The 72,089-nt window shown below is 41.2% G+C and overlaps 1 protein-coding gene across 1 annotated transcript; it reads left to right on the forward strand.

Annotated features, from left to right (window-relative positions):
- Positions 1-1,486: 1,486 nt before the first annotated feature.
- CRYL1 (crystallin lambda 1) lies at positions 1,487-58,212 on the forward strand (the record flags this gene model as incomplete). The annotated part of the gene is made up of 8 exons (XM_080612642.1): positions 1,487-1,518; positions 4,266-4,373; positions 16,273-16,399; positions 28,253-28,414; positions 32,436-32,630; positions 42,053-42,158; positions 55,972-56,078; positions 58,088-58,212. The coding sequence occupies 8 exons, from the start codon at positions 1,487-1,489 to the stop codon at positions 58,199-58,201; spliced, it is 951 nt and encodes a 316-aa protein (XP_080468768.1). The 3' UTR covers positions 58,202-58,212.
- Between the last annotated feature and the right edge of the window lie 13,877 nt (positions 58,213-72,089).

Below are 72,089 nucleotides of genomic sequence, written 5' to 3' on the forward strand. Positions count from 1 at the left end.
TCACTTTGCTCTGCCTACATTTCCCAGTTACTGGCAGATCTCAGGTTACATGGGTGGTGATAAGGTTGGGAAATAACAGAGATCCTTGTTTGTTTTTCCACCTGCTGTCCATTGAGTCTTTAGGAATTTAGATTTCTGACATCTCTGTCAAAATTAGCAAAGTGCTAGTGAGGAGGATGGATGTACAAAATTACTAGCTAGGTCTTTTATTATATGGTTTTCTTGGAAACTAGGAAAGGTGATAGACAAGTGAAGGTTTACTGAATTTCATCAGTAACCATGAAACATTTATCTGGGAACAAATGTGTTAATTTTCAACTTAATTATTTTCAGAAAACCAGAAACACAAGAAATCTTGCCATGTATTTCTCAGCTGTAGTAAGAGCACAGTAATACAATTTTTTATAATAAGTAAGCATTTAAAATATTAACTTTTGTCTTTTTTCAGGAGTATCCAGCATGATTACAGAGCAATATGCAGATGAGTAGGAACCACACAAAATTAGAAAAAGTGAGTAACACAGCATACCAGCAGGAACAGTAGATGTAGAGCAGCTTAAAGAATTATACTGTCATTGTAATGTCACACTTTTGCCTAATTTAGAGTTTTTGTGCAAAAACCAAGAACAGCAAAAAAAAAAAAAAAAAGTCAGAATTCAAGAAGAAGGTATTTTTAAGGATAAGATAGCTTTGCTTAATGTGAAAAGTGGAATTAGTTTGAAATTTGAAATTTATGTTGAAATTCATGTGCGCTTGTCAAAAACCAGAGAGCAGTAGTGTTTGATGTATTCTAGTGCTGTCTCTGGCCACAGCGTGACAGGATGTTTGCATCTCCAAAGGTGTCTGAATTCCAAGGCCCAACTTTTCCGAGGTGTTTCATTTTCATTGGGATAGTGGAACACCTTTGATTATGTGGCGATAGGGGTCTATCCATTTTAACGGCACGTAAACCCTTGGCCTTTACCCAAACTTGGCCTGTCCCACTCCGGAGTGGATATAATAGGCAGCCTGCATAATAGGTCCCTGCGCAGCTGCCCTCGGCAGCTCGTCTTGCAGGTGAGCATCCTCGCCTGCTACCTCTTGGAAGCTGAGCATGCAGGGCCGGCCCTTACACGGAACGAAAGCAGCGCTCCTTGGCACATTGACGTGTGAGAAGTGCTGCCTTGGAGCAGTGAGGGAGATAACCCTGGCCTGCGGCCGGTACGGGGTGAGCGGGGCTCGGCCCGGGTGGGAGCCGCAGGTGTGTGTGGGGCGGGGCCCGGCCGGGGCGGGCTCTTTCCCCGTCAGGGAAGTGAAGGCCTCCGGGCGGCCCGAGGAGCGGCCGCTGAGGGGCGCGGCGCGCAGCCAATCGGAGCACTCGTAGCAGGAGCCAATGGGGGCGGCTGTGACATGGCGGGAGCCGTGTTTGGGGGCGGGCGCGCGCGCAGTGAGGCAGTGCTAGTTCCCGTGGTGCTGTGTCGGCCGTGCACGTCCCGGATCCGCAGGCATGGAGCTCGGCCAAGTTGCCATCATCGGCAGGTAAAGCCTCTCCTTTCCGCTCCCCTGCCGCGGATAGGTGTAGTCCTCCGGGGAGGAGCTGCCAGCCCTTCTTGGCCCCTGGGGGATCTGTGAACGGATGCCCGGGGACGTGCGAAGGAGCTGGGGCGCCGTCCAGGCGAAGTCCGACCTGCTTGGGGTGGGCTCTCCACCTCAGCGTGGCGAGTAGGGCACTGCCGCGGCCCCTGCAGGCGTCGGGTGTGGCGGCGGGGTGCTAACTCGGGGCAGTCAGTGGGGTTCGGCGTGTGCAGCGCTGGTGCGGGGGAGCAGTGCGAGAAGGGTGGGCCAGGTGCGGGTTCCTGCTGGCGTTCGGAAACCATGGGAAGAATGCACCCGTCTGGCTCACTGGAAAGTGTCTTTACTTAAGTCTCTGACAGCTTTGTGCCACTTAAAAATCAAACAAAGCAAACTCCAACAAACAAACGTCCACAGCATCTCTGCTTGAAGTAAGTAATTCCTTAGATGTGAAAGACTGCTGCCCTTTTTCATTGCAATGTTTTGTGCAAGGGGAGTGCAGAAATCCAAGAATAGCTTTAAGATCCTCTTTGTCAGCTATGTCAAAACTCCTGAATTTCTCTTGGTCACTCCTGCACTATACTTTATTGACAGCAGTGTTTCTGACTTGTGTAGGAATGCTTTGTTTTGTCTTCTTGAGCTAAACCCAAAGTTCTTTATTTGATCAGTAATCTGGTGAGGAGAGAAAACATGGGCCAGACAGTAACAGCCCCCAACACACGACTGTAACTTGGTGCTAGAAACACGGTCTCCGTTTATTAGCAAGACCAGTTGAGGTCTCGGGACACGTGTCTCGGTGCCCTCATGTGATGGTGATAAAGCCGGCTATTACCAGCGGAGCCGGGGAGTGCTGTCCGTGTGCGAAGGGTCGAAAGAGCTTGGCTCTCGCTTGCTGCGCCTGCTGTGGCACAATCACACTGAAGGCAGAGCAACTGTTTCTGGTAGCACCTGCAGAAGTTGCGTGAGCAGATCTGATTGTTAGTACTTCATCACTGGACCCAAAATGACAATGTTTAAAGTGTCAAAAAGCACTGTCTTGCGGTCAGATATACTAATACCAGGTCATAGTGTTGCTGTACACTGGAGTAACAGTGCAGGCCTGACACATATCATTGATTTACTGTGTATGCTCTGTAGCTCAACAGAAAAATTACTAAATTAGAAAAAGAAATAGAATTTTAGAAATATTTTTTTTATCTAACTTTATCAATTTAAGGAAGCTTAATTTAAAAGTGCAATTTGAGAGATGATGCTAATTTATAAAGACAGTGGTAGCTCAGATATGCTTATTAAGGTTTAAGTGATCCAAATACTTTTATTTGAGAAATACTTGTTAGCTAGGAGGCTACAGTAGCTCGCAAACCTTGACAATACTTTAGCTTTTCCATAAGCATGGTTTTTTTTGTAGCTTGCCTGAGAACTGCTGAGGTGTGGGCTTAGTAAAGTGAGATTGTGGTTTTTCTTTTAAATGAGAAGTATCAAGTGAGAACTTACTGCCCACTTAACACTAAATGCACAGTTCCTTTTTTTTTTTGTTCCAGTTATTTCCACTGATTCCTGCTGTTTCCTGAAACTTCCTGTTTTGTTCTTTCTTTTTTTTAATATGTAAACCAAAGGCTGAATGTGTTCCTGTTTTCTCTTCCTTCTCTCATCTGCCCTACTGCTTTATCTCTGACTTTTGCTCCCCTTTTAATCCTTTATCAATGCCCTAGTGGCATTGCATTTTCCAGTTGCCAGAGGTTGCTTAAGTGTAATACTGCAAATACAATGATTTTGGAAATGACAGGAAATGCATATAATTATTAAACCCCCACTGTTGGTATGGAGTTCTGCTCTTGTCTCTGTTAGGGAATTTATTTTTTTTTTTGTGATATCAGGTTATTTAAGCTTATGACACTGCCTCAGTTTGAAGAGACTGCACCTGCTATAAATCTAAGTTAAAACCTGCATTGCTTTGAGAGACATGATAAAATTGTCAGTCGCTACAAGTTTCTTCTGTGTTTCTCAGCAATGGGACTTCCTCAAAAGGTGTGGGGACGTAAAAGCAGGTTGTTCCTGTGTGCTTCCAGCATTATAAGAGTGCTTCATCTAAAAATAAGTGTAGTGCTAGAGGAGGGTAGGTGGAAAAGTAGTATCAAACCCATGTTTGGTTGTTTGCCTTTTTTCTTCCCTCCCTTTTTGACATGCTTATGATAATTCACATGCTTCCTGAATCGCTGAGCACCCACAACTTCTGTAGCTGGGTCTCATTTTTTTCTGATCAGCTCTGAAGCAGGAACCTGAACTCCTGGACCACTAAGCTGCTGTCTGTCTTTAGACTATGAACTGAACAAATTAGTTTTGGGTTTTTTTTTAAATCTCTTTAGTGTAATTTTATGCACCAATTCCAAGTTAAGTTTGTAGCTGTCAAAAGTGTTGATACTCAAATCCAGTGTCCCAAAGTAATAGTTCCTACTATTTGAATTCTGCTGTCCTTTTTCTATTTTATTTGGATTTTTTATTCCACATTATCTTTCTCCTAGCTCTCAGAGAAGCTGCTACACAGCTAGCAAAGGATATTTCTCTGTTAGTTGTTTCTTATTAGCATGTAACCAATCTTTTAGTCAGATACTGAAGAGTCCAAGCTCTGTTCTCCTTCTCGCAACGTTTGTAAGACCTCATTCCTCAAAATAAATGCTGCTTTATTAATTGGTTGATATTTATTGTCTTTTCAGTGGACTCATCGGTCGCAGCTGGGCCATGGTGTTTGCTGCTGGAGGCTTCAAGGTGAAACTTTATGATGTTGCACAACAGCAGCTAACAAGTGCACTGGAAAATATTCGGTAGGTCACCTGGCTTGAAATGACTGGGATTATAATGAAACTGTGGGATTTCTGTGATTATGGATAAACATTCATCTCTTACTACTTAAGGGAGCATAGATTTTAATCTTTGAAGATGGCTTTAACTTTGAAATACTGGTCCTGTTAAGATCAGAACTGTGTTCCCGTATCTCTCAATGACACTTCTGAAGAGCACTTTAATTCTTAATGATTTAGGAGTTTAAGTTTAAATCCAAATTCTTGAAACAATATTTACTATGATTAGTTTATCTATAGGCTAAGCTTAAAATACATGAACAGAAAAGTTTGTACGTAGAAAGACAACAAAGACTCCTTCAAAGTGGAAGTAGGTTACTATGGATTGTTGAGAAGCCCTGCTACAGTTATGGGTATTCTATAACTAGAATTTTTTTAATTCTTAACTAGTATTTTTTGAGTCCTAGAAGAACAAGTTGCCAAAGATGATCAGTTATAGTAAAGGCTGGGAGTCTTCTTTAGAAGGAACAAATCTGAGGATGTCAACATGAGAATAGTCACATTGGTTCAGATCAACAGTCCTCCAGCCCTTTTCTCTGTTGCCTGTGGCACTATGGCTAAAGCCACAAGTTTTTGTTGCATGGCAGAGCTGTAAGTTCAAGTCTTGCCTGTCTGCTCCTGTTCCCCAACCTTCAGTGCCTTGAAGTTGTTTATGTATTCAGTAACTCTAAATTTCTTCCAAGAATTTCTCTTAACCTTCCCTTGAACCTGTGTGAATCCTTTTGCATCCTCCTTGCCAAAGGACTTTGTGTTCTGCAAGTTTACTGTTCACTGGGTGAAGAGCTATTTGCTTTTGTTTGTTTTGAACCTGGCTCCTTGACTGCTTTGTTTGGCCCGTCCTCCTTATGTTAGAAGGGACAGCGTCTCATTGGTCCTGTTCACCCTCTTGAGGATGGTCCTGGAAATAGAGCTGGTTTATGCGCATGAGACCATTTTTAAAATCTTCTGTTTCCCCACACCTCTCTTTCTAAGTAGGTGTTAGTCAAACCAACAATTTCTGTTGCTCCACCTAGATGACAGACACTTTTGTTTTTTTCAGAATTACTGTAATAGTGGCAATGAGGATGAGGTTCTGGGTCACTGTGGAGAGGGCAGTTCTGCAGTCTACCTTACTAAAGACAGCACTCACTTCCATTTTGTTCTTCTTTAATAGGAAAATTAGGACTTCAGCCTTCCAAGTGTTTCAGATTGGAAAAGTGAAGCATAAACTGTTGTGTGTAAGAGAGAAGAGTGCTATTTGAGTGTGTCTGTACTGGCCCATGCCTGCATTTGCTATCCTATAGGAGTTCAAGGCAAGTTTTGCCTTTTACATAAGGTGTTCTTAACTTACAATTAACTTGTGTATCTTGGCTGTGATACCATCCTAGTTAAAAAGCCTAGTTTCTGGATAATGTAGGTTTTGTGACGCAGATACTATGCAGTTTCATCAACCAGTATTTTAATCATTATATGTATCAAAATACAGTCAAATTTGAACTTCTTTGCACTGATTTCATAGCACACAACCTGCAGTAAATCACTTTGAGTTACTAATATGATACTTGTGTAAAAGCTGGAGCTTGAGTAGGTTATGAGGGCTTGCAGGACAGAGTGGCAGGGGGGAATGCCTGTTGGAGCAGTCTGACAAAGCCAGCTGGTGGCTACTTCTCTGGACTTGCTGGGATTTGCTTTCTTTTTCCCTTCAAATAGCTAGTACGTTAAGGAAGGCTTTTAGGCTTAGGGGTTTTGTGGGTTTTTTTTGGGTTTGTATTGAAAAGTATTTGTACCACCCCAGACTGCAATCCATGAACTTTCAGTCTATGGAGATCCTCTACATATTAAGGAGAAACTGAAGTGTGGAGATGACTATTTGTATCTTCCCTTTATGAAACAAAAGTGAGATTTGACTAGTAAACAACTTTCACTTCTAAAAGGAGGTGATACTTCTTTGACAGAAATGGTACTTAAGTATTAAATATTCTATGTCATTGACTTTTATCATATTGAGTTGTAACTCATTGCTCTTTATATAAATTCAGAACTCAGGATTCATTAACCTAAGGAGTTCAACTCTCTCAGAACAGCAGGTGTGTAGTCCTGCAAGAGGACTGGAGTGAGTCTGGGATGGACCTACAATCATCAGGAGAGCCTCCATGTATCTATATGGAAAATCTGAAATATATCTGTAAATCTATTCAAAACACTTGTCATGGGTAAAAATACTTGAGATTAAAGCATGGGATTTGGATCTACTGAAACCAGAGGAAATATGTGTCAGGTGGCCACAATATCAGTAAAACAGATACAGAAAGAAAGGGAGAGTGTTTACTAAAGCCTAACATGGTGTGATGGATTTACCACCGATCTACCTGTCGACAGACACATGCCAGTCAGTGCCCTGACACAGGAAACGACCGCACGTTGGACTGAACTGGGTGTACCAGTGGCATTATTAACCAGTGTCTGCTCTAATGGAACAACCTTATGTTCTGAAGAAGCACTGATGAACACCTTTATGCTACACTTGACCTACTATGTAGGTCATACTATGTATGCTGTAGTAACCTGCCTTGGAAAATGTAACTTGTATCCAGTATCCTCTCTTTTGAGTCAGTGTGATTCTGGTTTGAGTGGAAGATTGCTAAACTTTAAAATAATGAGAATTAGAAAAGCAAGTACTACCCTATTCCTGAAAATAATTCTAAAAGATAGGATGTAGAAAAACTTCAGTGCATGCCCCCAAGAAAACTTTTACAATTCTTACAATATGTAAAATTTTTTTCAAATAGGTACTGTGCTACTGTTGTAAACATAATTATGCTGCTGATAAAGATTCATAAATTCCAGTGGAAATGCTGTATTTCTCCCCCTATGCAACTGGTTCATGTTTTATATAGAACATTTTTTGCACATATAATGAAAAACTTGCAAGGGGAGAAAGTCTGGTTGAAAAGGACACTAAAACTTGGATATTTGCAAACGTGGTCTGTGATTTTTGTTCTAGTAGATGCTGGTTAGATACAGTATTTACTTAGATACAAAACTTTATCTCTTCCAAATACAGGAGCAAGTGACTGATTTTAATATCTAAAATCACAAACAATTATATGCATAAAGCTATAGATAATTTTATTAAAAAAACAACATAGCAGATCTTGGTGTATGGTGCTGAAAAAAACAACATAGCAGATCTTGGTGCATGGTACTGAATCTAAAGTAAAAGTGAGGCTGTTCAGTGAGAATTACTTGTATGTCAGCTTTATCTGACTATAAATTGGTCCTCTGCATGGTGCAAAGATATCGGACCTTTAAAGACCTGGAGCCAAGCAGTCTTGAGGTCAGAATGTCAGACTTTCTCTCTTCATTAATTATTAATTTAGCCATAAATATTATTGGACTTGATACATAGTGAAGCATTGCACTAAGCAATGTCAACTTTTCCATGTTGTAGAAGCACAGTTGCTATGAAAACTGAACAAGATGTGGAAGCTGGAAGAAGTGGCATTCCCCTGTCCTACCCCTGGCCATGTAAAGTACTTTAAGAATTCTGTACTGTTGTAAATGGGGATCTGGAACTTGTAATGAAGTGCCTGATATATGGCAGGTTACAACGCCAAGGAAATAAACCCTATGACTCTATAGCCAGAGTTTTGAAAGACTTTCCCCTGTAACACCGGTTCATTGTCTTTCTCTTTTCAGAAGGAGACTAGTCTCCAGAAAAGACGTTAGAATGTACGTTACTTCTTGCGGTCTGGTACCCTGTTATGCTTTATGTGTATGAAAAGGGGAACAGTTTACTGGGTTGGTTTTGTAGCATGAGAAGTGCAGTGATGCAGGCTTTGCCTTCTTTTCCTGTGGCATGTTCCATGGCTGTGTGGCTAAATACTTTCCCAAGCTGGCTTTCTCTTCCGGTCTCTGTTCTGTATTGTATCAATCATTTTATCAACTCATATTGTATCAAACTCATCTCAAGGGCAAAATGAAGCTTGACTTAAATCTTCCTTGATAGTTTTATATATCTCATTTGAGGGGAGAACTTCTAACTAGATGATTCTTTTCAAAGTGTATTTTGGTATTGAGTGCCTGACACTGATGCATCAAACTTGTGCTAAATCATGGGCTTGATTCTACCTTTTCAGTTTTTCTTTGCTCTCCTTCCCCACTCCCACTTGAAAAGTGTAAGTAACTAGCTAGGTGAAATTGATTCATTTGCAGAATTAACTAGAGAATGTATTGATAGGCTTTGGAAGGGGATGTATTATGTCTCTCAAAAGGTTCTGCCTGGCCATTCTGTAGTTGAAAACACCTCCAAAGCGAAATGCTGCCTTTTCACCTCATTCCTCTATGGGAGCCAGTCCCCTGGATAGCTAGAATATATGATTTAGATACGACTGATCTTTGTAATTGTAGAGGCTGTGTTTTGAGAACAGTTATGGTGTTGACATTTGCCTGGTATATGGAAGTAACAGATTGTCCAAAAAGCTGTATAAATGTCCATTTATGAAGGCTTTCAAGGCTTGGCTACACAAAACCAAGGCTAACTGAATCTGGTGTTAGCAGTATGTCTGCAGGTATAAGAAGCTGGACTTTGGAGTTCCCAGGGCCCCTTTCAGCCAGTGTATCTGGGACTCTGGGAGACCCAGGTTTCAGGCTGGGTTGGCATGGTTAGAAGCAAAGATGTGAACTGTAAGTCTCTTTTTTAGGTAGGCCTACTTTGGGTTTGGTGAGAATTTCCATCTTGAAGCTAAACTTAAATCAAACAAGCAAAATTAACACCCTGAGAGTGCCATGGCTGGAAAGCAGTTTATGTGATAACTTCAGGAGATCTCAGAATTTTTATTTGCTTTTGTGCACCACCATGCTCTTACACTGTAGTCCTTTGCTTTGTGCCTCTTCAAAACTGTGTCAAAGGCAGATGTGCAACTATCCCTCTTTAATATACTGCCAAACCTATGGATGAAGTATTTGACAGCTCTGGATCTCTCTTGTCTGGACAGAAACATACATACTTTTGTGGTCCAACTTGTACCGCAGTCTTATGAAGACATAATATGTAATAACTCTTCCCTGGTGGTCTGTTTTGTGTCTACCTTTAGTCTGGGGGAGGCAGGAAGAGGGAAAGTGACTGATAATGGCTTTCAGATAGCTAACTGCAACTCAGTATTAGCAGCTTACTATTTGGCCATTTCATGTGTGGACAGTGAGCTTGTCCCAGTGTCCGGGGCTCTCAGTTGGCTACTTGATCTGTTGTGTCTCATGCTAGATAGATGGGACCAGTGATATTTTGTTTGGTTGTTTTGCTTTGTTTTTTTTCCCGTGCCAACTACCCTCTCATCAGGCAGCACTAGATGGTAGTGCCATGACTATGCCATGGTGCTAGTCTTTGGGTAGTGGTGGTTGGCTAAACATGCTGTCTTTTCTTCCCTTCCCCCCCTTCTCCTTACTGGTTTTGGTAGTAAGTTTATGATTAAGTGGTCTTTAATCTTGCAGGTATTTGCTTGTTGCAACAGTGTGTGCTGAATACTATGACTGCCGAGTAGTAATAATATGGGTAAATGTGAGGCAGCGGGGTATGAACAAGATGGCTTAAGTGTTAGCATCACTTGCAAGGTCCTTCTGTAAAGACACTTAGGGTAGGAGTTGTAATCAAGAGCATTCTAGGCAGTTTATGTGATCAGGAGTGTTACTAAAGGTTGGGTGCCTTATCTTGAAGCAAATACTGGCTCTGTTCCCAGAGTAATGTTGACATAGGCAGCCAGGTACAACAGTACAACCGCAGGTAGACCAAGTGTGGGCTCTAAAAGGAAGTAGTATTTTCTTATGGAAATTCTTCAAAGACCTCACAGGTACTGAGTCAAACTCTTCAAGCCATGCACACGATACAACTGCAGAGCAAAGTCCTGTGGTGTGTGCTGTGCACGTGGCTGCAATGATCTGTCTATGGTCATCCTCAGTGATGATCACCCTGAAATCTAGGCTGCCTTGAATGAAAAGTCACCCAGCAGATGTCAGTGGTGCACTGCTGTATATACCAGCGGGCCTGGCTAGTACCTAAAGGTATGATAAGTATCAGGGGACGCTCACTTCCTTTGCCACACTTTTGTGGTAGTCTTAATACCCCAAGGGAATATAAAGAGGGCTTAGCATTTGGAAGACTTAAAATTCATTTGTTGACTGAACCAACTAAAATGTCAGTAAATATATTGGCAAAGGGGGACAAAGGAGAACATTTCCTGGGAGGGAAGGCCAAAATTGAAGTAATGCATGTATTCCTTATTCCATGCTTTAAATAACCATACTGAATTAAATAAATGGCTGATGTGAGGAATTTTGTTTGGGAGGGAAAAAACCAGTCCAGTGGTTTTGCAGGTTAATTAAGAAATGGTGTTCTTAGTACACAGTGTAGTGTGTAATTACTAATGACAGAGAAGCAGAGATGACAGAATTGTCATCATTGGCAGATGAGGAAAGGCATGAAACAAGAGATGGGTGCTGCAAACTTCTGTAAGAGCTTGTGGAGGAAAAAATAAAAGCTAGATCTCTTGGTCTATGGCTCTTGCATTTTTGAATCCTTCCATTAGCAATCACAGACTGGCATTTCAGAGGACCAGGGAGGGTGAGCTAAATGTAGTATTACAGAGGAATATTTTCACCCTCTTTTTCAAAGAAGGAAATAGTTCTATTCTTGTCTCTTCAAACTTAAATTTTTGTTTTGTTTTTTAAAGGAATATACAGCCTATGAGCAAGAATATGCTGAATTTGGGCAGGAACACAACTACATGTATGCTGAAGTAAAATTCTCATTCTTTGGAAGTTAATGGTAGATTTGGTAAGCCAGTTCAAGCTGAGAATTCAATCTGATGCTGAGATGTGACTAGCTTCTGTATAGTTAATTAGGAGTTGGATTGTTTTTAAATAAATTCCTGTAAATTTTCATATTTGGCTTAGAATACTGTGATCTCAGTGTCTCATTTACTGCCATTATAAAATGTTTTTGCATACTTGGATGCCTAAAAATTGTCAGACAGACACACTTGAAACACTTAGTTCTCCCTTCTCTAAAAGAGAGCTGAAGATGTTTGTCTCAGATATGTCTCTTGACAGAGTATGCATGATGAAGCTCACTTTTTTTGTTTAAGGAATTCTGGAGGAGGAAGCGTAATATTTTTATTTGATCTACGGACTCAATACTTGTTGACAAGGAAGAGCTCTAAATAAAAGGATGGTTTGACAAAGTGTGAGTGCATTCTCACACATTGCTCAGCAGGAGTTGGTAGAAAATGAGGCAGTGTGATCTACATTCTTCTCCCTTTTAATTTAAAAAGCTGCTGTTTTTCATGCGCCTTAGCATGCCTTCCAGGAGAATCTTCTCCAAGATTTTGCCAGATACAGAGGTGAACTGACTGGTCCGTAGTTCCCTGGGTCTTCCATTTCCCCCTTCGAAAATGGGGGTTATATTTCCCTTTTTCCAGTTACCAGGAACTTCACCTGACTGCCATGATTTTTCAAATATGATGGACAGTGGCTTAGCAACTTCATTCGCCAGCTCCTTCAGGACCAGTGGATGGATTTCATTGGGTTCCATGGACTTGTTCATGTCCAGGTTCTTAAGATGGTCTCGAACCAGATCCTCTCCTACAGTGGGACTAAGGTCTTCATTCTCACTGCGTCTGTCTTCCAAGACTTGGGTGGTGTGGTCAGAGCATTTGCAGTGAAGACTGAAGCAGAAAAGTCATTAAAAACCTCAGCCTTCTCCAAATCCAGGGTAGCCAGTTCACCTGATAGCTTCTGGAAAGGGCCCATGTTGTCCCTAGTCTGTCTTTTATTTGCTACATACCCATAGAATCCCTTCCTGTTCTTTCACATCCCGTGCCAAATTTAATTGTGACTGGGCCTTAGCTTTCCTAACCTGGTCCCTGGCTTTCTGGACAACATCCTTGTATTCTTCCCAGGCCACCTATCCTTGCTTCCACCTTTTATAAGCCTCTTTTTTTCCCTTTGAGTTTCCTCAGTAGCTCCTTATCCATCCATGGAGGTCTCTTGGCCCTCCTGCTGTACTCCCTACTAGTCGGGATGCAACACTCCTGAGCTTGTAGCAGGTGATCCTTTAATATCAACAGTCTTGGGCCCCCCTGCCCTCTAGGGCTATATCCCATGGAACCTTACTGAGCAGGTTCCTGAAGAGGCCAAAGTCTGCTCTCTTGAAGTCCAGGGCAGTGAGCTTGCTGTGCGCTCTTCTCACTGTCCTGAGGATCTCGAACTCGACCATCTCATGATTGCTACAGCCAAGACTGCCCTGGAGTATGACATTTCCAACCAGCCCCTCCCTGTTGGTAAGCACGAGGTCAAGCATGGCACCTCTTCTTGTCAGCTCCTCTATTACTTGCAAGAGGAAGTTGTCTTCCATACAATTGAAGAACCTCCTGGATTGCTTGTGCCAGGCTGTACTGTCCCTCCAACAGATATCAGGGTGGTTGAAGTCTTCCATGACGACAAGGCCTGCAAGCATGAGGCTGCTCCTATCTATCGAGTGCTTCATCCACAGATTCCTCTTGATCAGGCAGTCTGTAACAGATCCCCACAGTTGTGTCCTCCATTGCTGTTCTCCTTTTGACCCTGATCCACAAATTCTCTGCTAACTGATCACCGGTCCCCAGAGTTCCATACTCTCCAGCCTGTCACTGACAAATATCAAGTTCCCCTCCCCATCTGCTGGGCCTGTCTTTCCTAAAGAGCCTGTAACATGCCATACCAACACTCCAGTCACAGGAGCCATCCCACCATGTTTCTGTGATACCTATTATATCATATCCCCGTAGACATGCACACATCTCTAATTCCTCTTGTTTATTCCTCATACTATGGGTGTTTATATAGAGACATCGGAGCCAAGCTCCAAATGAAGCCGGCTCATTGGCTGGAACAGCTGAAATAGCTCTGCATCACTCTGAGCATTTATTATGGGTGCTGGCAACTGAGTGGAATGATGTCCCCCTCCCCCAATGCATCTAGTTTAAAGCTTTTTTGACCAGCCTGGCAAGCCTCCTACCAAAACGGCTCTTCCCCTTGTTAGTTCAGCTCCACCAGCCTCCAGTAGACCTGGCCTCCCAAACTGAGTCCCATGTTCTAAATACCCAAACCCCTGCCTATGGCACCACTGTTCTAACCATTTATTAACCTGGTCAATCCTCCTAGCCTTTTTAAGGTCCTCCCCTTTATCCTGGAGAATTGATGAAAAGACCGTCTGAGCTCCAGAGCCCCTAATCACCTCTCCCAGGGCTCTGTAGTCCTTCTTAATGTTTTCTGAGCTACTGCTATCTATATTGCTAGCACCCACGTGGACCACTAGAAGTGGGTAATAGTCTGTGGGACTTACTAGGCCAGGCAGCGTCTCAGCAACATCCCTGATCCGAGCCCCTGTTAGGCAGCATACCTCCTTTGAGACTGGGTCAGGCTGACAGATGGGTGCCTCTGTGCCTTTTAAAGTAGAGTCCCCTACTACTATGACTACTATGACCACTTTTTACTGGTGACACCACTAGTGATCCTCTTTACTGATGCATGAGCTGGTTGTTCACGTGGTGAGGTGTGTGTTTCCTCATTAGCCTCCTGCAGAACTGCAAATCGGTTCTGGGTGTGGACATCAGATTTAGGAGGAAGCCCCTTGAATTTGATTGCCTTCTTCCTTCTTTTCCTTTTTTTTTTTTTTTTTTTTTCCCACTAGTTCCCAGCTTCCTGCATTAACGGCCTCCTTCTTTCCTGTATAAGCTACGATGGGCGCTTGAGGCCCCTGCACCGTTTGGGCCTGGATCAAGCAGTCCTGCTTCCTCTCAGCTTCCCTGACATCGTCTGGCTTTCCGAAAGTGTCCCGCAGCTCAGCCCCTGCTGCAGGAGGACCTTCACCAGGGCGCACCGAGTGCAGCCCTGCCCATTGTGCACCCTCCCCTCACAAGAGCAGTGCGGGCACTCTCTACACTCCGAGCTCTGCGCTGCAGCCTCCCCTCTCATCGGCTCTGTCTGGTGCCGATGCTGCCACCGCCGGGGCAGCCAGAGCAGAGCTCTCAGACCGGACTCTCGCTCTGAGGCGAGCGCTCACCACCCCGCTCGCGCTGCCGGCGCCAAGTCCCCAGCCACGCCCCGGCTGTCGTGCCCCGTTTGCCCGCCCTGTTCGCCGTGGCCCTGGTGCTTCGCGCTCCCTGGGGCGGATTTTCACCCGCTCAGGGCGGGGCCGTCCCTCCTGGCACCGCCCCCTGCTCGCCTCAGCGGAGCTGCCGGCTCCTGGGCAAGGCCTGGTGAGGGCTTGGAGCTCCCTCGGTGACTCTCGCTGCTCTGAATTGAGGCTCCTGGACGCGGTGCTTCCCCCTGCTCAGGTGTTGAAGGCGTTCTCTCTTGAGCTGCTCACCTCAGCAGTTGATGAATATAGATGAAACCTCATACAATTTCATAAAGCGACTGAGAACTGGGCTCCAGTTGCTCCCTGCCTGGTATGTTCAGAATTGCTGGTGACTGCAGCCCTGTCATTGGCAAGGGGTGAGGAAATGCTGCCCCAGGGTGTAAGTGTTGGAACTGGACTGGGGAAGCGGTATGGGGCTGACATTACCCTGACCCTGTGGCTGGCTGCCTGTCCTGCTTCTGAAGGACTAAGGAAAGTGTCTAGTTGCTGTAGATGGTGACAAACATGGGTTCCAGCCTCCTAGGTACAAAAATTAATCCAGTATTACTGTCTGGATACGTGGAGGGGCCTGGGTGGATGTGACTGGTAGTGGAGATCATCTGGGCCTCTATATCATGTACTGTTCTGTAAAGCCCCTAATGAAGACTCTCATGTGTGCCACAGTCACTTAAGAAACATATATGTGATCGTTCATAAGCTGTTTCTGTATGCAGTGATATGATTTCTGTGGTACATAATACAGTTTCCAGACTGTACAGCTTCTCTGTTTCCTACAGCTTAGCCACCTGCCAACTGTGGCAGGTTCAATTTATTTATCACATAAAAAGGCATCCTGAAATAAGCCAACACTTCAGAACTACATTGTTAGGGAGAAGAAAGAATTATTTAATATTTTTCCTGCTGTTAATCATTAGCTCAATTTCCTCCTCCTCTCTTCAGGATGAACAATTTTTGCTGAATAATAAACAAAGGCTCAGAGGAATTCTGGCTTGAGGTAACTGACAGATTTAACCATGATAATGGCTACATCAAATAGTTTTAGGTTGATTGTGATCTAATAGCTTAATCCCACTTCAATTTCTGTGGAAATTGCTCCTCTAGGTGACTTTTAACAGTTTTGAATATAGCTTGCTTGCTCTGGATGTTGGAGGCTTTCAAACTGTAGAGACTTTGAGAAGGTGGCATGTCCACCCCAGCGATGGTGTGTACTTGAACATTTGTTTCGAGCTCTGGCCGCTCTATTTAGTAACAACCTGAAATTTTTGACACTTGCTCTGTAGTCAATACCCATGTAGTGGTATGGATTTCTTAGGAAGGACTTTTGGCTGTATGGAATGTATTTATTTCTGTACAGTCAAACAGTGTTCCTGTGGCGAGGCTTCATAACGAAAGAAACCTGTTTGTAAAACAGATGGGGTATATTAAAGGGACCTCTCTTGGAATTAAATATGAGCAGAAAAATTCTTGCTGATCTTGCACCAGTGAAAACAAGTTTGAGGTGGTGACAGGCATGGTCTAGGAGTAGATCTTAGAGCTGCCTGTGCTTGAAGAGAGCAAAGAAAAATGACTGAAATTAACATTTATATTTTTGAGATTAAATATATGCAGTGTCAAATAGCATAGTACTACTGTTTTTTTAAGAAGCTTTTTAAAAAATTAACGGTGGTTTAACAATGATCAAGTACTTAAATGCATGTATGTTTTTGCCAGCAAACAAATGAAAGACCTGGAGGAGTCGGGATTCCTGAAAGGATCTTTGAGTGTGGAGCAGCAATTGGCTCTCATTAGCGTCTGTACAGACCTGAAGGCAGCAGTAGAGGGTGCTACTTTCATTCAGGTAAGCAAAGGTTTGACAGCTCCTGGCAGTTTAGAAAGCTGATCAAGAACGAGCTGTGCTGTTGTGCAGTAGTGGGCAGTGGAGAGTTCAACATCCTGACCCCATAAGGATAGTTAGTGGAGAGTTCAACATCCTGACCCCATAAGGTTAGTGGAGAGTTCAACATCCTGACCCCATAAGGATAGTGGAGAGTTCAACATCCTGACCCCATAAGGATAGTTGTGCTTGTTAAAATTAAAGTTCTTTCTAACCCAGTATCTTGACATGAGAGTTCATGCCACTTTACAGGATTTCCTACTTAAGAGTCAGTGCAAGTTTCTTCTGGGTTATGTTGGAAGAAGCTGGCAGCTAAGCTGAGAGAGAATTGCTGACCTCCATGTGTAACAAAGACTGTACCTGTTAGAAAAGTGAATGTGAGGGGGAGGTAAGCAGGAAATTGCTGGGGATTGATTATCTCTTAGGGAGCAGCACACATCCTAGTGCTGGGGCTAGAATGTGTTTTTTCATCTCCAGGTTGGGAAGGCAGGAAGCATGGCTGAGCTCAGGGGTGATTTCTGCTCTGAATGTAAGGGAGCAGTATAGGCAAAGCAGTTATCTTGGCGTTTTAGAGAATTAAAACCAGGTTTGATGTATAGAGCTGGAATCTGTGCTGCTAAGTAAAATTAGGACGGAGCACAAGCTGAATTACTGGACCTGATAGTCCATGGCTGCTTAACCATTAGTATGATCACTGATATGGGCATAGTTCAGGGAACAGGTGAATCAGGGACCATGTCTTGGATAAAGTATGAATGAGTTTGCATTAGGCTTGGCATCTTCTACCCTGTGTGGTCCCCCACATACCATTGACTGTCTATATGTGTATATGGGCTGCACGCAAGAATTTACAATTTATACTGTTTCGAGCTGTAATTCCCACAGTCTGCTTAGTGGCAATGCATCCCTAATAACAAATTGAGCTAGAAGAGGACAGATTTCCAGAGTGTTACTTCCTCCCCAAATTGGTGAGGTGGAGTGAGAGGGAACGAGAGACAGTGGAAAACCTCACAGAGGAATCAAGGTGTGAATGCACTATAGACTTTTACAGTGATATACTATTTTGTGTTTGTTTTCTCCAGATCATGACACTATATACAGTTACCCTATATCTTACTGTTTCATTAGTAATGAGTTCAGAGCTTGTCAGTTCATGTAATTGTTTTCACATAGGTATCGCCTACCTCTACTGAGATTAATCTGCAAATTCCTTGTCTAGTCACTTAATCCTGTAAAATCCTTCTGCAAATGTTGCAGTTGTAGTGATGATGACCAGCTTAATTTTACGAGCTAACTCTCAGGTCACTTATGAATGGATATAACAAAGAGCATACGTCTGCAAAACCACACTGGTCAGCATTTTCCACTGACTAAGAACTGACTGTTCTTCCTACTTTGCGCTTACTATCTCTTTCCCAGTTACTGTCTGTGAAAGGACCTTTTATCTCACATGTGACCAGTTGACTTCCTTGAAAGCTTTTATTATTTTTTTGTTGCAAGACTTCTAGGTATTCACACCAACTGCATCAGCTATGTGACTCCTGTGTCTGTGCTTGCTGCTTCTTTGAGAGAATTCTATTAGGTCTGAGTCAGGACTTCCATCTGAAAAGTTGCTTTGATTCTTCCCCATTTAACGCATTGAGTGCTACCCTTTTCCCTTAACTTGCTTGATAGAGACATAAGGCTTACAGATTCATTGTTGAGATCTTTCCTGAAGTTGAGTTATGGTTGCCACTCTTCTGCACTTTGGTACCAAAATAGTGTACATTAAATTTTGCTTCAAGTATGTAGTTTCTTATCATTGTTAATGTGTTTGATATTTCAGCCATATCAAAGCATGTTTCAGTACCTTGGTCCTTATCCCACTCTCCTCTGTTCTATGAATTCTTCAGCTTCTTCCAATTTGAGATAGACCCTGGGAGCCTCAAGACTAAGGCTTCAGTTTTCTGCAAGGATTAGAAAGCAAAACTGAACAGTTGTAAAGAAATCACTGCTCAGTGGGTATTTTCCAGTTCCAGATCCTTCTGTACACTGATCTTCTCTTGTTCCTATGCATTCTTGTCCAAGAAGGGGGAAATTTTAATCTTTATTACTCCTCCTGTAAATTGTGTGAGGGAGTGGGGATGTCTGTGTGTGTGCCACTACCTTTGCTTTGTCTTATTTTGACAGATTAACAATCCTCCATCACAGCATTCATTTGGGTATCATATCGACTTTGTGAAGGCTGCCTTCTTGCTTCCAGAAGACTCTCCTAGTTCTGCCAGTTTTCTTTTGCTCTTTCAAGTGTTTCTTACTACCTGGTATGGCTATACAGTGTCTTTACTTTCTCTGTATGCTACCTGTAAGGATCTGATCCTTCTAACTGCCAACTTTGCATCTCCTTATCATGCTCGCGTTTTGTTTTTCTGTCTTCTTTTGAAGCTGAGCACAGCTGCGATTGAGTTACTGGTTCTTGTTGCTCTAACAGACATACTGAATTTTAGTATGCTATTGTTCCCATTAGCCTCTTCAGCAGTAAGATTTTTTAATAAGGCCTTGCATGATACTTCAGATTAAATCAGGGACTGCATCCTCTCCTGCCTTTCTCTCTCCATCAGCTGATCAGTGAAACAGACATCGAGCAAATGTTTCAGAATCAAAGTAATTTTGAGTTGGAAGAAGTCTGTGGAAATCATTTGGTCCAGCCCGCTGCCGGACTATTTGTGCAGTTGAGCCTTGAATATTTCTCAAGGATAAATGCTACTGGTCTCTTTTGGGTAACTTGTTACAATGTTTGATTACCCTCATTGTGTGACTTCTTACCCGGTATGTAATTGGAATTTCCCTTTTTGCAACCTGAGTCTCTTGCCTTTCGTCCTATCAGCATGGACCTCTGAGAAGAATCTTTGTGTTCCCTTCAGATATTGAAGGCAGTAGTATTGTGTTGATAGTCTCTGAATAGCAACAATCTACCTGGGGTAACTCAAGCTTTCTGGTACTATTTTATGTTCCCTTAGCCCTTTGATATCTTGGCATGTAGTTGTTTAGTATAGAAATAAAAATAAACTCAATAGCTGCAGTAGTTGTGCTCAGGGATAACAAATACTTGTGAAACAGGTTGTGGTCATCATATCAGCTCATCAATTTCAAACCATAACATCAAATTTTGGTTTGATTCAAAGTGTTATCAAATATACAATGTAAATGGGCAAGTTACTTGAACTAGTCTTTTCCACCCTGTTCTCAAGAGAAAATTAAAGATAGAATCTTAATTCTTAGGCTCATGGCATTATTTAAGCAACGAACATACTACTTTCTGGCCAAAGTGTGTTAAACTTCAGAACCATTGCCTAGTGCAGCTTTGAACCTGGAAGGACAAAATCGACTTATTGTAATTTATGAGGGCAAATGTTCTGATATTTAGTTACTTAAAAAATGAAACATCAGTTGCATTCCTGTTAGTTAAATATAGAGGACTCTGTTTTCTTGCTTAATGATACAGCCTACTGATTAACTTGTTAAAGACTCCTATGAGAACGGCACTTCATTACCCTGGATTACAGTTTGTTAAATCATAACTTCTCTTCAAATTTGGCATATGTAGAGTAAATCCACTTCAAGCTTTAAAAATTTCCTTCATATTTGCTCTCCTTGAATGAATTCTGTGAACAGTTGCCTTCTATGTCGTTTCCATGGGACATAATATAGCACAAATAGCAAAAAGTGAAACTTCTTAAATTACATTGGTGAAGATATAAAAGTGAAAAAGATGCAAGAAATAAGTAGAAGCATTGAGTAGGGGAAAATTTGTAACAGTAATGTCAAGGATGTTTTGAAAAAGGTGTGCCTTGGTGCATATTTTTTTATATATTCCTTCTGAGCATTTTTAGGAAGTAAATTGTCTTGATTAGTGCTTTGCATCAACTTCAGAAGGAAGTTGGTCTGGGTTTTTTTACTGTAAAACTGAGTATTTGCCCAGTTTCACTTCTCAGAGCTTTTCTATGCCACTTAGAAGTGCATAACCTATAGCATTTAGTTGAACATGCACTGCAAACTTCTTGCATCATTAAAAGCTTTAATTCTGAAACAACTTTTCTGTTAGCTGAAAACTCCATAAAGACACATGGAGTCAAATTAATAGATGCCTTTGTATTTTAATGTCCCTGGCATGGGAGTATTGTGGATGAGATAAATGTTTCTTAATACTGTGTTCTTAACTTTCCTCCATAAATATATGATGATTTTTGTCTTGTGTCTATATGTGACTACTGGGTGCTAAACTTAGTAGTACTCCTTTCACTATTAAAAATATATTTTAGTGGTTGTGTGTATAGTTCCTGAATAATATAAGCTGAATAGAAATCAGTCCAGTACTTGTATGACATCTTGGCACAATGCTAGTAAAATGAAAGCATATCTTTTTAAATGCTTTGCTTTGGAACAATTTACTAAAAGAATAATAACATCTACTATCTCTCAGAGAATAAGACGACTTATTTTTTTACTGTTGGTAAAATCTTACTCTTGACGCTTGAGGCGCCATGTACCTTGATGAGTGCAAGGCCTGGCTGGGCTGGTTGAAGCTGGCTACAGAGGGTGGCTGAGAGGTGATCTCTGAACCCATCAGTTATGATGTAGCATGGGACAAAGCAGGCTGGCAAGGGCGTGAAATTAAGTTTGTAACTTACACCTTGTGATCTTGAGGCATTTACAATTTTGCCTTAGAACAGTATCTTCCCATGGTGGTGCTTCAGAAGGGGAGCCCAGCATTGACTTGGGAGCCTTAATAATAGGTGTTTTCTGTCATAAAAATTTGTCTGTGTCTGGTACCATTTTCTACCCCTAGCTTTCGTCTTACTTCCGTATGGCTTTCAAAAACCTTTTTACTACTGGGGATGAGGGAATATCTGCAGACAGCAGTGGGTGAAGATGTCTTCAGCTGCCCTGAGCTCACAGGTTCTGGTTTGGAAGCTTGCATTAATGACATACCTCTGTAAATACGAAGCTGCTGGACGGCAGAGTGTGCAAGCATTGCAGTAACATGGCTTCTTCTGGACTGGTCACTGGTCAGCTCCAGGAACTGGACAAACATGGGTCTATTTGCTTTCAACTGGATAAATATAACCTTAGGCCTGGTTTTACCCTCCTTATCTTAAAAACTGACCTGAGGCACCAGAAGTTATGTTTTGGCTTCTGAAGGAGCTAGTTTTAAGCATGTGACCTGACTTGCCATTTTTGCAGAGGTTTTGAGAAAACTCTTTTCCTGATTTTTAGGGTTTGAAACAGTCTGATCACAAAGATTTACTGTAAAAAAACTTTACCAAGTCAGGGTTTAAGTTGAACTGAAAAATGATGTTTGGGTAAACAGCTTTCCACGATCTCTGCTGTGGTGCTGCTGCTGAATGGTCTTTTGTCTTTCCAAGCTTTCTAACATTCACTCCGCATCTATCCTGTGCATAAAGCAACTGGTGGTGTTACCATTATAGACTTGAATATGGTGTTGGTCGCTGTTACAGGAGGTCATCACTGCCATAACTATCATCCTGCCCACCAGTTAATCTTGCTTCAGGTTCTCTTTCAGTGTTCCTTTCTAGGCTGTATTTTATTTCCATTGCCTTTCCTAGATCACTTACCCTATTTTTCAGGATCGATGGAATTACAGTAGAAGAAAACAGAAGATCTGATTCTTTGAGAAAGGACGTTGGGAGGTAGTTGTCAGTCAACCTGTCTGGGATCTTGTTGCCCTTCCTTAAGGGAACAAAAAGGATCTTCATCCCTTCTGTAGCAGCATGACCAGCTTGTCTGTCTTTAGAAAGTTTTGTAAGGCACATGAACATCATGGAAAAAGATGGATCTCTTCATAGCATGATACTGATACTAGATGAAGCAAAAGTTGCCTTTATTTTTTGTGTGTGTTTTAAAAAAAAGAAACAAAACCCTACACAATCCCCCCAGAGACCCTCAAATCTGCAAGTCTGATTTGTAGAAAATGTACTTCTGGAAGTTAGTACTTCATTAAATCCTGTTTTGTATTTTGTACTAAAGGTTGAACACACACTTGCAATTCAGTCATTTATTCTGAGCAGTATAAAATGGCAGTAACTTGATATTTTTATTGCTTCAGTTCCTTAACAGGGTATGTTTCTGAACTGTAGGGAAGTACAAAATATTTCTATGTAAATGATGTATTTCATCTCACCAAAGTGTTATTTACTTGTACAGTATCATGTGGTAGACAATCTTTCATGTCACTCAAGAGGTAGGATTTAAGAAGTATCAAATTTCACACTGGTATTTGCTCATAAATTCAAGACAACCAAGAAGTTAATACCTTATATTTGAAGCTCTACTCTTTTTTAATTAGGTTAGTCTGGAAGTACTTTTGGAAGTAACTTACTTACCTACTGTCGTTTAGTTGATGATTTTGAATTCTATTAAAGCTCTTCTGAATATGAACTTAGCACTGTTCTAAAAGCCAGGCACTTGCAGATTTGCTGCAAGACACTTCTATAACTGTATTTTGAATGGAAATACAAACAAGTTCAAATCCCATGAATCAGAGTTAAACTGGTATAGGTGGTGTTGTCCCTGTTCCATCACTTCGCACCCCATGTCTGTCTGTTGTTGCGTTACCCCCCATGCCTCTAGTCCTCTGCTCCTCACCAAAGCAGCGCGTAAGAAAACCTCACCTTTATGGGAATGTTCATCTTTACTTTTGCTGTCCTACACGCTATAGTTATTCGAAATCAGGCTGGAAGGGACTTCAGAGGTTACTTGGTCCAACCCTTGCCCCAAGGAAAGATCAGTCATACCTAGACAACTGTCTGTCAGAAATAGGTTAAGCTGTTCCTAAAATCCTTATGTGATGTGATTCCTACTCTCCCTGTGTTAAGCATTTTACTTCCGTGCGTACCTACTCTTTAGAAAGCCTATACCTTTCTACCTTTTTGTGTCAAAGAGTGATAATGGTGCCCTGTCATTATTATCCAATTTCCACTCTGCTTTTCAGCTAAAGGAGCTGCTGTCCTTATCCTGCTTTCTTACCCTTGGCCTACAGGATAGTTCTTGTTCAGGTTCAAAATAAAGTCTTCAAAACAAGCTACACAGCCTTGGCAGTGGGCTAACTACAGTTGGTTTACATCCGAGGAATCTTTTTTTTGCCAAACATATTTTTGTTAAAGACCTGGTATTTGGACAGATGCATGAAACCATCTTGAAGTTGTGTACTCACCTACGTGGAATGATTATCTGTAGGGGGAAGAGGGGCAAACAACCTGATGCATTTCTGTTCCCTTGTGTATATCCCATATGGTTTGTGTTTCTGCATCACCTCTAAGTGTTTCAGCGTTAAATCTCACTTAACGTCATGTCCCCGCTGTGGTGCTCCCCCTGCTTTTCCTGTGACCATAGCTGCTGGGGGCTCCAGTACTAGTCATGCTGTAACATAATAATGTCCGTTAGCAGAGTCTGTGCTGTTTGGTTGTTTCTATGTTTAGGGTTTGTTTTTTTTTTCTTTTAATCTTCCTCGTTTTAACTGATCAAAATGCTGATGCCGCACTGAAAGGTGTGCAATAGCCTGGGGACTTCTTCAATAACAGCTGTGTGTACATGTCTGTGCTGCATCCCAAAACCCTGCAGCAATGTGCAAGAGTGTGTGTATCTCATGCCCAGCTGCTGTCTCTGCCTTTACACTCAGATGACATTAACATCATTTTCTAAAAGGAGTTTGAAGTAAGTGTTTTCCCACCACTATTTTTGCTGTTTGAAATGATGCATTTTTATTTGGCACTTTGTCTTCGTGTATATCCTGGTATACTGGTATATATACATACCATCCATCTTTAAAGTGTCTCAGAATAAGCATCTAAAACTACTTCACCATTTTGAGGGGGACTGTGATGGAAAAGTCTGAAATACATGCACTCAACTATTTGCGTTTGAAATACGTCATAATTTTGAATTTTGGTAAAATTGCAAAACCTATACAATGCATGACACTTTTTAGATAGTTGAGCTAAATCATAATGGTTAACAAAATTTGTTCTGATATTAAAAATACCATTTTATTTCTTTGCTTGTTTTGCTAGCTGAACTCCCAAACTCTTCAGTCAAAATGTCACATTTTTTAATTAGAGGGGATATGGTTCCCAGGGTTCATGTGTGTGACCTTTGGTTACTGAGTAGGATGCACATCAGTGTCTGACATGGAATACAAAAGAAATAAGCTCTGGTTCCCTTAATAAAAGGTGCATCTTAGGTCCTCAAGAACAGAAATACAGACCTCAGGCTTGCAGAAGACCAAACTAGCATGTCCATACAAAAGCCTAAATAGAAATAATAATTAGCAGTGATATATGAATGATAGTAGTGAACATTGTTAATTGTATTTTGCTTAAATTGTAGTTTGACTTCATGGATGCTATAAAATGGTGGTAATGACAGAAACACAGCAGTTTATGCATCCATCCGTAAGTGGAGCAAATAGGTGCAGTCTTGCTTTGGTAACTTCAGTAAGCTCAACTTTGCCAGTAGTACTGGGAGGAAGAGAATTGGTTGTAAAATTGCAGGGTTTAATTTGTAGAGAGATCATTTTAGCATCTGTACTTTTTCAAAGTCAGCTGGGTTTTTACAAGAATCTTATTATTATTTGGATGTGGTAACATTATACAGAATAGTTGTACTTGACTGTACAGTTGCTAGCTATGGTAATAGTGCTTTGAAATGTACGCTTCAGGTAGTTAAATTTCCAAGTCTCCTTTTCAGGTATTTTTAGTCTGTCTTTATATAGATAATCTGAATGTTGTTTAAAATCCACAGGTCCCTGCTTTATAAACATCTGTGTTAACAAGGCTTTGTTTTAGAAATAAGACATTCTAATGTGACTTGATAGATTGAAAATAAAACAGTTATGCCTGAAGTATTTTCTGAGAAGTTTTTTCTAGTGGATTGTAACTACAGAAGATATTGAAAGTATTTGTATACATGGATTAGGCATCAGAACTTTTAGAAAAGCTGCTTTTCTGAGATTCAGAACTCTGTCTCTTAACCCTGTGAAGATCTATATATTCCAACAAAAAGTAGGATATAATGTGGTTCCAGTTGCAAGAGTGCTGACAGTCTGGATCCATCTTATGAGATGGTTTGGTGCTCTGAAAGCTGCTGCTGTATCCTCATTCTACAAGAGGAGAGAATTGCTGTCACTTGACTCTGGGAGCTGTTCTACAGAAGCACTCCCAAAATTGCAGCTAAAGCCATGCTTTGTTTCACCTTCCAGTACTAATAAATCTGCAGCCTTGGCAGTGATTCCCATTGCTAGTGTAAGGAGAAGGTGGTGTTTTGGGGATTGTTTTCCTAGGTGGTACAGAGGTGAGTTACTGCCTTGGCATACCTTAGCATGGATGGGAAGAACCTGGGTAGATGCCAGCATTTAAATGTAGGTAAAAGAAGCTATGCATTTAGGTGAGCATGGACATATGTGGGAGCACAGATGGTGGATAGAATAGTGGGAATGGTCTGTGCGAAAATACAGGGACACTGTATTTAAACAGATGAAACTCCCCAGATTTCCATGTACTGGTATTCATGGGGTTGTGTGATATGAGTGCAGCTTTTAAATTAGGGGCAACTAGACCTGAGTCATCTTGTCTGGGTATCAGTGTTGTCCTTTAGGGAGAGAGTCTAGTACACGTTTATCTTTGTGTAGTTCTTTAAGAGTTCATAGGTTGGTCAAGTAGCTGACATGAGTTCTCCGAACGTGTTTTTGAATAGTGTAATGCCTATTACTGTTAAGCCTTTAATTCAGTACAACTCATCCAGGAGGTGGGTTTTAAAAATTAACAATTATCATGTTCTGATCAGGCTGTTAAAAAAGATGTCTAAGAAAGTTTAAGTTGGAAGTCTTATTAGTAGCAACCTTGTTCAGGTGCTTAGGCCTTGGAACAAAAGTGTACTGTTAACTGCAAATGAGAAGTATGATCTTCTTTACAAAAAGGGAACAGAAATATAGTGTGTCACTTAAAATGCGTAGAGGTGTATGCTAGCCTTTTTGCACTGATTCTTTGAGAGAGACTGTGGTAGCTTTAAAACCGTATCTTACCTGCTTACTGTTTGATCTTCTCTTTCTCAGGGTAAACAGAATAGCTTCAGACTGCTCCAGGCTCCATGACTGACAGCAAGTGAGGTTCCTGTTTAATGGATTGTTTAGAGCTTAATTTCTCCCCTGTTCTTCAGGGAGTTGGTGTCTCTGGGAAAATAATTGCATGCTTGAGGACAGAAACTTTATTGCACTGGTCCAACAACCTGAATACAATTGTGACACTATATGAGAAAGTAAAAGCAAATGGCCCATTCAGAAGCCTTACGTAACCATGGAAGGTTTGAGTTTCCACCAGGTTTGAGTTTGCCTTTTTGATTATCATCTGATGTGAGAGGAGGCTTAGAGTCTCAAGTTCACAGATCTATTCAGAGCAACTCTTTTATTAGCTTGAATACTATCTGCAGCATTCTCTTCATCTTTGGCTTTACTGAAAGAAACTTTTTAAACTTAACCAACAAGCAGGGATCCTGGAATTATAAGCAGAGTATCATTTTGCTTTGATAAGGCTGTCTCTAACTTTGGGCTCCATCTGGAGTTCTTAAATGACCCTGTTTATCTCTGCATCATAGAACTTTTAGTAATGTTCCATGCAACTTGCTTATTTTTTAAGACTTCAAATTGCTTTTAACCCATTTACTGGTTAAAAACTCTGACTCTGGACATTCCTGCCATAGAGTCTGAAGCTGCAGGTATTAAATATAAATTTTTGGATTGTATTAAATATATAACCTTTCTCCCTATCCTCATGTGCTGTTCAGCATAACAGGAAGGACAAAATGAAGTACTGACAGGTGGGAGAAGGTTAGAGTTCAAAAGAGCAGGTATTTTTTGTGTGTTTTATGGGCAAAGCTGAGGTTTTACAAATTTGTGATACTGTTTGGATTTTTTTAAACCCTTCAAAAAAACCCAGGAAACATGCTGGCTTTATTCCCTGGTTTTTATCTCATAGACTAAAGTCTTTCCTTTATTGTGGGATCCACCGTGGTTACTTGCCCATGTCCTTGTTCCCAGACTGGTGGATTTCTGCATGTTCTCCTTCAGGTAGCAATAGGGGATAACTTTGAAATTCTGGTGACTGTAGATCATGGCTCTTGGTTCATAGATATGGAATTTAACACAGTACTGCGGAGCTAGACATGCTCAGTAGCTTTGGGAGAAGTTCTAATAGTGAGCATTCTACTTCAGAAGTCTTTCCCAGCATTCAAATGAATGGAGGTATTCAAGCTTTTTAAGCGTCAGGGCCACTGTGGGTTGTTTCAAGTGCAGGTTCCAAAACTGTGCCTTGGAATCTCTTGCCATAGTTCTGGAGGTTGAGAGTTTGTTTTCTTTTGAGATACACCTATTAACTTCCATCTTGTCTGAGAGAGGGCACTGACTTCTATTGTGAAATTCTCCTAAAAAAAAAAAAAATGGAGACCCAGTCTTATTACTTCGTACTGTGTTATCTCTGTGTGTGAGTAAAAGTCTGTATTTTAGACAAAGCAGAATGATTTGCTTTGTGTTAAATCTCCTGTGGTGTGTGGTGATGCATTTTCTGCTATAGTGAACTCTTGGGCTTTCCATTTCTTTGTATGTGGGAAAGTATTTTTATGTGGTGGCTCACAGGTATATCTAGGCCGATTAAAATAGGTGGTTTATGCTGAGTTCCTAGGTGTCATGGTGGGACCAGTGAAGTCTGGAATACATGGAAAAATACTACTAAACTAGAAAACCTCTAATACTTATTTTTGTTTTTATTCCAGGAATGTACTCCGGAAAACTTGGAACTGAAAAAGAAGATTTTCAGTCAGTTAGATCTTATTGTCGGTGACAGTGCTATTTTGAGCAGTTCGACCTCTTGTCTTTTACCCAGCAAATTATTCACTGGCCTTAAACATGTTAAGCAGTGTATTGTGTCACATCCTGTAAGTATGATGTCATGTTTTAGTTTTGTAGTAGTAGTACAGGTGTTTAGCTAAACCACATCCCAAACTCTTCCCAGCAGACCGAGAGATGTAGAAGGATATTTGGAGTGCTTGTCTGCCGTCATTTGTGTTCAGGGACTTGACTTTTCAGAGGAGCTTTAGTTTGGTCATTCAGTGAGCAGCATTTTCTAAATTGAGAACGTATGCATGATTCATATTGTTGGCTCAAGATAGGTTCTGTGTAAGCTGTTGTGATCATATTATTGTGTGTTACTCCAATAACTGGCTCCCAAAATTTAGGAATTCTTTGTTTGGAAGCAAACCTATAAATTTCTTTATTCTTGTGGCATCATTAGTCTTTTCTGGTATCCTTTTTCAGCTGCTGTTGGGTAACAGTGAGGGCCCAGACAGTGAGCTGCATGTTCTTGTTAGGTAATGTCAACAGAAGATGGAAGCTTTTGACTCTGGTTTCTTCAGACTTCTGATGCAAAAGCAGTATATCAGAAGAGGAAAAGCAAGTGGATGAAATGGAGCAAATTGTACTTGGAGCTGAATTTGCATGCTTTGTGACCAGCTTGGCCAGGGCACTGATGCAAAATTGGCATGACTAGAGGTGGCAGCAGAACCTCAAAATGCTGAAGAGCACTTGTGAGCCTTTGTAGAGGTCTACATGGGCCTGCCAGACAGTAGTTTTATCAGGTGTCTTCTCCACATGGAAAATCATTTTGTCTTGGTCACTGGGATTCTTACTGTTTCTGTTTTCCACTACTCAATAGCTAATGAATTTGTTAGCCTAATGTTAGCCTGGTGTTTGACAGATCACTTAAGAGAACTGTTGTTACGAAGGCTGGCAGTATCTGGAGAAAGGTACTGCTCTGCTGTCTGCAATACAGTTGTATGTCCAGGGCATCCTTCAGGGTGTAAAGTAAATGTCAGTTTCGGGGCCATGCTGAAGAGTGGCAGTGTGAATATAAAACTACAGTGCTACTTTACTGTCATGTCTCTACAGCTACCTGTAGCCTAATGCTGCAGTGTCAAAGCATTTGGTCAGTCCTTTTCTGACACCTCTCCACCACCACCTATGTGCCTTGGAGTGACTGGGAAGCAGAAGGAACAAAAAGCATGGTTTCTTTCTGTATGATTAGTTTTCAACCCATTTTAGTAAAAATAATAATAATAAAATTAAAAAATCAAACGTGCTTAGGTTTAGCCTTTCTCCAGTCTAAAATTCAGTAGTTCCTTACCTCATTTTTCCAGGGTTGTAACTTTCTGTAGTGCAAGAGAAGAGATAATGTCTCTTAGAGACTTCTGTATTAAGTAACTATAACTGTGATTTTTTTTATCACATTCCTGGGCTTCCGCCTACTCTCTTGACTGTCAGTCTTCGAGTTTGTTACTCTTTCTTACTGTTTTCCCAAGTTAATCTGTACCGGTTTACTTTGAGCTGCGGTCTTTATAGGAGCCACTTCTGAAACCAGGTTTTACTGGATCTAGAAAGGTAGTGAGTCCCTATATAAACATTTTCTAGGTTGCTGTTGTAAGGATATATGTATTTTTCTGAAGCAGATAGTCAGAGTGCATTAAAATGTGTAATTGTTCTGAAATGGCTTTGCAATCCCACTGAGACTATTTTCTTAGTAATCTTAGCTTCACTCAAAGGGCAGTGTACTCTTTCAAGGGCCTTTCTGCATCTGTTATGTCAGGAAACATGCTTGCTTTGTAGTGATTGTTGGCTTTTGATATTTTTTGTTTTAACCATGGCCTTACTAACGTCTTGAACATTACAGTAGGAGAGTAGTGGCCATAGGAAGCAAGCAGCTCTGGAAGACACTAAAAACAAGAAGCGTGGAATTTTATATACCAGAAAAATTAAAAGCTAAAGTTGTAAAACCTGTAGCGCAGGTGAGTGTGTTGAGGAGAGATTAAATTAAATGATCAAAAGGCAGAAGGAACTCATCCCTTTGCTTAACATAGCAGTAAGTTCAGAAATTAGAAAAAATAAATGAAACCCATAGCACAGCTGTCAAATAGAAATGCACAGAATACTTGTAGGTACAGCTGTTCTCTTCAGGCACTTTCAGGCAGTGTATCAGCAGAGGCCTTCTTCAGAGAGGTTCATTTCTCATGTACAGTGTGTGCCTGCTAGGTCACACAACTAGCAATATAGAGCTGGATGAAACTGTGTCACTGAGAGAAGTCCCCTGCTGTACAGGAAGCTATTTAATCAAATCACCTTAAAAATGTATTAAGCTGTATCTGTTAGATTATTTCTTTTTAGCTGTGCTACTTCTGCTCAAAGTTGCTTGTGTCTTCTAATTTTTGTTCCAGTCTTACTGTCAATTAAATAATTTTATGTTTATTGTCAGCTTTTGTGTGGCTTAATTCTTTCTCTGTATTTACTTTGTCATATCCTTTCTTAGCTTTCATTTTGTTACTCTAAGTAAGGTAAGCTCTTCTGCTCCCTGAAGAAAAGCTTCTCATTTTTAGAAACCTTGCCCCATCCCCTATTTCACCCACATTTTACCACTTCTAGTTTTTACCAACATCTGTTACCTCACTCCTAAAAAATTGTCTTCCAGAGTCTCCTCAGTGTGTTCAAGAACACACCCGCATATTCCCTGTGCCAAGTTCATGAAATAGAATATTTCAATAAGATCACTGTCAACCCTAATCTTCGAAGAAATTTATAATAGCCTCAGTCTCTCTCAACAATTAACTTGTCCTGGTCCTGATTGGAACCTGTGATATACTTAAGGGTTAGAAAAGGCTTACAAGAATGTCTTGGTGCTTGCAGTGTTTTGGGTCTTGCTAAATTGCCTGGCACCACACCTGCAGCGATGTCCATCATGCCATTCTCAGATTTGGTGGTGGGACTCTCAAAGAGTCTGATGTGAGAAAGGTTATGTTGGAACACAAGGCACTTTAAAGGGAATGAAGTATGTTACATCAGTAGTTAGCGCAAATGTAACCTACATCAGGTTATTTATTGGTCAGACCCTACAGTAAAGGGAACCATATAAGTACTGAAAAGAAAGAACACCAGAGAGAAAAGACTGCTTGCTCGTTGCTGTGACTAAATCCTGTACTTGCATTTACATGAGCACAGTTAAGAGCAGTTAACTATATGGAAGCACAGTGAAAGAATCTGTACTTAATTACCATCCTTTAAATGTCAGGGTTATTTATGGTAGCAATTTATGGTATGTTAGCTCCTTTTATTGCATGGAAACTAGACCAAGAGCTGAGTTTAACACCTTAAAAATATGGCTGAAGTACTGCTGCTTTTGCAAAGAGGATGCAGGCAATGTTACTGCCTGTAACACTATGAACTGAGAACTCTTAGCTGTTTCTGGTATATTCTTTAGAATTTTTTGTTTACTGCTTCAAAAATACATTACACAAAGGTCTTGACTTGATGAGAAACTACATTTAGGGAAAAAAAGTAGTACAGTATTTGAAGATAACCTGCAACTTTTTCAAAGTATGAGAGTTTTATGCAATATCTGTTACTGTGTAGCATATATTTACAGGCTTGGGCTAGTAACAGTTTATATATTAAGTATTGCATCTTACATGTGGTGTTTAGCAGCAATAACTTTGTAATAAAGTTCCTGAACATCTGAGAGGAAATGCCTTGCTTCATTTGGAAAGATAGGTGATGACCATATGTCTTAAAACAAAAAATGGCCTGAAACAACATGAAAAAACATGAGTTGTCTTAACTCACATATAAAATCTTCTAACATTGTTAGAGTGCTGTCATCTTTAGTGTAGCTCCATGAACTTTGCTGGGGTTAAACAGAGTTAGATTTAATGCAAGATATTTTTTTTATTATTATTATTAATTTGAATTACTACACCAGCTTTTATTGGACTGGTGAAGTCTTTCAGGGTCTGAAGATAAGGCTAACTGTGTTCAATGGAAAATACCCATGCTAGTAGCAAGCTATAAAAGTGATTTTTATTAGCTTTCTGTTAATTTGTTGATAGTTGACATTCTTCTTTTGTGATTTTTCTTGAGGTAAATCCACCCTACTATGTGCCATTGGTTGAAATTGTTCCTCATCCGGAAACAGATCCTTCTACTACAGAGAGAACATATGCCCTGATGAAGAAGATTGGTCAATCTCCTGTCAAACTGAACAGAGAAATTGAAGGGTTTGCTCTGAATCGTCTCCAGTATGCAGTGATAAGCGAAGCCTGGAGACTTGTGGGTGTATGTATATATTTTTTTTCCCGTTTCTACAGACACACACTGCCAGTGTTATAGATGTGACAAGTGAGATTGTATATTTATAATTCCTATAAATTTGTGTCATCTTTGTTAAACTGTCCCTTATGAACACAAAATATATATTAACATGCAAATTAAAACCAGGAAGGAGTGATATCCATTATAAATAGCAATGACTGACAAAACCAGAGTGATATAACAACTATCTTTTATCCTGCTTTCTTCTCAGAATACTGTCATTTTCAGAACAATCGAACAATCTTAAAAGCACATAAATCAAAACACTGATTTTTCTTTTTTCTGGGTTGTCTCATCATTTCCTGTTACTTTCTGAATGTTCATGGCCTACTCTACAGTCATTATGAAAATAATATTTTAAATGTTTTTTTCTTTAGCCTTTCGGTAATTGCACTTAAAAGTTCTACAGCTATTTGATACTTGCAGGTGAAGATAGATTTCTCCTCCTTCTGCCCTAGCTGAGAATCATTTGTGTGTGCCCCTTCAGCTTTTCCCACAGTTATCTGTTTTGTGCTGCAAAGTCTGATCTTTCATCAGGAAGAGCTGAATTATGAGTCAGTTGCTATTCTGCTGAGAAGAGGTTCAACTAGGCTTGAGTGGGGCTTACTTTTTTTTTGTCACAGAGAGTGTTTTCATTTTTCAAGCTGTTTGAACAGCCATGCACACAAGTATGGGTAAAGATCTTAAAACTAAGGTAGTACTAACATACGATAAAAAAAGCAACTCTTTTTTTCAAAGCAGTATCTGAACATAGTTGCTGAACTGATTTTGCTTGCCTGTTAGCTTCCACTAGCAACACAATGCAACAATATAAAGGAGGTGGTAAATAATAATTGTAGAATCATAGAATGGTTTGGGTTGGAAAGAACTTAAAGCGTCATCTAGTTCCAACCCCCTGCCATGAGCAGAGACACCTTCAACTGGATGAGGTTGCTCAAAGCCCCATCCAACCTGGCCTTGAACACTTCCAGGGATGGGGCAGCCACAACTCCTCTGGGCAGCCTGCTCCAGTGTCTCATCATCCTCACAGTAAAGAATTTTTTCCCGATATCTAATCTAAATCTTCTGTTACATCTTAAAGCCATTTAAAGCTCCCTTGTCCTATCACTACATTCCATTGAGGAAAAAGTCTCTCTCCGGCTTTCTTGTAGACCCCTTTTAGGTACCGAAAGCTGCTCTAAGCTCTCTCCAGAGCCTTAGATTCTCCAGGCTGTACAAGACCAACTCTGTCAGTCTGTCTTTAGGGGCTCCAGCCCTCTGGTCATCTTCATGGCCGCCTCTGGACTCACCCCAACAGGTCCATGTCCCTCTTGTCTTGGGGCCCAGAGCTGAACACAGTACTGTTAAGCAGAGCCTCACCAGAGTGGAATAGAGGGGGAGAATCAGCTCCCTTGACCTACTGGTCATGCTTCCTCTGTTGCAACTCAGCATAAGGTTGGCTTCCTGGGCTGCAGGCACACACTGCTGGCTCATGTTGAGCTTCTCAACAGCCAACACCCTTAAGCGTTTCTCCTCAGGGCTGCTCTCAGTAAGTAAACTAGTGTTGTTAGGCAGGAACTGAATGTCTACTGGACACGTTTCTTTAAATAATAATAAATAAAAAAATATTTATTATTAAAAAAGTTAATACAAATTCTTAAGTAAACAATAGAAAAATCCCTTCTTGCTGTAGACACAAGATAGAAAGGATAGTAACCTCCAAATTACTTCTGAAACAGTAATAGCACTGGTGAAAAAAAAGAAAATCTTTTTTATAGTAATAATGTGAACAAGGAAGGTAAGTTCATGAGGAAAAAGGTATCTGAACTGCAGTGTTCACTGTTAAGAAGGCTCCCACACTGTAACCTTATTAAAACAAGGTTTTTGGAGGAGGAAAGAGTAAACTAATAATGGCAGAAGGATAATGGTGAAGGAGAAACTGAACCTTTCTGAAAATCCCAAAACTGAAATATGAAGTTGATGAAAGACTGAATTAAGGACCGTTTTTACACACCAACTAGTATAATACTGCAGAAATGGAAGTTAGCATTTATACCTTAGTTCTTTTAAAATTGTTCAAAGAGTAATTGGGAACTGTGGACCAGTAGGTCTAATAATACATGGGCATGTTGATACGACATCTTTAGTTAGCACAGGTGTCCAGGGAAGTAATGGTTCAGAAATCTAGTAGGATTCTTTCATGTCTCTGAGAGCATAGGCTGAATTGTGGAAGTTGCTGTTATAGAAACCATGGATGCTAAAAATATGAACAGGTTCAGGAAACATTTAGACACATTCATGTCAGAAGACCAGCATGCAGAAGTGACCTCTAGCTGTCCAAGTCTCAAAGACTGGACTGCTGGGGCTGAGGCAGTACATACCATTGAAGTATTGCTCTGTATTTGGTCTTCGGTTATGGAGAGAGTGTAGAAATACTTTAGTTATGGAAAGAGTGTAAAAACACTTCATGGGCTACTGTTGGAAAAGAGGTATCGATCTGAGGTGAAGCTTTAGTATGAACATATGTGGATGTTTTTGTATGGGTGGTGGTATGTAAATAGTAATAAAATAGTGCTTGAAGCACTGACAGATAATAAAAGTTGCTTTCATTGTGCTTCATCAGTTTCCAGGTTGTTCTGGTTTTTTATAATTTTACTGCATTTTGGGCAAATACACATTTAAACTGGAACAACTTTGGTTGTATTTCAGTTCTGAAAGTCTGGACAAATAGCAGCTATCAAAGGTGTACAGTTTCAGCTGTGTGACTTCAGGCTGCACACTGACTTTGATGGGAGGAGAATTGGTGCAGACATGAGGCAGTTTCTGTTTTTCTACTGTTGTGCTGCCAACTCCGTAATTTTTATTGCAAGTCATGTTCTTTTGGTGTTTTCCACTTTCAGAGTGGAGAAAAATGCTACTTCTGATTGGTAAGTCACTTTTCAGGTCTTATTTTTGAAAATGTCAGCCTCCCCATGTCTCTATCTTTGAGAAGCTTCTAAAAATCAAGTTTTACTCACATTGCTTCTTCTGGTAACAAACATTTTCCTTAGCCTGAGAAGCCGTGGAGAGGGAATATGAACTGCAAATACTAGCAGGAGAGACATATTAATAAAGTATTCTTATCCAAGATGGCTACACTGTTAATCCTTTTGTTGTTAGATATGTAAATTGTGCATATTATCCAAGTCAGCATGGATGCAGAACGTAGCACTTATGAAATTACTTATGAACACTGGGGTATTTTTATGCTGATAATTGTGTATTTCTTTTGACTATTGTAAAAGAACAATGAAGCAGAACAATAAAGTATAATTTCTAGTTTAGTTGTTTTATTAGTGCTTGTAAAGCTCTGAACAAGTATCTTTGCCTGAAGTTTGATGTCCTAAACTGATCAGTGCTCCTACTTCTGTTACAAGGTTTCTTTAATTTTAACATGGTGAGTGCTTGAGAAAAATCTGTTGTGTTGCAGGAGGGCTGTTGTATTTGCACTGCAGTGCAGCAGTTCTTTGCCACATATCAAGGACTTAAATATTCCAGGTATAAATTCTGGTAACCAGGAGAGAATCATAGCAGCAGTCTCTAAATATTTGAAGCCACTTGAAGTGATCTTAAATCAGCCCCTTTATGTAAACAACTGTCTGTTTTTTTCGAGGACTTTGCTAAAACGCAAGCTTGAAAGTTCTCATCTGCATCCTTGTATCAAAAGTGTTTATAGTAATGGCAGGAGAGTGATCTTATATGTGCACACGTGCATGTATACTCATATCAAAGTCCAAGTTCAGACATCTTTGCACAGACAGTTCATTCAAGAAACTAGTGGAAGCTTCTCCAGTAGAAGTATTAATGTACTGTTAAAAAAGGTATTGGTGGTGGGACAGACATGCAGGTACAGCTGTACTAACAACATTTACCTGGAAAACTTTATCACAAATGTACTGAGCTTGCAGGATACGTTTCAGTTCTCAAATTTAGCTCTAGGCAACTAACAACCTGCCAGTCTCATGGTGGGAGAAGGGCTCTAATAACAAGCATGAACATGGGGTGGTATAGAAAGCAATGTGGTAGATACAGCTGCTTGCTGAATGATGCATGGAGCCTCTGCCATGTGGACCTAAGAGTAGGAGAGACTGTAACAGCCAGAAATCTGAGGTGAGGCCCTGCCAGCAGGTTGGGTTCAGACTGAGACTCCACATGGTGCTCAAATTGCATGTGGGCATGGATGCTGGAACAGAGAGAGAAGTGTAATTCAGGGCAAAGTGATGAAAGGAGCAATAAGAAACCCTGAGTATTGGGATACAGTTTGTTTTTGCCAAAGGTGCTGGAGTCACCAGGAGCAAACACAGGGAAGCTGGGATTTTGACCACATATGCTTTTAATTCTTACATCTGTGGTAGAAGTATTGCAAAGCTGACCATGATGTGAGTAGAAGATGTACTGTGAGATGCTGAGGTTGAAGATCCTTACCTCCTGCCTTCTCAACTCTAAATTTTGATACTATGAGTTTGGAACCTTTAGAATGATCTGTAGCCAGTAATAGGAAAAATATCTCAAACAGGTTTCTCTATTACTCTCTGTTACCATTTATTTACCTTCTTATGCCTCTTATTAACAGTGGTACTGGTATATCTGATCTTGCTCATAACACCTTGGAGCAGAGACTTACTGCCTTTATTTGCCTGGGAAGTACCCTGTGCACTGCTGAATGCTATTACTTTCTTACTTTTAACAGTACCAATACATTTTATAGTAGGTTGGGATTATGTTGCAAAAGAGTGTTAAGCATCTTGATTTTGTCTTGTTCTGGATGTAAAGCTTTGGTTTACTTCATCCAGAAAATAGCAGAGAGTTTCACTGATGCTTTAGATCAGAATTCTCAAACCTTACTCTGAATATCTAGCCCTGTCCTTTTACTATGGATTACTGAGTGGAATCTTGGTGAAATGGTTTTCTAAGTGTCACTTGGAATTTCCAAGGAGGTCATAAAATACAGCAGCAGAAACAGTGAGGAGAACGTGACAGTTTTTCTGCCCTGATCTAATTTAGGAGTTTCAACTGCTTTTTAAGAACCTTTTAAAACTACTTTGTGGTGGATCATATGGTGGACACATGTAAGTGTCTTAAGAGTCTCTATTTTCCTCTCTGTAAGTTTTTGATACTATTTTAGTGGGGTTTTTTTTCTTTAAAAGTGGATTTTCTTTTAGGTTTAGTCATTGCAAAAGACAAGAAGAATAGGCAGCCCTGAATTTTTTTATAATCTTTTGGAAAATAAATAGTCATGGTTTCGCTGTGTGTCCATTTTATTTTGTTTCATGGCAATTAGGTGCACTGGCTTCAGTCCCTAATTTATGTACCTCTCCCTTCTCAGGTGAATACCTTGGCAGTCCTTAAATGCTGGCAAGACCTTTTGAATTCCAAATTCCTTATTATTAAAAATTGTATTACAGTGTTATCCAGAGGACCTTTCCAAGAGATCAAAGATAAGGTAGCTGGTTAAACGTCTAGTTACAGTGCCCCATGAAAGGGGGATATTATAAAAGGAAGTTTAAAGGGCCAGGGAGAAAAATAATGTTGATACCGAGTGTTTCTTACAGGGTGAAGTGACTGGGGGTGCCATGAAAGAAGTAAGATAAAGGGACCAGCAGAGTAGGGAGGTGTGAAGTCTGTAGGACGACAGGTTTCTCAAACATGATGAAATGGAAAGAGACGAAGCCTGTAGAAGGATATAGGAGAAAAGTCATATGCTCAAAATGACAGGAGTGGAAAAAGGCATGGATGGAAGGGACTTGATTGAAGTGATAGTGAAAAGAAGAGTGTAACAAGTGCTGCTGAGAGAGAATGCATATTATTAATGACAATCAGAAAAATATTACTGGATTTGGGAGATACAAAGGATGCAGTGGCAAATTTGGAGAAAAAGTATGTGGTCCAAGAGACAGTGGAGTCCAAAATAACTCTGTAGACTGGAGTTAATAGGAGAACATGATGTTGAATTGGTAGTATGACAAAAGGTAAGATTGTTTTTTGGCATGTCACATTTAATATGATTGCAAATCAAGTCTGTGACAGAAGTTGTGATGTGGGTGTGACTCACAAATGTAAAGACTCTTGACTAAAACCAAGCAGGTTGCGTTGAAGCCTAAAGGTGGAGACTTCAGAACCATCATAGGTCTTTGGAAAGGATAAAAGGATCCCTTGCGTAGTGAGAAGTACTAGAAAATACTGAAGGAGTATTAGGACAATACTGTGGCATTACAAGAGATTAAAATCTCCAGGAAGATGAGATTGTGGTATATAAATGGTGTCATAAGGAGTGTGGAAGATTCTGATCTAGCCTAGATCTTGAAGTTTGACTGACCATTGGGGTCACTGAGGATTTTGGTGGAATTTATTTTAAAAAAAGATTTTAATTCCATAGCTGTGAAGCTTCTGGTGAACTCGTAGCACACTTCCTCTTCCCTCTAACAAGTGCTCTAGAGAAAGTCTTACAAGAAGGGATACCAAGGATAAAGAGAATGAAAAATGCCCTTGGGAAGCTTTTCACCCCTAGGTTTAATGAAACTGGGTTGTAACTCTTGTTTACTTATTAGCATAAATACGGATCCTTGTGGAAGACACCTTGGTTGACCTTGCACCCACCCTGCTGAATCACTCCACCAACTTAATGATCTCTTTAACCTAAGTGAGAGTAGGGTTTTTCCCTAGGGGAGGATGGTCTAACTTGTTTTGCATTTATGTTTTTAACTTCTGAAGAGAAAAATTAAAAGGCTTTTGTTTAAGAGGGTTTATGTGACCAGGAGAAACTGAGTTCAAGTGTTTAGAATAATACATCCCTCAACTGGAGGGATCTGTCATGTTTTCCTTCTGGTAGCAGCAATTTATGCCTTTTAGCAGCTGTAACCATAAAATTACAGCTATAGTCAAATGACAAAGAGTAAAGCATTCATCTCATGCTTCTGAGGGCACCTGGTCTTCAGATGTCAGTACTGAATCTGAGGACTATGGTACCAAAAGAAATAAATAAGTTTTTAATTCGAAAACCGATTTGCAATGATTTTGAAGTGTTTCAAGATGCTGTTAACTCTTTAACATTATGTTTACAGTTTTTAACTGCTGCTGTGGTTCAAATGCTTGTCTGGAATTTGTGGTTAATCTTTTGTCTGCAAATGCATGTCAACCAGGGAGAGAGAAGAAAAATCACTCATCAAGCACAGTTTTACCAGCACAACTCATTGTCTGGATGGAGCACTCCCAACAGAAGAGCACTTTTGATGACTTTGCTGATGTTCAGAGAAGTTGTATTGCTATGTCAGGGGAAAAAACTTTCACAGAATGCATGATGCCTGTGTTAGTTACACTAATGCTGGTCTGTAATCTGAATGCTATCTGAGGTTTTTGTTTAGTCGTGTCTTAGTGCAGACCTTTCTGTCTGCCTCTAGATGAGTTACTTTACCATGCCTATGCCGTAACTTTAAGTTGAAGAAAATAATGATTCTTTATCCCTGCCATTTTATGTCTAAATTGTAACCAGAGCTATTTGTTCCATATACGGTGTGTAGATCTTAATTACATAATTATTTCCTTTTCAAGATAGAGTTCAAAAGCCACCTGCAAAAAGGTTTCAGCCAGGCTTATTTTTAATGGGAGCAATGCCTACTAACAGATCAAGACTTGAGGCAGAGACTTATGAAAGGCTCTGTTTAAACCTGAGATGATGAAATTTGATGTCTGTGGCCAGCTGTAGAAGTTATTGTGGTCCTTGGCTTAGCTTTCTTTTAAAGTGACAGTAGATGATGTAGTTGATGAACACAGAAGACACTGTGAGTGGGATTCAGCTCACTTAAGATGGGATTTCTACAGTGTAGACATTGACATCCAGGCTCCTTACTCATTTTTCAGTCTATGAGGAGAATTAGGCCCTCTTAGGACACAACTCATCTTACCTATTCTAGATGCCTGCTTTAGGATGCTGATTTCTTTTTTCTCCCTAGTGATTATAAAGAGAGTCTAGATGTCTAGCTCAGATGCCAGTGCCTACAAGAGGTCAGGAGAGCTGTCCCGCATGCCTGTAACTCTAGCTGATCACTGAGATATGAAGGAGCATTCAGACAGGGCCCTGTGAGAGGAAAACTCAACAGAAAAGGATGTCTCTGGTGAAGCAGATGAGTAGACATACTTGTATTCTGCAGCTCAAAGAGGCTTGTGAGGAAAGAGGCACTGATTGAGGAGAGCACTTCAGAGTAGGGTGAGAAGACAAATTAGAAGCAGTTCAGCATCTCTTCCACCTATTTAACCGGAAGGAAATGTTTGGAGGTTTTTTGTTTCTGGGAATGAGAAGTTCTAGAAACCAAGCTATATCTACTGAACATGATTAGAACAGGGCTTAGTTAATTCATATCTTTCTAGTAGGTAAAAAACAATTTTGTATAAGAAATAATATTCTGCTCAAGTAAATCTGTTAAGGTAATGAACTGTAACTAATGAACTCTAACCCGTTTTTTACAAGTCTTTGTGTGCTTGCCCTAACCTGATGGGGGCGTTGGCTTTCTTCTAAGTGCTACCATGTGGATGGAACAGGAGGGCTCAGCTTCTAACAGGAGAAATGCTTCATTTTGCATGCTCCCTATCCTGTGAGCTCTGAGATGTGAAGCTGGCAATGAACTCAAGAACCTGGGCAGGTTGGGGCTGGGTAGGTTGGATGTTCAGTGAGTTTTGTGGAAGGGAGTGGCAGCTGCATTGCTTGCGTGTTTGGTCCGCGTGTCGGCCTCTTGCAGGTGGCCTCAGGAGTAGTATCCACTGCTGCACCCCCGTTCCACCAGTTGTGACTGCCCAAAAATCCAGCACTAAGAGAATACGAAGGGTGGAGTGAGAGTTAGTCAAAACTCCCATATTTAAAAGGGCAGGTGTAGTACTTGGATTTTTATGTTAACTCTTTTGGTCATGTGCTATTAAGAGTGTCACATTTGCTCTGTGTTCTCTGATTCTCAGTTTCTGGGGAAAAAAAGTATCTTGGGTAACATAAACAGCCCAGTATAGTTTTAGTACATGAATTATTGTAAGTAATAAGTATCAGGCAAACTAGTGTGTACAAGTAGTACAAATTGTATGAAAATGTGTATTAATTTATAAATTTAAAAATAAGATACTGTCAAAATATATCAAAGTATATTTGGGTTTTGAATGAAAGCAATCTTGGGGATGAAAATAAGTGTACTTAGCCATAGGAAGACTTGCATAATAGAGGTACATTTCTGGCAAACAGTTGTGTTTCTGTTTGCAAGCTAAATGCTATTTCTAGCTTTAGTTTTTATGACTTCTTGAATTTTTTAATTATATACAAAAAGTGGACAGTTTTGCAGTAAAACCAAACATTCACAAATCTTCCTTCCTGTTCTACTTTTGCTGCTTAGGAAGGAGTAATATCTCCTGCTGATCTAGACCTTGTGATGTCAGATGGATTGGGAATGCGATACGCATTTATTGGACCTCTGGAAACCATGCATCTTAATGCAGAAGGTAGGTAGTTTAAAATTATATGAATGTGAAGAGAAGGTCTACATTGCACAAGGCTCCGGAAACGTTATAAAGCAAACCATGTTAGGATTCCTGCAGCTGTGACTAGTTTCTCTCTTTACTGTAATGATAAGAAAAATACAACTTACTTAAAACTTTAGGTCAAGTGGAATGGATATTGACTATCCTAATATTGACTGTCCTATTGTAAGGGATCAGATGGAATATGACAAATCACTGAAACACTAGTGGTGTACTTCATATTTTCCAAGATTTGTCCTGGTGCTTTGCAGACGTTTCTGTGTCTATAGTTCGGGACTGTCTGAATGTCAGGAAAATAAAGTATTGGAAAAGTTAATCTGATAATTTATTATCAGCAGAAACTCACTTTCTGTAGATGACCACCTGTTTTCTGTTTTCCCTCATCCCACTCTCTATAGCAAAGACTCACTATAAATCTCGCTGGAGCTGGCTTGCTTTAAGCTAGCTTAGGTCCTGAGTGAAGTGAAATTGCTTCTATTCACAAAGTCTTGTGCATACAAAGTTAACTTGACAAAGCAGTCAAGTAACAGTTCAACATCTGTCTTGCATAATTAAGACAGATTTGTAGACATTTCTGGAATAGTATACATGAATTCCAGCTAAATAAAAAGGGAATTGCATAAAATTAAATACAAATTACAGATCAGGATTTCAGAGTTTTGGACAATTAATCTAACAAAACATGAAGACTTCAAGAAGTGAAGATCAACTACATGTATTTTTAGCTCTTTATATTCTGGGCTGTATCTTTCTTTAAGTTTTGTATGGTCACAGATATGGTAGGCCCCTGCTCTGTTACTGGATATTTTAGGCACTGGTGCAATGCCTATTAATACCATAGTAAAATAAAAATAAGAAACCAGAATCATAAAGTATCAATGCTATTTTCTGTCTACTTGTTTGTGGTTACTAGGCAGAAACTTATGTCTTTTAAGACTGGCAAAGCAGTTTTGACATGAATGTGAAATTGTGGATCCTCCACCATGGTACTTAGTTGCCAGTTGGGTTTAAACCACAGCAGTGTTTCAGCTTGTCAGTTTGGTTGTATATCAGTAAATTAAATGTCATAAAGTGTTTGCTTTTGTTCATTGTTAAGTAAACAACATCCACCTTCTAAAGAGAAGCACTTTCCTAAAAGTTTCCCTCTTCTGATCAATTAGTATCTGGCAGTTTCCAGTCCTCTCTAGTGATTTTTTTTTTTTTTGAAACTTACTATAAACCATATGCATTCTTTACATAGAACATAACAAATACATGTAGTAATAGCCTTAAGTACAGCAACCTGCCTGGAGTCTTTTGTGCCAGGGTTGTCCAGTTGTGCCCCCACCATTCCCCTAAGCTGCCATGTCATCCTCTGTAGGAACTGTCCATGCACAGGGTCTTCTGTAAGATTAATTTGCTGAACTGCCTCTACTAAAACATAAAACCAAAATAAAATGCTTTTTAATAAAATAACAACAACAACAAAAGTTTTAGAGATCAAGTCATACCTGTGAATGCTTTTAATCCATGTTTTAGATTCCTTAATTCTAAAATAGTGTTCACCTGACATAAATGGAATTGTCTAAGTCATCTGGGTTGGCTTTGATGCTCTTCTTGGAGTGCCCTTTGGGATTTGATGTTCCATCATGATCCATCTTAGCTTCTTTCCTCCCATCAGGAAATAGTCATTGTTACAAAAACATTTGTGAAATTTCTCATCTCAAACCAGTTTTAGGTAACACATGCAGCTGACACATTGCTTATTCATGGCAGAGATTATTCAGTTTATAGATTTAATGCTTCCTTCTGTTAGGAATTTTAATATTTAAGATCAGAGGAATAAAAACTATGAAATATAATCCAAGAGACTGAAAATGGAAGAGTAGTCTTGTCGGGGCAAAATACAAAACCAAAATACACCTGTTGAGTTATTTGAACATTATATAATATTCTCAGTTAAAATAACATAGTACACTTGTGGACTGGACTATTTACACAAAAGCATCTTGTTGGCTTGTTCAGTAGCTTGGATCATGAGATGTATTGCTTCACTCCCAATCTTGCAGATGCATTGTCTCTGTCTAGAGCTGCTCCTGTTTATGTGCTGGCAGGCTGACTCAGGCTATTGCTTTCATCAGAAACAGTTTAAATCAAAACTGCTGATGTCAGGACACATGATGGCTTATGTTCACAGTTCCATACCAGCACCAACTTCTGTTTGGTTGCCCTGTATTGCTTCACATAATATGGAATACTATGGACCTCCTCTTGATTGCCCAGGATTTTCTTGACTAACCGGATCTCCTTCTGTGACGAAGTGGTCCCCTTAGTGAATAAAGGAAAGGCTGTGGATGTGTCTACCTAGACTTTAGTAAAGCCTTTGACATCATTTCCTACAGCATTCTCCTGGAGAAAATGACTGCTTATGGCTTGGATTGGTGTATTCTTTTCTGGGTAAAAAAGTGGCTGGATGACTGTGCCCAAAGAGTGGTGGTGAATGGAGTTAAACCCAGTAGGCACCTGGTCACAAGTGGTGTTCCACAGGGCTCAGTATTAGGGCCAATTCTGTTTAATGTCTTTATCAATGATATGAGTGAGGGGATCGAGTGCACCCTCAGTGAGTTTGCAGATGACACCAAGTTGGGCAGGAATATTGATCTGCTTAAGGGGTAGGGAGGCTCTACAGAGGGATCTGGATAGGCTGGAATCAATGGGCCAAGGCCAATTGTATGAGGTTCAATAAGGCTCAGTGCTGGGACCTGCACTTTGGACACAACTACTGCATTTAATGGTATGGACTTAGGGAAATGTGGCTGGAAAGCTGCTCAGCAGAAAAGGACCTCGGGGTGTTGATCGACAGTTGGCTCAACAGGAGCCAGCTTGTACCTAGGTGGCCAAGAAGGCCAACAGCATCCTGGCTTGCGTCAAAAAGAGCATGGCCAGCAGGTCTAGGACAGTGATTGTCCTGCTGTACTCAGCACTGGTGAGGTTGCACTTCAAATACTGTGTTCAGTTTTGGGCCCTACACTGCAAGACATGGAGGTGCTGGAGCTTGTCCAAAGAAGGGCCACAAAGCTGGTGAACGGTCTAGAATGCAAGTCTTATGAGAAGCAGCTGAGGAAACTGGAGTTGTTCAGCCTGGAGAAATGGAGGCTCAGGGGAGACCATATCACTCTCTACAACTACCTGAAAAGAGGTTGTAGCAAGGTGGGTGTTGGTCTCTTCTCCCAGGTGACAAGTGATAGGACAAGAGGAAATGGCCTCAAGTTGTGCCATGGGAGGTTTAGATTGGATATTAGGAAAAATTTCTTCTCTAAAAGGGCTGTCAAGCATTGGAACAGGCTTCTCAGGGAAGTGGGTGAGTCACCGTCCCTGGAGGTATTTAAAAGACGTGTAGATACAACTTGGGGACATGGTTTAGTGGTGGACCTGGCAGTGCTGGGTTAGCAGTTGGACTCCATGATCTTAAAGGTCATTTCCAACTTAAACGATTCTATGACAGCCCTCACTGTTAGCCAGTCTAGCAGCTTCATCAACTTCACAGCAGCGTTAACAGCCATAAGATATTAATTATACAATTTAAACTCTGTTAATCAGTGAGGAAGGATGGCAAGGATGCAGGAAGCATGTGAGAGTAAAATAGTGATATTTTGGGAGATACTGGAAGAGGGAAAGTCTTTTTTTTTTCTTTTTTTTAAATGAGTGATGTGATATTTTTGTTTGGTTTTGAATAAAGAATGTTATTTCAGTGATTTTCTGAGATCAGTGTTACTTCTTTCCATATGGAATGCATACAGTCAAGATCCTCCCATGAACTTCCTGTGCTAATGCCAGGTTTCCCCCATGTTAGTTCTTATATCCTTTCCTTCATATTCATAAATGGTCTTATTGAAAGCTATTATCTAGGCCACTTCAGATTACCAGTTAATCCGTGCATGAATATTAGGAGTTTTGGATCTATGGCTGTGAGCCAACAGCCTTGAACATGGAACAAAATGACAACGTCAAGTCACTAAAAGCAGCAGAAGCAGCAGCAGCAGTTTGAGAACTGAATTGCAACAGACAGGAAGGAAACTGCTTTGAGGGGGAAAAAAGCACGTCCAAATGGCGTAATATTATAATGTTGATGGTTGGTTTCAGTAAGTTCTGCATTTGAGTCATTATTTCACATCAGCATCACAACAGATGCTGTTAAGTCTTTTACAAGGAACATCATCAAACTTCACTAGAGTAATTTTACCTGTCTACTTATCGTGGGGTTATGTTGGCAGACACAGTGTCCCTCCTGTATATGTACCTGGCTATCTGTGAATATACTGAAGATGATCCAGCCTCAATAAGATTGTATCTACTGAGTCTCCTGGTTCTTGAACTGTCCACAACTTTTAAACTTTTTCAGAAAATAACCTGCAAAGCCAGAGCCTAGGATATCATTTACTGTGTTTTACATATTTGCAGCAAAAGTTCTTCATATATATTTCACAATTGACTGTCTTAGATCAGTTACCTTATTAGTGGGTTATTTAGTGAGCTATAATTGGAATTTAACATTCATCTAAACTGCTACTACTACCAGAAGAGCTCAACAGGGGGAGATTTTAAGTTCAAACATCCGATAAGCTAGGAATGCATCTTCATATTCAAAATTACATTTCTTTTACTGAAAGTGGGAATCATAGAATCATAGAATAGTTAAGGTTGGAAAGGACCTTAAGCTGATCTAGTTCCAAGCCCCCTGCCATGGGCAGGGGCACCACACACTAAGCCATGTCACCCAAGGCTCTGTCCAACCTGGCCTTGAACACTGCCAGGGATGGAGCTTTTAACACTTCTTTGGGCAACCTGTTCCACTGCCTCACCACTGTCACAGTGAAGAACTTCTTCCTTATATCTAACCTAAACGCTTGCTCACCTTGTCTAGCGAGGCAAAACATAGCCAAGAATGTTTTTTAACATTATTGTAAAGAGGTATGCTGGCTGGTTCAAAAGCAGAGATTATTTTCATTGCTATGGCTGCTGCTTTAATGCTGTCGTACAGGGAGCAAACCAAGCTTTAACCCAGTTCACGAGCTTTTGTACCACAAGCTGGTAAGCAGACGGTGTGAGAATCTCTAAATTAAGGTAATAAAATCTAAGAAAAGGAAGACTGCCTCTGTTTCTCTCCAAACAATATCTAATAAGTAATAAATGATAATAAAACCTCACCTTAATTCAGGAATACTTGTAAGAGGGTACCTCTGAGATGAAATACCACAGTCGTACATAATCATGCAAAACCCTCTTTTCTCATGAACCTACCAGTTATTTCATACGTTTACACACATTCAGTTCACCTCCCAGTAGGCTGAAGAAGGCAGTTTGTAGTGTTTCTAGAACTGCAGTTTGCCTCTATGTAGCTGCAGGGCTTTTCTGTATGAAAAACTTCGTGTGCAATAAGCAAAGGTGGGAATTTTTCAGCATACTGACTGTGCACCAGTTTCCTTCTCTAGACTTGTAGGTGTAAAGTGGTTCACTCCATCTTCTGAAAGGAGCATGTGACTTTGCGTAGGAGTTTTTTATGCTTTATTGCCGAAGTCATTATAGATGTGTCCTGAAGAACACATCTTGATGCATTGTTCTGCCTTGTGCTAATGAAATAATGTTTATGGTCACTAAGTGGCTCAGACTGAGAATTTCATCCCAGATATTAAACTGATGTAACAAAATAAGTGGTCTATATTTAGCCCAGTTTAATTCCTTGATCCATCTCACAACAGTCCTGCACAAATATTTGTGCATTGCTGTTGAGATGGTAGCAGAAAGACAGTATGAATAAAACTTTTTTGGTACTGCCACTGTGTTAGGGTAGTTGAAAGTATTCATGCAACTACAGTCTAAGTGAATTCATATGGGCATTAATGTAGAGTAGCAGGCATCATGTGAATTCACACCCCAACTAAGAGCATGCATCTGTGTTCAGACACACCCTTGATGAAGATAGGATTACATTTAGAAGGTTTTCCTTGGAGCTGTAGTGTCTGGAAATGTAATCCCTCAATCAGCAAAGCAAAGAGGTTGGGACATCTTTTGTCTCTGAACATAACCTAACGATGACAGATTCCTCCATTATGCTCCTGAAATATGCCTTTTCAGTTCTCATCCATACTCATCTTTAGTCTTACTAAGTGCAGCCTCATTTTAGATTTTACCTGCTAAAATCAACCCCACCCCAATCTTTTCAAATCGTTGATGCTATTACATCAGTGGCTTGACCATCTTGCATGTTCTTTTTGAGTCATTACAGTGTCTTCTTATGCTACTCATCAGGTTAAAAGTCATCAATTTAATACTCAGGATTGTGAGTCTGTCTTTGGCATGTTCCCTCTCCTTGCCAGTAATGCTTGCTCCTGGCTCTTTTTTTTTTTCTCATAAATATCTCAGTGCCTTCCTTGTTTTGCCTTGTGTGTAGTGCCCTTGCCAGACAGGTTTACCAAGTTTGCTTGCTTGCATCCTTCAGCCCTCCTGCCTGTTGTCTTTCTTATGAAGAGGAGAAAATGAGACTTTGCATACAGGAAGCAAAGATACTTAAAGATGCTTACATGCTATATTGCATGAACATACTACGTTTTATACTGTTATATTTTCTCTCCCTTTTTCCAACTATTCCCATCTCCTTTATGCTTATGTGCCTCACTTACTGAAGTAGCCTTCTCAGGGCAGTGAAGCATTTTATGTATGCTTCTAAGCTAAATATCTGTCCTTAGTTCTTTTTCCTTCATGAATGCCCTGTTCCACCTTGATGATGCAACTAGAGGCATTTCACTGATACCCATGTTTGCACCAAACTAGTGCAAATCCTTCAGGTAAGGACCTGAATAAGTTTTTATGGGACAGTTCATTAGCTATTTTGAAAACTTCCTCGACTGTCATTGAAGATACAAATAAGCAGCAACTTATTCTTCCTTTGTTGGTGGTATAAAGAGCCTTGCATTATCTAGACATGGGCAGCTGAAGAGCCTTGAATTAATGCCTTCATCTAGCTTGTGCTAACATGTTCCTGTAACTATACTGAACAAGTCAAGTCAGAAATGCTAAGTGGGTTTGGGACTTTCAGGGAAGATGGAGTATTCCCATTTTCGTCTCTATAATTCTGTAGTCATTACTCCTTTGGAATATTTTGTTACTCATCCCTCCTCTCCACTGTCTGCCACAGTTGCAAATATGTGGTAGAAGGAGGATTCAGGGAACTTCCTTGCCTGGAAGTATTTCTGTTCTGTGTTCGTGGTTCTCAGGTGCCTGCTGCAACATCTGCCTTCTCCCACAGCCCCTTCCTTCAAACATTGATGAGGTGAGTGTGCAGAGAAGATAGAGGTTTACACAGAAAGCCAACAAACCACATAGACAAGAGGAAGCTATCATCATTCCTGTGTTGTGAGTTAATTCCTTTCTTTCTCTATCCCAGATGCATCTTGAGTAATTCTTTTTATCCAGTTGGAGATAGTGGGGTACAGTATGGGCACAGCAACTGGATGCAAGGAGAGATCTTGATTAACAGCCCCATTTGACATCTTCCTATTTCTCCACCTCACAGGTGCTGCCCTGTTTGTCTCACGCTGTTTACAGATGCTAATTCTTCCAGCTTAAGCTGCTCCCTGGGCAATATCAGCAAGGATTAAAGGGATTCTGTCATATTTGTTTTCCGTCTTCTCTCTATGTTCCATGCACTCTTCTCATCCACCCTTGCAATAGCCCTGACCTTTGAACCAAAAGACTTCTAAGTCTAAAGGCCTGGAGTCAAATATTTGCCAATTTTGAGTTTGCAGTTGAAAAGCAAAGTGATTTTTCCAGGAATATTGCGATTGCTCAAGTGGCTTTTTGAAGCTGACAGCTGAGGGTTAATCTTGATTACTGAAACCAAGTTAAAGATTGCACTGGTCTCAACTCACATTTCACACTGAGAGAGCTGTCTTGAGTTAGCTATTTTGAAATAATTATTTTTTTAATCTTTGAGTATGACCATGTGTATATTCTAACTGTTGGTGTATTTCTTTCACTTGAGACTGGAAAAATTTTGCAGTGTCCACCCCCTGCTTGGCATGCAGCATACATGCCTTCATGTTGCCATTTTAGGCACAATGTGGAGATCAACTATGCTAATGCTGCTGCTCTTCTCTAGACGCATAACCCTGGGGGGTGTGTGTTACCTTTTCCTATTTTGCTGACTTTGCATAAGGCTTCTTTTTATTCATACATTGCGTGCAGTGAGTGAACTGTATTACCTAGCCTGCATTTGGCATCTCTGTTGCATTGGTCAGCTACACCCACCCAGAAATTGTTCTGATTCATTCAAGCTGTAGGTGAGCTGGCAGCAGGAGCTGGATCTCCAAGACCCGCTGGCTGGGTGAGCTTTGAAGGTGGTTTCCAGCTCAGGAGCTCATATTCACTAAGTAGATGGATCAGCCACATCCAAGCATTCAGCCCAAGATGCTGATGTTACCTCTTCAGGCTGAGGCTCATGAAAAAGATATCTGGCACACAGTCTTCTATCTTCTCCTAACTGTACCAGAATCAAAACTATTCACTAGACAAGCTTACCAGATGGTTGAGAAGTTCACCAGGACTTTTGAAAAAGTACCAAACCCAAACTATTTGTCTCTGGTCTAGGTGACATAGACCTGTGTCAGCTAAGTACCAGAATAACTGGTAACTGGGACTGCTCTGTTTACCATTCCTTCTATCACCAATTGCTCATGTGGATTTGCCTGAATGGCTATATATGACTGAATTGCCATTTTTTGTTTAGTGATTGTCCAGCTGGCAACAGCTGCTGCTAGCAGCTTTGAGTCATCAACATGTACCTAAGTTCACATAGTTCTGCACTCTTCATCCTCAGTCATTTCTGCTTCTACATCTGGGAACTTTTCTATGATGTTGCACGATGTGGGGGCAGACTTTTTGCTCAGACTCCTCACTGTTAGAAGAAAAAGCTTGCATGAGCAAGGTGAAATGTAAATATTATTGTCATGTTGTTGGTGCATGAGTCTCATTCAGAATTGCTTTGGGTTCCCAAGATTGCTGAGGTGGCTAGCATATCCCCTGTAGGTTCATCTGGGTTGGCTTTAAGTGCCAAAGTCTGTGAGCCCAGCTGTTAAGATTTAACAGGCAAGCACTTATGCTAGTGATAAGAGTATGGTCAGCAAACCCTGATAACCAGTAGTACTTTCCAGGGTGTTTATGGAGGTGGATGGTCTCTGCTTATTCCCTCAGTGAAGAGATAGAATTGTATCATGGCTTGTCCTACATCCCACAGTAATGCTTCTCTTCCTGAATCTCACCTCCTGCCAGTGATGTTTTGGAGCCCACTAGGCAATTGCAGGTTTCTGGTTGTCAAGAAAATTGATCAAAATACTAAACTTCCATACAATTCGAGCAGCAACATACCTGTATGACCAGCTGACCTCCTTTTTTGTGTTGGAGAAGGCCAGAACATACCAGGCTGTACTCTAGCAACAAATATTGTTGAGGAAACAGGCTGACTAAATGCTGATTGGCACGCTCCTGGCACCAGATACGGTTTAAGCTGCTCAACAAGGCTGCTGGTTTTCTCAGAGCCTCCTTTCTTCTCATACTAGAGAAATAATGTTTCTAGGCCATTTTTTAAAGAGAGTTGAATACTTTGGAGTCTCTCCATGTTGCTATCATGCAATGCGCATGTTCTCCTGTCCTTTCAGCTGTTCATCTGATAGTCATCATGACTTCAGAGTGCTAATTTCTTACAGGAAAATTAATACTTCTGAAGCATTTGTCCTTTGAAAGTTCTTCTGGTTTTGGTCCAGAAACAAGAGTGTTTTCCATCCTCTTTGGAAAACCAAGAGTGTTTTTCCATACTCTCATTCAGAGGTCTTTTGGAAAACCTGTACTTCAGTGATTTCAGGCATATTGAGTAGTATAAGTGTTGTAGTTTATGATTCATGGTTGTCAGTAGGCAGAGGTTTCCATCATTCATCCACCTTGCAACCTCAGCCATTGAGAGTTAGACAGGTGTGCCTTCTATGATATTGATATCACACAGTATTGCATTCCAGGGAACTGTCTACAAGCTGTTCAGGAAAGAGATTGTTTCATGACTCTTGACCTGAGTTGCATTCTTTCCTTCGTTTTGTGGTTGGATAAACCGACGAGCAGTTCAGGTTCATGCTTCTCAGTCATGAGCTGCACCACAACAGTAAACGAGCAATGATTGTCTGGCAGTAAGCAAGCTGACACCAGGAAGAATGTTGGAAAGTTCTGAGTCTTCATGAAAGAGTCAGTGACCCTAACTGGTTGCCTTTGTCTTCTGCATCTTTCTTCTCCTTGCTTTGATAATTATCTAATAAAAAGAGAGGTAAGATATACATTCTTCAGTCTCTATGGTTCTCAGAAAAGGGAGGTTATCACAAGCTTTTAGTAGATACCCAGAACTTTCCTTCTCAGATCTAGAGTGTTCATCAGGATAATCAACATTCTTCCTGGTGTCAGCTTGCTTACTGCCAGACAATCATTGCTCGTTTACTGTTGTGGTGCAGCTCATGACTTCTTGATTAATGTACAGTGGGAAATGCTGCCTGATCCTTTCTTGATTATGTGGTAGTTAATAGCACTAAAAAGTCTTCTAGATGTATATGTCTGGCTAAATGACTGATTTATCTTTTTGGTGCACTGATGGTTCCAGTTTCTCTCTAGTGCCTCAACAGTAATTTTTTTTGAGATTCCTGCTGGCGCTGACAGAAGCCAGACCTTTCCCTAATTCAGCCAAGGTCTACGTGTTTGCCATTTTACCCATTATTGCCAGTTAGCTGGTTCTCAGGTTCTCTGACCACATGTTATTTAAGGTGTTCACAGCAGGGTCAGCTCCGAGGCCAGACCAAGCTGCTCAGGGTTTCATCCAGTCTTGGAAACCCCCAGAGATGGAGACTGCACAGCCTCTGTGGACAACCTGTGCCAGTGCTTGAGTATCCAGTTGCAAATTCTTGTTTCAAGTTGCACCTGTTGTCTCCTGTCCTACTGACATATAACAACTGTACAGAGCCTGGCTGTATCTGCTCAGTGACCTCCCTGTAGGCACTGGGGAGCTGCTGTTAAGGTTCCCCCAAAACTATTTTTGCTCCAGACTGAACAAGCCCAGCTCCTCCAGTCTTTCCTCACAGGGCAAGTGCTCCAGCCTCTACCATTTTGGTGGAGGATGAAGTTGCTCCGATTTGTCAATGTCTTTCTTGTATTGGGGAATCCCAAACTGGATGCAGTATGCTGGATGCAGTCTAATGAGTGCCGAATAAAGGGGGTAATCACTTCCTTCGATCTACTGGCTGTGCTGTTAACACAGTCTGTGATGTTGTTGTCCCTCTTCGCTGCCAGACACACTGTTGGTTCACATTCAGCTTCAGGACCAGGAGTTCTCAGGGCTCACAAGCTTGTGTTGTTGCAAGGAGCTCTTCCTTCTGAGGTACAGGGTCTTGCATTTGTCGTTGTTAAACTTTTTAAGGTTTTGTATTGGCTAATTCCTCCAGCCTGTCTAAGGGTAGCCCTGTCCTCCAGTGTATCAGTTGGTCCATCCCCTGCCACCTCCCACTCCTCACAGTTTGGTGTCATGCACAGACTTTGTGAGCAAGGGCCATTAAGCAGTACAAGATAGATTCCTACAATACTCCACTTTTACTGGCCTCCAGGTAGAGTCCAACCCATTAACCACTACCCTCTGAGCTTCAGTATCCAACCCATGTTTTGTCCACCTAGCTGTCCACGCATGCAGACCTTAATGTCCTAACTTTGATGCAAGAATATCACAATGTCAAATGCCCTTCTAAAGCTGAGGTAAATGATATCCACTACTTTCCTATTTTCCACAAATCCAATGATTTTATCACAGAAGACGAGGTCAGTCAGACATGATTTACACCATGGTGTACCCATTGGTGACTACATGCTGACTGTCACAATCATTTTCTTCTTATTCCTGTGCCCAGGAATTTGTTTCCAGAGGACTTGCTCCTTGATTTTCTCTGGGATAGAAGTGAGTTTACTTGGCCTGTAGTACCCTGGATTGTTCTTTTGACCTTTCTGAAGATGTGTGCAATATTTGCGTTCAATCATCTGGGGATCACAAATCATGACATTGAAGCATTGACTGACATGATTTTTAAAATACAATAAAAAGCAGCCTTGCAATGGGCCATTTCTCTCATGCCCTTAGATATAGCTTGTCTTGTCCCATGGTCTCAGGTAGGACTGAGTTCTTGCAGATAGTCACTGACTAGGTCGTCATTTACTGCAGATAGCTCTTCTCCTTGAACCCTGCCTCTAAGCACAAAGGCATAGGAGACCATGTCAATAAAGACTGAAGCAAAGAAAGCAATGAGTAACTCTGCTTCACCTGTTTCTCCTGTCACTAAATCAGCCACCCGTTCAGCAACAGGCCCACACTTCCTTTGTTCAGCTTTCTATTGCTAATGTAACAGTAGACCTTGACATCCTTGCAAGTCTGAACTGGAGCTGAGCTTTGGCTTTCTTGACACCATCCCTGCATGCCTAGGCAGTATTTTTAAATTTCTCCTCTACAGCCTGTCCCTTCTTCTGCCTCCTGTGTGCTGAATTTTTGCACAGGAGCTCATCCAAGCCAAACTTTTGATGTATTTAATTGTCTTCCCAGTATCAGAATGGATTGTTCTTGCCCTTGGAGGGTGCTGTCCTTTACTGGCCCCTCCACTGCTGCTGACCCACAGGCTCTCACCCAGCCAGTCACCCACTCCGTAGAATAGTTCCTTACATCTGAACTGCTCTTTTACAGAGATAGCACATCCCCTCCTTGTCTTTCCTGAAGCGTGTCTCTGTCCACTGCAGCACTCCAGCTGTGTGAACTATCCCACCATGCCTCAGTTGGACCCACAATGTCATAGCTGTGTGACCACACATGGAGCTCTTCTTTCCCCTGCTTGTTTTTCAGGCTGCATGCATTTGTGTGCATACACTAGAAGTGGACTTCTGCCTTTTTTTATACCTCCTTGAGGCTTCTTTTACACCTTTTACCATGCACTCCTTTCTTTCTACCCCAGTACAATCCCTTCCTCACTGGACTGCACTTCGTAATCTCACTTTTCCAGTGTTCCTAATATAAAGCTTTTATTACCAGATTAGGCAGGTGTTTGGCAAAGCAGTGCTCAACCATCAGAGAGGGCCCTGTGATCATAAAAGCCAAATCCTGTAGCTGACCCTAGTTGTGATGCAAAATGTTGATCTGCAAGTTCCGTCTGTTCCTCCTTAAGCCTTTCTCCTCACTGGAGGGCACCTTGGTCTCCATGCCTTTGACCCTTATCCGCTGAGCTATGTTGCTCTTGATACACTGCAGGCCAATTAATAAAAATAAAGCAAGAAGTCTGTGATTCTGTGAATGCTTCAACTGATATGACACATACTGAACAGGAGGAGAGGTGGGAGCACTTTTCATCAGGGACACTGGTCAAGGAAGCTCTCTAGACTCAAATGACAGAGCACAAGTATATCCATGTTTGTGTACTAGACTTCTCACATAGCGTTGCCTGCTAATATGTAACATTAATTGGTTTTGCAGTGAAGACATGTCCTGAATAATTTTTCCATGAACCTTAATGGAAATGTGGTAGATATAATCCAGTTTTCCTTGATGACATTTAAATGTCTTAGTCATAAGAGCACACTTTTTTTTTTTGGACTCTACTTTGGATCCTGCTTAAGCACAGGCAGCCTTACTGAACTTAAATAGGAATTTCTGTTGAATGTAATTTCTCACTCTTACTTGTAGGTATTTCAAATTACTGTGAAAGATACTGTGAAGGTATGAGACTTGTTCTGAACACCTTTGGACCAGTTCCAGAATTTTCAGGTGAAGCTGAACAGAAAATCAGCCTGGTAAATACAAAATTAATAAATACAGTAACATTCAGAACAAAGAACTTTAGCTTTTAACATTTGTAGCATTTCAGTTTACTGTTAGAGGTACTTGTAGTCTGTATTTCTTGTGTGAATGTGTGTTTTAAACAAGAAGATCAACAAGCAGAATGCAAGTCTCTTGTGAAAGCACTTTGATGTATATCAGTGGGAATGGATCTAGCAGCTGAGTAACATTATTACTAGACAGAGGAGTCAACTCCTAACAACTATGGGTTATTGACACTGAATTCTCCACACTATATCTTACCAGTTCTGTCCTGTGTCCTCTACCATAATATGCACATCTCCAAGCTTCCTTTCCTACATTACTTCTCTTTCTGTGTCTTCCTCCTACTCCATATTCCTGCATAAACCCTGTAGCTTTTTTCTTCTGGATGTTCTTTTTCTTGGTTTTCTGTACTTTAAAACTAGAGTTCCAGTGTGTAATGCATTCAAATACACATTTAATTTAAGCATGTGAGCAGTCCAGTAAGGTTACTTGCATGGTTAAATATAATCATGTTTAAGTGCTATACTGGAATGAGACCTGGTTTATCCATTAAAATTTCTAAGCCCACCATTTATTTATACTGACTATATATAGGCTGTTTTGTTTGGCCACAGGAATTAGTTGAAGTATTGTCATATTCTAACTCTGCCTTTTCATAGTTCCCTTTTTTAATGCTTCAGTAAGAACTAAAGTGTGTGTTAAATTGTTTCTGATAAGCAGTTAGAGATTAATTCCATATATGAAGACAGTCTGTCTGGAAGATAGCATTTTTGTTCCTATTTATGTTAATGCAATTTTAACATCAAGCTATGTTAAAAAAAATCTTTATGCTTAAACAACATATAGTGCTTATAATAACAGTCAATAATGTGGAGTTATTCACGATTATAAGCTTTTAATTGATATGAAACAGTTTGGGTTCCACTGGATTCCACTTCAACATCTGTTTGTGTGTCTCTTATTGTCTGCAGTCTTCAATGCCGAATATGGGCTTGCAAGAATCTCTTCTTAAGAGTAAAACATTAAGCATTTCTTATCTTACACCTCTGTCCCTCTCCCTGATTTTTTTTCTGGATTGACTGCAGCTTGCCAGTCATTGGTAGCAGTTTCAGGTTTTACCCAGTTTCTCAACACTTGCCTTTTAAGCCTAAGACCTTAGGTACTATTTTGGCAAAGATGACTTTGTGATCTCTACCTCACTCTCTCAGAAAGAAAATCTGTGACAGGGTACCCTGGCCAGAGCTTACTACCTCTTGTTCCCCTTCAATTTAACTGGCACTTCTAAGGCAACTTCAGCTGTGCACTCAGAAATACCTTCCCTCACCCCCATTTTGTTCTAAATGTCATCTTTGCATGCTGTCTTGTTCAGATGTTAACATCTTGTTCAGACTTTACCTTTGTGTCCTCAGTAGCACTGTGGTTTCTCCCCTGCATTCCAATAAACAACAAAAATCATAATTGTGGGTTTATGTGTCTTCCCCTGTCATTTTGTTTATAACTGGCACTCCTAATGCAAAATGTTTTTAATAAACATGGTATCCCTCATTACATTTATTAGGATCCAGAAGAGAGATCAGAGCTTTAAACACACACAGAGGAATTTGGTTTAGAGCACATTTTCAGCCACATAAATGGCCAGGTTGCCTCATTCGTACTTAATAAAATGTTATTATCAAAGAGACTAGCCAGTGCTGTATGAGGCAAACCAAGAGAAGAGGCCTACACTTTGTTCTGTAGGCACCTTCATTGCCACATTCAGGCCAACCTTCTCCGTGTGACAGCACTCCTCTTCTTATACAGGTTAGCTCATTTCCAGTCACCCATGTAAAGAATTAGTGGCCTAGTGCTTGTGATAGACTAACTTACAGTTTGTGTGGATGGCTACTTGTTCTGATGCAGGGAAAGCAGGAAGACAATGCTGGTGAGAAGCTTTTTACTCAGAATGAGAGATTTAATCATCTTAAATTTTCTGTTCCAGGCAATGTCTGAGAAAATTCCAGTTGTTCCCAAAGTCCTGGATGCCAGGAGAAAATGGAGAGATGATTGTCTTGCTTGTCTTTCCAAATTGAAAAAACAAATGAAATCTGACTGAGGTGCATCTTGTCTAACAGGAGAGACCAAACGAAGAGCAGATCTTCATTAAAAAATAGGAAATTCTTGGTCATGCAGAAGAGGAGACTGAATGTGCAACCAATGATACGCACAAATGTAGAGACCAATGAAATACTTGGTCCAAATTTGTCATGATGTAATTCATGAATAACTGGAAACAGTTACTATAAAGTTCAGTTAAAATTTATCAGATTACTATATATGCATTAGATGTGTAAGCATTAGTAGTTTTAGCAATATTAATATTGTGCAATGCTGGAACACAATCATGTTTTAAATAATGCATTTTTCAGCTTGCTTAGGAATTCAGCACTTGAACAGTATTTGCTTATGCAGGGATCTGAAATAGGCAAACATCAGCTGTTTGTCACTGAAGAAAATAAGCCCTCAGCCACTGGTCACTGCAACAGCGAGGTTAATTTGTGAAGCACTGACTGTAGATAGAAGGTTGTACTGAGTAAAGAGTAGATTCGCTGGCCAGTGATCTGAGACCTCAGCAGTAAGGGTGACTTCAGCTTGTATTTGTAGCTGTTCCACAATGTAGGGGAAATAATTACTCCTCCTTTCCCTCCCTTTGGCACTTCTGTACCTATATGATAATCTGTGAGTAAATAAAGCAGAATTCCTCCTTCATCCCTTACCCCTGTTTCTGTAAGACTCAGCAGAGATCCACTTGGTCTTTAAGACCATGCACTTGGTACCTCACGACTTTACCTCCATTTTAAGTCAGATGTTTGATGCTGACCACTGGCATTGCTACATAAATATGTACCCTCTTTTAAGACTGGTCTATGAGAAATAAGATATTTTGATTTAATAGCTAGTTTGGGAGACAGTATGGTGAATTGGTGTGTACTTTATCCCAAGGTACTCCACAACTGTCTTGAGTCATCTTGGGATGACTCAAGTTCACCTCTCTGTTGCTATGTCTGTTTTGTACATTATCTGAAGCAAGAACTGCTTCTTTAGGACTCAATTGTAGTGAAGGTAACAGCTGTAGGCGGAAGGGTTTCCAGGTATCTGCTGTTCTGCTCCCCTACAGAAGGAAAGGTGCAGCAGCTTACATGTAGCATTCATGCTTCACTGCTGTCCTTTCTACAGGAGACACAACATCTCCTCCACATACAGGGGCACAATATACACATCGAAGTAGTAATGTATCCTCATAACATACAGTAACAGTATAACATATAGTATAACATATAGTTGCAGTAGTAACATATCCTCAGTTGCTGCAGTGGTGTGTTTGGTCCACAGCAGGCAGTGTTATTATGAATGTATGTACCCTGTAATATAGTTGAACTTTGATCTTAGTTGGAACCTTGGGGCATTATGCAGATAGTAAGAATAACTCAAAACAGTGCATTTCACCCACGTGCTTAAGTTATTTACAGAGGGTGCAACACACAAGTTGCTGAAACTTGCTACCATTTTGAGCTGAACAGCAGAAATACCTGTGCAGACAGATCAATACTACTTACCTCTGCTTAGGTTACCATGAAAGAGATGTAATATAAATTGTATTGCTTGACATAAGTAGTGGGCCAAGAACATATCTCTGGATGTGAAGTGTGGGATGGGAAGCATAATGCAGAGGCTGTCCTGTGCTCCTTTATAATCAGTGGAGAGAGAGGAAAATTTGAAAACTCAATTTATTTTGTCCTGATACAGACTTAAAATTGTCAGGTTTCTTCTATTGCTTTTTATTGCCACAGCGACTGGCTCAACTTGCATTTAGACATCTGAAGTTGTGGAGGTCAGTCCTCAATCCTGATGCCTGATTAAGCAACAATAAATTAATTATGGGGCTGATTTCCTCATTTTATGTATGTTTCTATATTTCAGACTAGGCCATCGAAAGTTCCAATTACTTTTGAGATTAGACCTGTTTTCCTATGAGTATATGACATTGTCATAACTAATTAGCTCACATTGCTTCTGTTTATTCTGAGATACTTTAAAACTCAATCATGTCATCAAATATTTGCCTTCATCTTTACTATTTCTTTATGAATAAAATATTTTAATGAGGAAATTATTAACTTCTGTGTTTCAGTGTGATACTGTAGTAGTAGCACTACATGAGATGTCTTTAGAAACAGTGTCCTCCTGGCTTGCGAGGAAAAACCTGCACCAATCCTATGGGAGTGGAGTGCATTCCAAGGAGATCTGTTGGTAAGAGCACTATTTCCAGTGGACTTTTGAAACACACCAAACCACTTTTTTTTCTAGTTTGCTAGAAAACAGCATGACATATTTTCTTAATGTATATTCAAAGAAATGCTCCATGGGGTTACACATTCCTCAGCATTTTTCCTTCTCTGTCCAACCACTGAAGTGGAGAGACACTTCGAATAAAATGGCACTTAGTGTGCATGAGGTTTTTTCTTGAACCTGAACGTGGAATGGAGATTTTAATCCATGGCTTTGTAGACTTCTTCCAGCTATTTGGATTTCAGACCTGTATTCACAAGAAGTGGAGATGTATAAGATGCAGAATCATCCAGAAACTTTTTTTCCTTTGTCTATGAGTAAAATGAAGTCTAACATGGGAGGCTCAAGAGCCCATAGTTACATGTGGATACAGGAAAGCTTTGCACAGAACCTTGACTTACTTTTTTAAAAGATTCTATAAAATACAGCTGTAAATTTGCCTTAAATTGGATGTTTGATCTGTTTAGCTTAAGCCTAGATGTGTCTACTGTTATAGTAGTAATGGGTTGCCCAAGGCCTCCGTAAAGGGTCCAACACCTCCTTGTCAGCACACTGGAGCTGTTTTCCAGCAGAAAGCATTTAAAAGCTTCTGTAACTTAAAACATTGTGAGAACCTTCCTTTGCATTTGTTACATGTTTAACATCAGGTCTTGCAGGAATTCATTCAGTATCGTAACAGTACATACTTTCCATATGAAGCCATGGTGGTTTGTTCTTGGTCTCCTTAAACAGATAATAATACTCATAACAAATACAATGGAGGCATTTTTTTGCAGCCAAGGGAGAATGTGATGAGGCTGGAAAATCCTTGCTGTCACTCTGATATTACGGAAGAAATGAGGTCGTCTTTTAGGAGATTCCAGGAACTGCCTTGATGCAACTGGTTCTTCTGAAAGAGAATATTTTTTTAATATGTATTTTTTTCCTTGTCTTGCCCAGTAATTCTTTATACATTAAAACTGCACTACCAGCGGAATTGGTTTATCATTGCCTTGTGCTCCACTGCAGCAGAGGCCTCCATGAACACTGGCCATTTCCATGTAGCCCAGACAAGTTCATAATGTGTGCGCTGCTCCTGCACTGTTATAGCAAAGCTACCAGTCAGCTTTACCCCCAGCTCTGTTGCTGTGGAGCTTGTATCTTCTTTTTAAGCTCTAATTAAAAACTTAATGGGGTGCAATCTGTCTATTGCGTTCTTAGTAGTAATAAAGAATTTCTGTGCACTTAAATCATTGGAATTACCGCTATAACACAAGGGCAACAGACCAAGAAGTGCACAGCTTTCCTCATTCCAGAGCACCACAAAACCAGATTTTCTGATATTACTCAGCAATGCCATTTCAAATCCATGCAGTAATGGAAAGATGTAACTGTGCCATTTCAAACACCCCTGAGTAGTGGGAATAGTGAATTGCATAACCAGGCAATTTAACCAAATGGGCAGTGCCTGTGCCTGATCTGTATTGTACAGAAGCTTATGGAGTAGCATGAAGTTGCATTGTGTAATTCTGTAAACCAGAAATGTTCCTTGTATTTGCGTTTGCTTTTCCTAAGAAGAAAAGTTAATTACAAACATCATCTCCCCGCTATCAAGATCTGTGTCAGTGCATAGTGAAGGGGGATTACAGAAGTCTGATGGATTTTTAAAGTCTGAATATAGCTTCAGTTGCTGAAAGAGACAACACCATACTTCTTTAGTCTTCCATTTACAAAACAAAATCTATTAAAAGTAAGAATATGACGCCGGAGAAAAATATATGAATTTTCTAACAAGATGCAGGTTTATTCATATTACTAGAAATAAAATCATGCTTCATTAAGTAATAAGAGGAGTTCATGTTTTAATCTGATCTTAGTATCTGTATAGTTTATTGTAAGGAAAACCATTAGATAGGGATTAATGCAATTGTATTTAATCATCAGTAAAAGTGAAGTACGTGTTAGCATTGCCCCAGTACACTGTGTGAACAGTGCTCACTGTGTCTCTACATTCTGTGCTTTGCTTTCAAGGCTCTTATACAAATTACTGTCCCGACTTCTCTGCAGGGTGCTACCTCGAAAGAGCAGTGCCCTACCAGCTCATTGCACCCACTGCCAAAACACTTGCCATGACAGGTCTCCAGACAGTGGTCACTGAATGTAGCCTCGGGTAATCACTGCACTGTCCACCCTTTTGACAATCCTGTCCCCATGCATATGCAGAGCAAAAGAAAGTGTGGCTTCCAGCAGCCACTTCTCCCATAACCTGCCAATGAGTTTCTTGAATGTCAACAAAAGAACTTTGCGTTGCGCACAATCCTGGGGTTTGTTCCATTTTCTAGGCCCAGATTGGTCTGTACTGGCTTCCTGCCCTGTTTCTGTAGCAAAGGAGTTTTGGTTGTGACATTTAAATGGACAATCTGCCCAGCTCATAGGAAGCCCAGCCACAGCCTGCTGCATAGCTAAAAACAGATGTTAATAGTTCATCCTCATTCATCTGCCTTCCAGGCTAAAGGCTTGGACTATACACCTGTCAAATCAATTTTTCCTTCCAAGATAATTACCTTCAAAAGGTAAATGAGGTCCATCTGTCCTAGGTCAAGGCTCTCTGCTCCATAATCCCTGCTGCAGCTTGTCTGATTTTCCCTAATGCCGGTTACTGCTGGCTGCCACCCATCAAAGCTTGAGAACTTCCCATGAGACCAATATATGTCTCATCAGCAGCATATGGCTCTTTTGCCATGATGTCTGTAGTTGTAGGACCTTCTCCAGATGGTCATATCAAAGGCTCAGAAACCTATATTAAAAGGCTGAGCTGATCACCACTGGATGTTAGAGACTATAAGAAGGGCTTTGAATATAACCATGGTCATGATTTATGAGTAATACAGTGTAACAACAGAGATCATTTGGAAGCTGCCTAATTAAGGCAGTGTTGAGAGATTTCTAGAACAACACATGATCACCTGGTTTATAGTAGGAAAGCACAAAGACCAAAACTGTATGAAGCTTGGCCATCAAGGGAAGACTGGTTTGTTTAGCAGAAAGTCCATACCTGTCTTTTGGTAACACTCAGTGAGTTTATTTTCAGTGGTGGCACTGGAACTGCATTACTCTGATTGCTTCTTATAACTCCTGCTTTTTGTGTACATTTCCTCCTGAAGTTCCTCTGAGGGAATCAGGACCTTGTATTTTCCATCCGTTTTGTGATACATGACCCTTTGCATAATTTCCAAGCTCATGCAGACATATGGTTACTTAATAGAATCATAGAATGGTTTGGGCTGGAAAGGACCTTAAAGCTCATCAAGTTCCAACTGCCCTGCCATGGGCAGGGACATCTTCCACTAGATGAAGTTGCTCAAAGCCCCGTCCAGCCTGGCCTTGAACACTGCCAGGGATGGGGCAGCCACAGCTCCTTGGAAAGCCTGTTCCAGTGTCTCACCACCCTCACAGTAAAGAATTTCTTTCTTATATCTAACTTAAATCTCCCGTTTAAGTTTGAATTCATTCCCCCTTGTCCGATCACTACACACCCCATATTGTACTTTGTTGTATTTCTTTTTCCTCTTTTTTCTTTAAACCTTTCTTTGTGTTGTCCATTCACCATCTAGCATCCACCTTTTGTTTCCACATTAGTCTCTTCTGATGACCCTTTATTATTGATGTCTTTCAGCTGCTCCAAGGATCATCTTTAATTTCAAAGATACACATGGGGGTTAACTGATACCCAGATGTTGTACCAACCTCCCACTGCAGCCTCTACAGGCAAACTGAATTTGTGGTGAATACTGATTTTTCTCGCTCAACAGATAAGATCTGAACACCAACCTCTGGCCATCTGGACCATGCTTGATCATGGCTGATGTCGCAAGGGCCTGTTTTGGTCATTCCCCAGCAGCACATTGCAGGTCCCCAGGCACAGCACACCTGTCCATTGGCACCATCTCCTCTGACTCACATGCCTCACAGGGGAGCACTGTGTGCTGCTGGTGGTGGAGAGCCAAGCACAGCCTTTTTCCTAATCCTCTCTGTTGACAGTGATGTTTGGCTTCTCCAATTTAATCTCACGATATGTTCCAAGATGAAACTGCTCTCTATTTTATGGCTGACTCAGTATTTATCTGTTGACTCAGTGCCTGTTGAGATCATTGCTGATCAACAGCTCCATGAGCCTTAAAACGAATTTACTGGCAGAAGGTGTTTTTATACTACGGGGATTTTATATTTGGACCCTGAAGGCACAACGTGGTAGAACCTGGTGGTGAATGTGGTCCCTGTAATGGAGGACATTATGTCCCCTTTTTAGGTTCCTAGGGTAGCTCTTTCACCCCCTGGCTCCTGTTACCTGCCTTTTCAACTCCTTATGTCTTTCCTGAGCACTGGGGACCCCACTGCAGGTGATACATGGGGTGGATGTACCCAGCTGCTGCACAATGCCCTCACCATTATCACTCCTACTGGTTCCCCTGTTCCCTCCAGCTCTCCCTTCATATTCTTTCTTTATATTCTCCAGCAATGAGTTATATTTTTGATGGTTTCCAGGCCTGTTTGGCAAATACCGTCTTTCCAAACATAGTTCTCTCAGGGAGTCCTTATTTTTTGTTACTTGAACTATTATTTTCACATGGTTTTTGTGGTATATCCTACAATTTCCCCTGGAGAAAACAAATTTTAGAAAAATCTGTGACACCTGTTCCTCTTTTTTATTCCCTTTGGGGGAAATTATGAAATGCTTAATACATGCTTCTGCTTTTGTAAGTCTTTTGCTCAGTGCAGATATGGAACTAGCTACAGTTGCACAAACTCCATCCTTGGTTAAAATCTCCAGCTCACATACCTGGGAAAACCACAGCAGCTGGGTGGAGAAAGTACAGTCTCCACAACTAAATTGAAAGCTGACTTCATTAAGATGGATTTATTAGGGAGAATTTTATGACAGTACGTTTTCATCTTTGGCAATACCCAATAGGCAGCACAGCAGATAGCTAGGGCTCAAAAACACCCCAAGCGCAGCCTGGGATGGAGGGAGGATGCAGTGGGTCATCCTCAGGTCCATGTCAGCATCTCCCTTGACTAACCTGGAAGATGGGCAGCGGTCCTGGCCCACTCCCACTGCTTCTTTCTGCTGTTTGTTCTTACGCAGTGTGCTTTCTCCTAGCAGCCCTGTTTAAGCATCTGTGGCCTTACACAGTTCCTGCCTTTCTACCCCATCTGTTTACATTTTAATCCGTGCCTGTCTGGAGGCCCTGACAGTCACCTAATTTTTCAGCTGCCCACTCACTGCTGAACTGTATCTGTGCATTCCTGTTTTTCCCTCTGGTGCTGCTCTTGATGCAGGCCAGTGGCTATCAGGTGAACCACCCTCCCAAGGGAAACAGGTTGGAAATGGCAGGGAACGGCTGCAACGGCTGCACAGGAGCCTGATCTGAGGGCGACACATTGGCAGAGGTTGTTTACTCAAACCACAGTCTAAGCACTGAGCGTGTCAAGTTAGAAAAGCCTGACTAGAGACCAAATCCCTGACACCCTAAGACAGTGAGAAGCCAAGCAGATTTATCACCTGCTGCTCATGCTTCCACATCACCTCCTTTTAATGCCCATGACTTTAGCTGACAGTTATTTTAACTGTCCACTTGGTTATGAGCTTTATTCCTTTTTGTGGGCATGGAGACCACCCTAACATACGTACCTACACTCTCAGGCTCACTGCTTAGGAAATAGATTGAGAAGTATTTTTCAAGCTTTTACAAGATTGCACAAAGTTCATCCTAGGTGAAAAGACAAGCATCAAGAGAGCCTGATCTGCTACTTAGCTTTTTAAAAGAAGTCTTCCTAAGCGTAAGTTAAGCAACTGAACAAGCTATTTATGAGCAGTTGCAAAGGTCTTTGAGCTCTTTTAGGGATGGTTAGATACAAATCTCTTGCAGATGATGCAGATATAGTAAGTACAAATCAGAAATCCTTCATCCCTATAAACATGCAAATCAAAACCAATTAAAATATACAACATTGCCTAATGCTTAATGTAAGCATACCCCCAATGCTCATGCAGCCAACATTAGTTTATCTAACAGAAGAGATCAAGAGGAAGACCAAGAAAAAGGTGGGATGACACTTAATCCCGGTAAGTAAAGGCTAGCTCTGAGAAGGTGGTTTCCAAAGTGGTATTTTGGGAGTATTTCAGGTCATTGTAAGAAAAGCAGCAAAACAAATATTCAAGGAAGTGATCCAAGATAGATAAGAGTTGTGGTGGCATCGCAGGGCCTGTTGTGATAGGAAGAGGGTTTAAACTAAATGATTTAAACTAATGGTTTAATGGTTTGAACTAAATGGTTTTAAACTAAAAGAGGGGAATTTCAGGCTGGATGTGAGGAAAAAAATCTCTACAATGAAAGTGGTGAAACACTGCCACAGGTTGCCCAGAGAGATGGTGGATGCACCATCCCTGGAGACATTCAAGGCCAGGCTGGATGTGGTTTTGGGCAACCAGATCTAGATCAAGATGTCCCTGCTCATTGCAGGGGGGTTGGACTAGGTGAGCTTTGAAGGTCCTTTCCAACCCAGACTATTCTATGATTCTATGATCGCAGAAAGGTGTAAGCTTGCTATGCAAGCAATAAGATAATACCATTCCCAGAAAGGTGGGAATAAGCCAGAGCTGCTGAGACATCACTATTGCACAAAGTAATGAAGAAATCACAGTGGATACTCATAGCTTTTAGAAAGGGGAAGTCATGAAGAAAATGGGAAATGAAGTCAAGACACTGGAATGTAGGCCAGTAATACTAGTCCTAAGGGAACAAACACTGTGAAGGTGCAGGGAGTGTGGAATAAGTACACAGACGAAGGACAAAACTGTACAGTCCATCCCAACATAAGGACTACCAGGTTGAAATAACCAGGGAGCTTATCAGGAGGGATTGGTGTCAACACTGAGGCTGTGACAGATGAGGAAACAGAATGGTAAAACAGCTCCAGAGCAGGACAGGGCTATATAGCTGATGGGAAAAGGCTACTGGAGCACCAGAAAAGTTCCCCAAAATCAGACAGAATGCAGACAGTCACTTGGCAATCAGGTTTTACTGCACTTCCCTGACTTGTGGAGGGTCACCTCAATGCTTCCTTAGGGATATGATGATGTCAGTATTGAAAGAATTCAAAAGTAGCTGTCAGTGGAGTCACATCAGTTTAAAGGCAGCAGTGAGCAAGGAAGAGCTGCTCACTCCCAACAGCCAGGCAGGGAGATGGGGATGCCAGGGGCTGGTCATACTTGTTCCTTGCGGGAACCTTACAGGGAAAGCAATGAATCATGCAGACATCCAAATGACCACAGTGTCATGAAAAAGTTTAAAAAAAGTGATTGCAATTTTCTAAGAGTTGGCAAACCTTTAGGCCACTGTTTGAGGTCAGGCACTGATGGCAGCAAACAAGTTGTGGAGCTCCTGTGCTTGTCATTTTTGTGAACAAAGATGTTACATTATGTGACAAAGATGTGGCCAGGTTGGACAAGGCCTTGAGCAACCTGGTCTAGTAGAAGGTGCCCCTGCCCATGTGAGGGGGATTGGAACTATATGATTACAAGGTCTTTTCCAATCTTAACCACTCTATGATCCTATGATTCTATGACTGTGGGGCTAGGAGAGGTATTCCTGTGGAAGATCTGAATGCTGTCCCTTGGTCACGCAGTATAAGTAACAGCCATATTTAAACTAGAGACAACTCTCCCCATCACCCTGCAAACATTGTTTTTGCCAGACTGGAGGGGATTTACAGCCTCTCATCTCCAGTGTCTTCATCTAAGAGAAAGGCCGAAATGTTGCCATGCAGCAGGAGGAGGTCATAAAGAACAGGTAGATGCCATATTCACAGGAGCTGGGCTCTGCACCACCAGCTCATCCATGGATGATTGCAAATGAGGATGTGGCTCAGTCACCCGTGTTGAACAGATACTGGTACATGGAACCATTCTTTGGTGTTGCAGTGCAAATATGTTCGATCCGGTGTGAGACAGGGTCCGTGGGTGTTACTTCACAGAGTGAGGGTGGCAGCAGCAGGCAGAAGGCTGGGTAAATTAGAGAAGTAAGTTTTAAAAAGCCCTGCAGAATAAAGGGATAGGTTGTAACACAAATACAGAGTATGCTGGGAGATAAGGGTGCATAATGGGCTACAGCTGAAAAGATAACATAGGCCATATGTAAAGAATGTCCTGAATTAATCACTTCCTTTGTGTAAGTATTTATGTTTTGCGAATCATTATCACTTAGCAACCTACACTGTCCTTTTTGTTTTTTACAGACTTAAATTGTTTCCTGGGAGTATTATCTCTGTCTGGCTCAGCAAAATTAAAACAGTATCTCATTTAACATTGCCTATAAGTAGATGGAAACAGTTGGCTCCAGATGTTATGAATTGCACTTAGACAATTTAGATCATAGAAAGTGGGGCATACTTGGTGTTCAACACTTTCTTATAGAGCAGTAATCTGTGTTCAGCTTTATGGATCTTATCAAATGCTTGTTCAAGCCAAGTTATGACTTCTGCCAGAAATACTTAATGCCATGTTTCAGGCAATGAAGTGTAAACCAGGAAGGCACCCAGCAGAACTGCTGTGTGTCCCCTCTGCATTGCGGCACCCCCTGCCTGCGAGGGACCTCCACCTGCAGGCACCCTCAGCACAGGAAACATCATGGGGGGTTTTGCTAAGGACTCCAGAAAAGTCTCTCTGGAAAAGAATTCTCCAGCCTCTCCCCATGCTCCACGCCTTGTACATCTTGGAAATATTCCCTAGTAGCCAGTCAAAACACTCTTTGTTGCAGAAGGAAAACTGATTTCTTCATGTCTTTGTCTCCACAGCTAATATAAAATCATCATCTCCTCAAGAAGGTTTTATGTGTTAGAGGATTATTGTCACCTTTGTTCCTAATACTCTTTTCTTGGACTAAATGAGCCAAGTTTCCCAGTTTTGCCTCTTGAATCCCTTGGTCTATATTTCTGTTAACTTCTGTGTACCTTGAATGCTCCTCACTTTGTCCAATTCTGCAAGCGCTGTGTCCAGACCAGGACCCAGCACCCTATTTAATTAATTCGAAGATCTTAGCCTGTATTAAACCATACCAAATCGATGCTCACTTCTGTTACAGGAGTGAACAGAACGCTTGTCTTCTCCCAGTCTTTCTCAGATCAATTTGCTGCTGTGCCAGGGTGACCCAGCTCAGGCTTGGCAGTGATCCCAGCCAAACTCTGGCATGTGTTGACCTCCCACCCTGGCTGCCTGCACCTATTGCCCTTGCTCTTGCATGCTGGTATTTTCAGCCTTGTCTAGATGAGCAGAGAGTGAATGGGTGGAGGGCAGGGAGTGGATAAATGGCTTTGTCCTCCTGCTCCTCCCTGAAATCTGCTGCCCGGCACTTGTGGCCAGCATGGAGGGAAGCCTGGGCTGGGCTGTGAGTCACATCCCGCTCCCACTCCCTCCCCGGGCTGGGAGCTGTGTGCTCCCTGCCAGCAGCAACCTACAGCCAAGGCCTCAACCTCACGCTTGTGGGGAAAGAGTCTTTCCTCACTGTGCATACCCACTGCTGTTGCACAAACATGGAGCCATTTGGAGCCCTGCACTCTGTGCCACTGCTGACAGCCACTCCGCTGCACAGCTCGACCAATGGCCTCACCACAAGGAATTTCAGCATCAAAATTGGATCTCAAAGCCTGAAAAAACACAGATACCATCTCATGATCTTGTAATACCTGATGGAGAGTTAAGTTAGTATGAGTTTGCAGTGAGGGCTTTTACTAACCTGCAGAAAGCTACTGATCCTGTCCTGATTAATAGCAAAGTGTTGTGGTTTAAGCCCAGGCCGTAAATCAGAACCACGAAGTCCACTTCCCCCCCCACCTTTCTTCCCTCCGCTTCTGGAGGGACGGGGAGGAGAATCGAAAGAATGCAGCTCCCACGGGTTGAGATAAGAACAGTTTAATAACTAAGGTATAACACAAATCACTACTGCTACCACTAATAGTAATAATGATAAAGGAAATAACAAGCAAGAGAATACAACCGCTCACCAACCGGTACCTCAACCCCACCCTGCCATGATCCAGCCCCTCCGGGGACCCTCAGTTCTACATCCTGGGCATGACGTGCTGTGGTATGGAATACCTCTTTGGCTAGTTTGGGTCAGGTGTCCTGTCCCTGCTTCCTCCCAGCTTCTCCTCCTCCCTGGCAGAGCATGAGACTCACAAAGTCCTTGGTCAGTCTAAACATCACTGTTATCAGCTCCATTCCCAGGCCGAAAGTCAAAAACACAGTGCTGCAAAAGCTACTAAGAAGGAGAAAAACTGACTACTGCTACTGAACCCAGGACACAAGGAAAGCTTAAACATGCTATGTTGTTTTACTGACACCTGCATTAATGTCAGAGGTACACAGCCAAAGGTATAGGCATTAAGCATTAGGTAGCTTCTAAGTGTTAAAACCACCATGTCTATGGCCACAGCATTCCACCAGGAGTTCCCTTTAATGCCTGCACCTCTCAAACCCTCAAGTTATCCACTGAGAGATGCTCTCCATCAGTGTTAGTTCACATTCCAGCTGTGCATGGAGAAGGATGGATCCTGCCTGGGCTGCACTGGAGGAGCTGTGTGATCAGAAAGTGGATGCACAGACCCAGGCACCACTCCAGTGCTGCCAGCTGAGGGGCATCAAGCAATCAGGAGCCTGCCAGTTTTTATTGTCAAAACACTTCACTAGTTGTTATTAGTTGGAGGTTTTTTAATCAGTTATTCTTATTGGAGCACTTGGCTACTTTAAGATGACCCTTTGTTTGTTCTATCCAGAATGTGCAGGATTATAAATGTACTGTAGGAGCTGGTTTTGATTAGACTTTCTCTGATTGTTTGTGTTGTTTGCAGAGATTTTCACATACTCCAGGTGACCCAAGCAGCCCTGTTTTTTCAAAGGGGACATCTATCAACAGCCAGCACTTGTAAAATCCTGCAAACACATGAACAGCATTGCATGGCCATGCCTTGGGCTTTGCTTAGCATTTGTAAATAACTTTGATATGGTTCTGTATGAAGGTGCTGTGCAGGAAGAGGTGCCAGTTCTCATGCTGCAGCTGTATGTTCTGGTTATTTCTTTCCTACACAAAACCTAAGCCCTCCCCACATGTGAAGAGGAGGGGAGACCCCTGCTCAGCGTCTCTGAGGAAGGGGAGGCTTTTCTCACCCTGCCCTCCGCTCCTTCTTTCCTGTTCACCGATGCTGCAGGGACCTGCCTTGGCAGCATGTAGTGAAGCTGCCCTGGCACAAACTGGTCCAATCTGGAGCCATTAGTCATCCACTCATCACAGGCCTCATCACCTGCTCCCTGGACGGACATGTTCTACTGCCTCGATGCAAACCCTCCCTGAAGGGCCGGCTGGTGCCAGGGGGCAGTCACTGCACCCACTGACTACTGCAGCCCATCACCCTGCACCCATCAGAGACCCTGTGCTTTGAGTGGCTTTGATGTCTGCCAAGGCAGAGATGCCAAGGAGTTGGGTGCAGGAGAACCTGCTGCAATGGTACTGGCCCTGAGCTGAAAAGCCCACCTGGAGCAAAAGCCCCCATCCTGGCTGATAAGGCTGACCTTCTTCTCCCACTCTCCTGGCTGGGGCTGCACCACCAGGCTAGAGGGT

The sequence above is a fragment of the Psittacula echo genome, assembly GCF_963264785.1.
Source record: "Psittacula echo genome assembly, chromosome: 3".
Taxonomy (NCBI): Eukaryota; Metazoa; Chordata; class Aves; order Psittaciformes; family Psittacidae; genus Psittacula; species Psittacula echo.